Raw genomic sequence first — 72,089 nt, forward strand, 5'->3', positions numbered from 1 at the left:
GAACGAACGTCTCTCTACATACTCAGTTCTGAGAGATAAGTGTGTGTGAAAGCCGTCCTTCAACTAGATTGTTGGGAACACAAAGTTCCATTCCTGTTGCAAAATACACTCCATACATTTATATGGGGAAGTACTAGCTCCAACTCGGTTTTACATTGAAACCTGCAGGAACTTCACACCGGCACAAGCATACAGACTGAGATACCAGAGTAAAAGTTTCTCCTGCAACCCTTTCCTTTGTGTTAGATGAACGAAAGTCTCTCCACATGCTCAGTTTTTAGAGAGATGTGTGTGTGAAAGCCGTCCTTCACCTAGCTTGTTGGGAACACAAAGTTCCTTTCCAGTTGCAAACTACACTCCATACATATATATGGGGAACAAGTAACTCCAACTCAGTTTTACAGTGAAAACTGCAAGTACATCAAAGCGGCACTAGGAAACAGACTGAGAAACCAGAGTAAAAGTTTCCCCTGCAACCCGTTCCCTTTGTGCTAGATGAATGAATGTCTCACCACATGCTCAGTTCTGAGAGATAAGTGTGTGTTAAAGCCGTCCTTCACCTAGATTGTTGGAGTCAACAAGTTATTTTTCAGTTGCAAACTACACTGCATACATATATATGGGTAGGTACAAGTTCCAAATCGGTTTTACATTGAAAACACGAGGAATTTCTTAACGGAAGTAGGAATCAGACTTAGAAACCACAGTAAAGTTTGTCCTGCAACCCGATCCCTTTGTGCAATATGAACGAACATCTTTCCACATGCTAAGTTCTGAGAGATAAGTGTGTGTTAAAGCCGTCCTTCACCTAGCTTGTTGGGAACACAAAGTTCCTTTCCTGTTGCAAACTACACTCCATTCTTATATATGAGGTGGTCCTAGCTCCAACTCGGTTTTACAGTGGAAACAGCAGGAACTTCACACCGGCACAATCATAAAAACGGAGATAACAGACTAAAAGATTCTCCTGCAACCCGTTCCCTTTGTGTTAGATGAACGAACTTCTCTCCACATGCTCATTTCTCAGAGATAAGTGTGTGTTAAAGCCGTCCTTCAACTAGCTTGTTGGGAACACAAACATCCTTTTCAGAAGCAAACTACAATCCAAACATATATATGGGTAGGTACTAGCTCCAACTCGGTTTTACAGTGAAAACTGCAGGAAATTCAAACCGGCACTAGGAATCAGACTGAGAAACCAGAGTAAAAGTTTCTCCAGCAACCATTTCCCTTTGTGCTAGATGAACGAATGTCTCTCCACATGCTCAGTTCTGAGAGATAAGTTTATGTGAAAGCCATACTTCAACTAGCTTGTTGGGAACACAAAGTTCCTTTCAATATGCAAACTACAATCCATACATATATATGGGGAAGTACTAGCTCCACACTCGGTTTTACTGTGAAAAATGCAGGAACTTCATACCGGCCATAGGAAACACACTGAGAAACCAGAGTAATAGTTTCTCCTGCAAACCGTACCATTTGTCCTAGATGAACGAACGTCTCTCCACATGCTCACTTCTGAGAGATAATTGTGTGTGAAAGCCGTCCTTCACCTAGCTTGTTGGGAACACAAAGTTCCTTTTTACATGCAAACTACACTCCATACATATATATGTGGTGGTACCAGCTCCAAATCGTTTTTACGGTGAAAACTGCAGGAACTTCATACAGGCTATAGGAAACAGACTGAAAAAAAAGAGTAAAAGTTTCTCCTGCAACCCTTTCCGTTTGTGCTAGATGAAAGAACGTCTCTCCTCATGCTCAGTTCTGAGAGATAATTGTGTGAGAAAGCCGTCCTTCACATAGCTTGTTGGGAACACAAAGTTCCTTTTCAGTTGCAAACTACATTCCATACATATATATGGGGTGGTACTAGCTCCAACTAATTTTTACAGTGAAAACTGTAGGAACTACATACAAGAACTAGGAAACAGACTGAGACACCAGAGTAAAAGTTTATCTTGCAACAGGTTCCCTTTGTGTTAGATGAACGAACGTCTCTCCACATGCTCAGTTGTGAGAGATAAGTGTGTGTGAAAGCCACCCTTCACCTAGCTTTTTCGGAAAACAAAGTTCCTTTCCTGTTGCAAACTACGCTCCATTCATATATATGGGATGGTACTAGCTTCAACTCAGTTTTAAAGTGGAAACTGCAGGAACTTCACACAGGCACTAGCATACAATTGAGATACCAGAATAAATGTTTCTCCTGCAACCCATACCCATTTCGTTAGATGAACGAAAGTCTCTCCACATGCTCAGATTTTAGAGATATGTGTGTGTGAAAGCCGTACTTCACCTAGATTGTTGGGAACACAAAGTTCCTTCTCAGCTGCAATCTACACTCTATACATATATATGGGGAGGTAGTAGCTCCAAATCGGTTTTACAGTGAAAACTGCATGAACTTGATACCGGCACTAAGAAACAGACTGAGAAACCAGAGTAAAAATTTATTCTGCAACCCGTTCCATTTGTGCCAGTTGAATGAACGTCTCTCCACATGCTAAGTTCTGAGATATAAGTGTGTGTGAAAACCGCCATTCACATAGCTTGTTGGGAACACAAAGTTCCTTTTCAGTTGCAAAGTACACTAAATTCATATATATGGGGTGGTACTAGCCCCAAATCAATTTTACAGAGGAAACTACATGAACTTTACACCGGCACAAGCATACAAATGGAGATACCAGAGTAAAAGTTTCTCCTGCAACCCGTTCCTTTTTGTTAGATGAACGAACTTCCCTACACATGCTCATTTCTGAGAGATAAATGTGTGTGAAAGCTGTCCTTCACCTAGCTTTTTGGGAACACAAAGTTCCTTTTCAGTTGCAAAATACACTCCATACATATATATGGGGAGGTACTAGATCCAGCTCGGTTTTACAGTGACAACTCAAGGAACTTCAAACCGGCAATAGGAAACAGCCTTAGAAACCAGAGTAAATGATTCTCCTGCAACCCGTTCCCATTGTGCTAGATGAAAGAACGTCTCTCCACATGCTCAGTTCTGAGAGAAAAGTGTGTGTGAAAGCCGTCTTTCACCTAGCTTGTTGGGAACACAAAGTTCCTTTTCAGTTGCAAAAAACACTCCATATATATATATGGGGAGTTACGAGCTCCACACTCGGTTTTACTGTGAAAAGTGCAGGAACTTCAAACCGGCTCTAGGAAACATACTGAGAAACCAGAGTAAAAGTTTCACCTGCAAACCGTTCCCTTTGTGTTAGATGAACGAACGTATCTCCACATGCTCATTTCTGAGAGATAATTGTGTGTGAAAGCCGTCCTTCACATAGCTTGTTGGGAACACAAAGTTCCTTTCCGGTTGCAAACTACACTCCATACATATATATGGGGAAGAACTAGCTCCAACTTAGGTTTACAGTGAAAACTGCAGGAACTTCAAACCGGCACTAGGAAACGGACTGAGAAACCAGAGTAAAAGTTTCTCATGCAACCCGTTTCCTTTGTGCTAGATGAACGAATGTCTCACCACATGCTCAGTTCTGAGAGATAAGTGTGTGTAAAAGCCGTTCTTCACCTAGCTTCTTGGGAACACAAATTTCCTTTATGTTACATACTACACTCCATACATATATATGGGGAATTATTATCTCCAGCTCGGTTTTACAGTGAAAACTCCAGGAACTTCATACCGGCACTAGGAAACAGACTGAGAAACCAGAGTAAAAGTTTCTCCTGCAACACGTTCCATTTGTGCTAGATGAACGATCTTCTCAACACATGCTCATTTCTGAGAGTTAAGTGTGTGTGAAAGCCGTGCTTCACTTAGCTTGTTGGGAACACAAATTTACTTTTCAGTTGCCAACTACAGTCCATATATATATATGGGGAGGTAGGAGCTCCACACTCGGTTTTACTGTGAAATCTGCAGGAACTTCAAAACAGCCCTAGGAAGCATACTGAGAACCCAGCGTAAAAGCATCACCTGCAATCCGTTCCCTTTGTGCTAGATGAACGAACGTCTCTCTACATACTCAGTTCTGAGAGATAAGTGTGTGTGAAAGCCGTCCTTCAACTAGATTGTTGGGAACACAAAGTTCCATTCCTGTTGCAAAATACACTCCATATATATATATGGGGAAGTACTAGCTCCAACTCGGTTTTACATTGAAACCTGCAGGAACTTCACACCGGCACAAGCATACAGACTGAGATACCAGAGTAAAAGTTTCTCCTGCAAACATTTCCCTTTGTGTTAGATGAACGAAAGTCTCTCCACATGCTCAGTTTTTAGAGAGATGTGTGTGTGGAAGCCGGTCTTCACCTAGATTGTTGGGAACACAAAGTTCCTTTTCAGTTGCAAACTACATTCCATAAATATATATGTGGAGGTACAAGCTCCAATTCGGTTTTACAGTAAAACCTACAGGAAATTCAAACCGGGACTAGGAAGCAGACTGAGAAACCACAGTAAAAGTTTCTCCTGCAACCCGTTCCCTTTGTGCTAGATGAACTAACGTCTCTCCACATGCTCAGTTCTGAGAGATAAGTGTGTGTGAAAGCCGTCCTTCACCTAGATTGTTGGGAACACAAAGTTCCTTTTCAGTTGCAAAATAAAGTGAATACATATATATGGGGAGGTACTAGCTCCATTTCGGTTTTACAGTGAAAACTCCAGGAAATTCATATCGGCACTAGGAAACAGACGGAGAAACCATAGTAAAAGTTTCTCCTGCAAACCGTTCCATTTGTGCTAGATGAACGAATGTCTCTCCACATGCTAACTTCTGAGAGATTAGTGTGTCTGAAAGCCGTCCTTCAACTATCTTGTTGGGAACACGAAATTCCTTTTCAGTTGCAAACTACATTCCATATATATATATGGGGTGGTACTAGCCCCAACATGGTTTTACAGTGAAAAATGCAGGAACTTCTAACATGCACTAAGAAACAGACTGAGAAAACAGAGTAAAATTTCTCCTGCAAACCGTTCACTTTGTACTAGATGAACGAACGTCTCTCCACATGCTCAGTTCTGAGAGATAATTGTGTGTGAAAGCCGTCCTTCACATAGCTTGTTGGGAACACAAATTTTCTTTTCAGATGCAAACAACATTCCATATATATATATGGGGTGGTACTAGCCCCAACATGGTTTTACAGTGAAAAATGCAGGAACTTCTAACATGCACTAAGAAACAGACTGAGAAATCAGAGTAAAAGTTTCTCCTGCCACCCGTTCCCTTTGTGTTAGATGAACGATCGTATCTCCACATGCTCCTTTCTGAGAGATATGTGTGTGTGAAAGCCATTCTTCACCTAGTTTTTTGGGAACACAAAGTTCCTTTCCTGTTGCAAACTACACTTCATTCTTATATATGAGGTGGTACTAGCTCCAACTCGGTTTTACAGTGGAAACAGCAGGAACTTCACACCGGCACAATCATAAAAACAGAGATACCAGACTAAAAGTTTCTCCTGCAAACCGTTCCATTTGTGTTAGATGAACGAACTTCTCTCCACATGCTCATATCTCAGAGAAAAGTGTGCGTTAAAGCCGTCCTTCAACTAGCTTGTTGGGAACACAAAGATCCTTTTCAGTTGCAAACTACAATCCATACATATATATGTGGAGGTATTAGCTCCAGCTCGGTTTTACACTGAAAACTCCAGGAATTCATACCGGCTGTAGGAAACAGACTGAGAATCCAGAGTAAAAGTTTCTCCTGCAAAACGTTCCCTTTTTGCTAGATGAATGAACGTCTCTCCACATGCTCAGTTCTGAGAGATAAGTTTGAGTGACAGCCGTCCTTCATCTAGCTTGTTGGGAACACAAAGTTCCTTTTCAGTTGCAAAATACACTCCATACATATATATGGGGCGGTACAAGCTCCAACTCTGTTTTACAGTAAAAACTCGAGGAACTTCATACCGGTACTAGGAAACAGACTGAGAAACCACAGTAAAAGTTTCTCCTGCAACCCGTTCCCTTTGTGCTAGATGAACTAACGTCTCTCCACATGCTCAGTTCTGAGAGATAAGTGTGTGTGAAAGCCGTCCTTCACCTAGATTGTTGGGAACACAAAGTTCCTTTTCAGTTGCAAAATAAAGTGAATACATATATATGGGGAAGTACTAGCTCCAGTTCGGTTTTACAGTGAAAACTCCAGGAAATTCATATCAGCACTAGGAAACAGACGGAGAAACCACAGTAAAAGGTTCTCCTGCAAACCGTTCCACTTGTGCTAGATGAAAGAACGTCTCTCCACATGCTAAGTTCTGAGAGATAAGTGTGTCTGAAAGCCGTCCTTCACCTATCTTGTTGGGAACACGAAATTCCTTTTCAGTTGCAAACTACATTCCATATATATATATGGGGTGGTACTAGCTCCAACATGGTTTTGCAGTGAAAAATGCAGGAACTTCTAACATGCACTAAGAAAAAGACTGAGAAAACAGAGTAAAATTTCTCCTGCAAACCGTTCACTTTGTACTAGATGAACAAACGTCTCTCCACATGCTCAGTTCTCAGAGATATGTGTGTGTGAAAGCCGTCCTTCACCTAGCTTGCTGGGAAAAGAAAGTTCCTATTCAGTTCCAAACTACACTCCATATATATATATGGGGAAGTACGAGCTTCACACTCGGTTTTACTGTGAAAACGGCAGGAACATCAAACCGGCGCTAGGAAACAGACTGAGAAACCAGAGTAAAATTTCAAAGCAAACCGTTCCCTTTTTGCTAGATGAACGAAAGTCTCTCCACATGCTCAGTTCTGAGAGATAAGTGTGTGTGAAAGCCATACTTCACCTACCTTTTTGGAAACACAAAGTTCCTTTTCAATAGCAAACTACCCTCCATACATTTATATTGGGAGGCTCTAGCTCCAAATCTGTTTTACCGTGAAAACTGCAGGAAATTCACACCAGTACAAGCATACAGACTGAGATACCAGAGTAAAAGTTTCTCCTGCAACCCGTTCCATTTGTGCTAGATGAACGAATTTCTCTCCACATGCTCAGTTCTAAGAGATAAGTGTGTGTGAAAGATGTCCTTCATCTAGCTTCTTGGGAACACAAAGTTCCTTTTCAGTTGCAAAATACACTGCATACATATTATGGGGAGGTACTAGATCCAGCTCTGTTTTACAGTGAAAACTCAAAGAACTTCATACCAGCACTAGGAAACAGACTGAGAAACCACAGTAAAAGATTCTCCTGCAACCCGTTCCATTTGTGCTAGATGAACGAAAGTCTCTCCACATGCTCAGTTCTGAGAGATAAGTGTGTGTGAAAGCCGTACTTCACCTAGCTTGCTGGGAACACAAAGTTCCTTTTCAATTGCAAACTACACTCCATATATATATATGGGTAGGTACGGGCTCCACACTCGTTTTTACTGTGAAAACTGCAGGAACTTCTAACCGGCGCTAGGAAACAGACTGAGAAACCAGAGTAAAAATTTCTCCTGCAAACCGTTCCATTTGTGCTAGATAAAAGAAAGTTTCTCCACATGCTGAGTTCTGGAAGATAAGTGTGTGTGAAAGCCGTCCTTCACCTAGCTTGTTGGGAACAAAAAGTTCCTTTCCTTTAGCAAAATACACTCCATATATATATATGGGGAAGTACTAGCTCCTCACTCGGTTTTACTGTGAAATCTGCAGGAACTTCAAACCGGTCCTAGGAAACAGACTGAGAAACCAGAGTAAAAGTTTCTCCTGCACCCGTTTCCTTTGTGTTAGATTAATGAACGTCTCTCCAAATGCTCAGTTCTGAGAGGTAAGTTTGTGTGAAAGCCGTCCTTCAACTAGATTTTTGGGAACACAAAGTTCCTTTTAGGTTGCAAACTACACTCCATACATATATATGGGGAGGTATGATCTCCAACACTCTTTTACAGTGAAAATTGCAGGAACTTCAAAACGGCACTAGGAAAGAGACTAAGAAACCAGAGTAAAAGTTCCTCATGCAAACCAATCCATTTGTGCTAGATGAAAGAACTTCTCTCCACATGCTCAGTTTTGAGATATATGTGTTTGTGAAAGCCGTCCTTCAACTAGCTTGTTGGGAACACAAAGTTCCTTTTCAGTTTGCAACTACACTGCATACATATATATGGGGCGGTACCAACTTCATCTCGGTTTTACAGTGAAATCTCGAGGAACTTCATACCGACACTAGGAATCAGACTGAGAAACCAGAGTAATAGTTTCTCCTACAAACCTTTCCCATTGTGCTAGATGAACGAACGTCTTTCCACATGCTTAGTTCTGAGATATAAGTGTGTGTGAAAGAAGCAATTCACCTACATTGTTGGGAACGCAAAGTTCCTTTCCAGTTGTAAACTACATTCCATAAATATATATGGGGAGGTCCTAGATCCAACTCTGTTTTACAGTGAAAACTGCAGGAACATCAAACCGGCACTAGGAAACACACTGAAAAACTAGAGTAAAAGTTTCTCCTGCAACCCGTTCCCTTTGTGCTAGATGAAGGAACGTCTCTCCACATGCTCAGTTCTGAGAGATAAGTGTGTGTGAAAGCCGTCCTTCAACTAGATTGTTGGGAACACAAAGTTCCTTTTCAGTTGCAAACTACACTCCATACATATATATGGGGAGGTACTAGCTCCAACTCGGTTTTACAGTGAAAACTGCAGGAACATCTAAATTCAAAAGGAAACAGACTGAGAAACCAGAGTAAAAGTTTCTCCTGAAACCCGTTCCGTTTTTCCAAATGAACGAACGTCTCTCTTCATTCTCAGTTCTGAGAGATAAGTGTATGTGAAAGCCGTCCTTCACCTAGCTTGTTTGGAACACATAATTCCTTTTCAGGTGCCAACTACACTAAATAAATATATATGGGGTGGTACTAGCTCCAACTCGGGTTTACAGTGAAAACTTCAGGAACTTCTAACAGCACCTAGGAAACAGACTGAGAAACCAGAGTATTAGTTTATACTGCAACCCATTCCCTTTGTGCTAGATGAACGAATGTCTCTCCACACACTCAGATCAGAGAGATAAGTGTGTGAGAAACCGTCCTTCACCTAGCTTGTTGGGAACACAAAGTTCCTTTTCAGTTGCCATCTACACTACTTACATATATATGGGGAAGTACAACTCCAACTCGGTTTTACAGTGAAAACTGCAGGAACTTCAAACAGGCACTAGGAAACAGACTGGGAAACCAGAGTAAAAGATTCCCCTGCAACCCGTTCCCTTTGTTCTAGATGAAAGAACGTCTCTCCACATGCTCAGTTCTGAGAGATAAGTGTGTGTGAAAGCCGTTCTTCAACTATCTTGTTGGGAACACCAAGTTCTTTTTCAGTTGCAAACTACTCTCCTTATATATATATGGGTAGGTAGTAGTTCCAAATCGGTTTTACAGTGAAAACTGCAGGAACTTCATACCGGCACAAGAAAAGGACTTAGAAACCACATGAAAAGTTTCTTCTGCAACCCTTTCCTTTTGTGCTAGATGAACGAAAGTCTTTCCACATGCTCAGTTCTGAGAGATATGTGTAAGTTTAAGACGTCGTTCAACTAGCTTGTTGGGAAAACAAAGTTCCTTTCAGTTGCAAACTACACTCCATACATATATATGGGCAGGTTCAAGCTCCAAATCGGTTTTACAGTGAAACTGCAGGAACATCTAAATGGCAATAGGGTACAGACAGAGAAACCACAGTAAAATTTCTCCTGCAACCCGTTCCGTTTTTCCAAATGAACGAACGTCTCTCCTCATGCTCATTTCTGAGAGATAAGTGTGTGTGAAAGCCGTCATTCACCTAGCTTGTTGGGAACACATAATTCCTTTTCAGGTGCAAATTACACTCCATAAATATGTATGGGGAGGTACTAGCTCCAACTCGGTTTTACAGTGAAAACTGCAGGAACTTCAAACAGTACCTAGGAAACAGACGGAGAAACCAGAGTAATAGTTTATCCTGCAACCCGTTCCCTTTGTGCTACATGAACGAATGTCTCTCCACACGCTCAGATCAGAGAGATAATTGTGTGAGAAACCGTCCTTCACCTAGCTTTTGGGAACACAATTATCCTTTTCAGTTGCAAACTACACTCCATAAATATATATGGAGAGATACAAGCTCCAACTCGGTTTTACAGTGAAAACTGCAGGAACATCAAACAGCACCTAGGAAACAGACTGAGAAACCTGAGTAAAAGTTTCTCCTGCAACCCGTTCCATTTTTGCTAGATGAACGAAAGTCTCACCACATGCTCAGTTCTGAGAGATATGTGTGTGTGAAAGCCGTCCTTCACCTAGATTGTTGGGAACACAAAGTTCCTTTTCAGTTGCTAACTACACTCCATACATATAAATGGTTGGTACTAGCTCCAACTCGGTTTTAAAATTAAAAGTGCAGGATATTCATACCTGCACAAGAAACAGACTTAGAAACCACAGTAAAACTTTCTTCTGCAACCCTTTCCCTTTGTGCTAGATGAACGAAAGTCTTTCCACATGCTCAGTTCTGAGAGATATGTGTATGTGTAAAACGTCGTTCAACTAGCTTGTTGGGAACACAAAGTTCCTTTTCAGTTGCAAACTACACTCCATTCATATATATGAGGAGGTACTAGTTCCAACTCGGTTTTACAGTGAAAACAGCAGGAAATTCATACCGGAACTAGGAAACAGACTGAGAAAACACAGTAATAGTTTATCCTGAAAACCGTTACATTTGTGCTAGATGAACGAACGTCTCTCCACATGCTCAGTTCTGAGAGATAAGTGTGTATGAAAGCCGTACTTAACCTAGCTTGTTGGGAACACAAAATTCCTTTTCAGTTGCAAACTACACTCCATACATATATATCAGTAGGTACTAGTACCAACTCGGTTTTACAGTGAAAACTGCAGGAAATTCAAACCGGCCCAAGGAAAAAAGTGAGAAACCAGAGTAAAAGTTTCTCCTGCAAACCATTCCCTTTTTGCTGGATGAAAGACCGTCTCTCCACATGCTCATTTCTGAGAGAAAATTGTGTGTGAAACCGTCCTTCACCTAGCTTGTTGGGAACACAAAGTTCCATTTCAGTTGGAAACTCCACTCCATACATGTATATGGGGAGGTACTAGCTCCAACTCTGTTTTAAAGTGAAAACTGCAGGAACTTCAAACCGGCACTAGGAAACATACTGAGAAACCAGAGTAAAAGATTCTCCTGCAACCAGTTCCATTTGTGCTAGATGAAAGAAAGTCCCTCCACATGCTCATTTCTGAGAGAAAATGTGTGTGAAAGTCGTCCTTCACCTATCTTGATGGGAAAAATGTTGTTTTTCATTTGCAAACAACACTCCATATATATATATGGGGAGGTACAAGTTCCAAATATTATATACAGTGAAAACTGCAGGAACTTCACACCGGCACTAGGTAACGGAATGAGAAACCAGAGTAAAAGTTTCTTCTGCAACCCTTTCCCTTTGTGTTGGATGAAAGAACGTCTATCCACATGCTCATTTCTGAGAGATAATTGTGTGTGAATCCGTCCTTAACCTAGCTTGTTGGGAACACATACTTCCTTTACAGATGCACACTACACTCCATACATATATAGGGGGAGGTACTAGCTCCAACTCGATTTTACAGTGAAAACTGCAGGAACTTCAAACAGGCACTAAGAAACAGACTGAGAAACCAGAGTAAAAGATTGTCCTCCCACCGGTACCCTTGGTGCTAGTTGAACGAACGTTTCTCTAGACGCTCAGTTCAGAGAGATAAGTGTGTGTGAAAGCAGAACTTCACCTAGCATATTTTGAAAACAAAGTTCCTTTTCAGTTGCAAATTACACTCCATACATATATATGGGGATGTACTAGCTCCAACTCGGTTTTACAGTGAAAACTGCAAGAACTTCAAACCGGGACTAGGAAACAGTCTGAGAACCAGAGTAAAAGCTTCTCCGGCAACCCGTTCCATTTGTGCTAGATGAAAGAAAGTCTCTCCACATGCTCATTTCTGAGAGAAAAGTGTGTGTGAAAGCCGTCCTTCACCTAGCTTGATGGGAAAAATGTACCATTTCATTTGCAAACAACACTCCATACATATATATGGGGAGGTACTAGCTCCAACTCGATTTTACAGTGAAACTGCAGGAAATTCAAACACGCACTAGGAAACAGACTGAGAAACCAGAGTAAAAGATTGTCCTGCAAACCGTTCCTTTTGTGCTAGATGAACGAAGTTCTCTCCACATGCTCAGTTCTGAGAGATAAGTGTGTGTGAATGCCGTCCTTCACCTAGGTTGTTGGGAACACAAAATTCCTTATCAGTTGCAAAGTACACTCCATACATTTATATGGGTAGGTACTAGCTCCAACTCTGTTTTACAGTGAAAATTGCAGGAACTTCAAACATGCACTAGGAAACAGACTGAGAACCCAGATTATAAGTTTCCCCTGCAACCCGTTCCATTTGTGCTAAATGAACGAACGTCTCTCCACATGCTCTGGTCTGAGAGATAAGTGTGTGTGAAAGCCGTCCTTCACCTATCTTGTTGGGAACACAAAGTTCCTTTTCAGTTGCAAACTACACTCCATACATATATATGGACATGTACGAGCTCCAACTCGCTTTAACAGTGAAAACAGCAGGAACTCAATACCGGCACTAGGAAATAGACTGAGAAACGAGAGTAAAAATTTCTCCTGCTACCCATTCCCTTTGTGCTAGATGAAAGAATGTCTCTCCACATTCTCATTTCTGAGAGTTATGTGTGTGTGAAAGCAGTATTTCACCTAGGTTGTTGGGAAAACTAAGTTCCTTTTTAGTTGCAAACTACACTCCATACCTCTATATGGGGAGGTACTAGCTCGAACTCGTTTTTAAAGTGAAAATTGCAGAACTTGAAACCGGCACTAGGAAACAGACTGAGAAACCAGAGTAAAAGTTTCTTCTGCAACCCTTTCCCTTTGTGGTATATGAACGAAAGTCTTTCCACATGCTCAGTTCTGAGAGAGATGTGTATGTGAAAGACGTCGTTCAACTAGCTTGTTGGGAACACAAAGTTCCTTTCAGTTGCAAACTACACTCCATACATATATATGGGTATGTACAAGCTCCAAATCGGTTTTAAAGTGAAAACTGCAGGAACATCTAAACGGCAATAGGAAACAGACTGAGAAACCACAGTAAATGTTTCACCTGCAACCCGTTACTTTTTCCAAATGAACGAACGTCTCTCCTCATGCTCAGTTCAGAGAGATAAGTGTGTGTGAAAGCCGTCCTTCACCTAGCTTGTTGGGAACACATAATTCCTTTTCAGGGGCAAACTACACTGCATACATATATATGGGGAGGTACTAGATCCAGCTCTGTTTTACAGTGAAAACTCCAAGAACTTCATACCAGCACTAGGAAACAGACTGAGAAACCACAGTAAAAGATTCTCCTGCAACCCGTTCCATTTGTGCTAGATGAACGAAAGTCTCTCCACATGCTCAGTTCTGAGAGATAAGTGTGTGTGAAAGCCGTACTTCACCTAGCTTGCTGGGAACCCAAAGTTCCTTTTCAATTGCAAACTACACTCCATATATATATATGGGTAGGTACGGGCTCCACACTCGTTTTTACTGTGAAAACTGCAGGAACTTCAAACCGGCGCTAGGAAACAGACTGAGAAACCCGAGTAAAAATTTCTCCTGCAAACCGTTCCATTTGTGCTAGATGAACGAACGTCTCTCCACATGCTGAGTTCTGAGAGATAAGTGTGTGTGAAAGCCGTCCTTCACCTAGCTTGTTGGGAACACATAGTTCCTTTCCATTTGCAAAATACACTCCATACATATATATGGGGAAATACTAGCTCCTCACTCGGTTTTACTGTGAAATCTGCAGGAACTTCAAACCGATCCTAGGAAACAGACTGAGAAAACAGAGTAAAAGTTTCTCCTGCACCCGTTTCCTTTGTGTTAGATTAATGAACGTCTCTCCAAATGCTCAGTTCTGAGAGGTAAGTTTGTGTGAAAGCAGTCCTTCAACTAGATTTTTGGGAACACAAAGTTCCTTTTAGGTTGCACACTACACTCCATACATATATATGGGGAGGTATGATCTCCAACACTGTTTTACAGTGAAAATTGCAGGAACTTCAAAACAGCACTAGGAAAGAGACTAAGAAACCAGAGTAAAAGTTCCTCATGCAAACCAATCCATTTGTGCTAGATGAACGAACTTCTCTCCACATGCTCAGTTTTGAGAGATATGTGTTTGTGAAAGCCGTCCTTCACCTAGCTTGTTGGGAACACAAAGTTCCTCTTCAATTGCTAACTACACACCATACATATATATGGGTAAGTACTAGCTCCAAATCGGTTTTACAGTGAAAATTGCAGGAACTTAAAACTGGGCTAGGAAACAGACTGAGAAACCGGAGTAAAAGTTTCTCCTGCAACCCGTTCCCTTTGTGCTAGATGAACGAACGTCTCTCCTCATGCTCAGTTCTGAGAGATAAGTGTGTGTGAAAGCCGTAGTTCAACTAGCTTGTTGGGAACACAAAGTTCCTTTTCAGTTGCAAACTACTTTCCTTATATATATATGGGTAGGTAGTAGCTCCAAATCGGTTTTACAGTGAAAACTGCAGGAACTTCTAACCGGCACTAGGAAAAAGACTGAGAAACCCGAGTAAAAGTTTCTCCTGCAACCCGTTCACTTTGTGCTAGATGAACGAAAGTCTCTCCAAATGCTCAGTTCTGAGAGATAAGTGTGTGTGAAAGCCGTCCTTCACCTATCTTGTTGGGAACACAAAATTCCTTTTCAGTTGCAAACTACACTCCATACATATATATGGGGAGGTACTAGCTCCAACTCGGTTTTACAGTGAAAACTGCAGGAACATCTAAATTCAAATGGAAACAGACTGAGAAACCAGAGTAAAAGTTTCTCCTGAAACCCGTTCCGTTTTTCCAAATGAACGAACGTCTCTCTTCATTCTCAGTTCTGAGAGATAAGTGTATGTGAAAGCCGTCCTTCACCTAGCTTGTTTGGAACACATAATTCCTTTTCAGGTGCCAACTACACTAAATAAATATATATGGGGTGGTACTAGCTCCAACTCGGGTTTACAGTGAAAACTTCAAGAACTTCTAACAGCACCTAGGAAACAGACTGAGAAACCAGAGTAATAGTTTATACTGCAACCCGTTCCCATTGTGCTAGATGAACGAATGTCTCTCCACACGCTCAGATCAGAGAGATAAATGTGTGAGAAACCGTCCTTCACCTAGCTTGTTGGGAACACAAAGTTCCTTTTCAGTTGCCATCTACACTACTTACATATATATGGGGAAGTACAACTCCAACTCGGTTTTACAGTGAAAACTGCACGAACTTCAAACAGGCACTAGGAAACAGACTGGGAAACCAGAGTAAAAGATTCCCCTGCAACCCGTTCCCATTGTTCTAGATGAAAGAACGTCTCTCCACATGCTCAGTTCTGAGAGATAAGTGTGTGTGAAAGCCGTCATTCAACTAGCTTGTTGCGAACACCAAGTTCTTTTTCAGTTGCAAACTACTCTAATTATATATATATGGGTAGGTAGTAGCTCCAAATCGGTTTTACAGTGAAAACTGCAGGAACTTCATACCGTCACAAGAAAAGGACTTAGAAACCACATTAAAAGTTTCTTCTGCAACCCTTTCCCTTTGAGCTAGATGAACGAAAGTCTTTCCACATGCTCAGTTCTGAGAGATATGTGTATGTTTAAGACGTCGTTCAACTAGCTTGTTGGGAACACAAAGTTCCTTTCAGTTGCAAACTACACTCCATACATATATATGGGCAGGTTCAAGCTCCAAATCGGTTTTACAGTGAAACTGCAGGAACATCTAAATGGCAATAGGATACAGACTGAGAAACCACAGTAAAATTTCTCCTGCAACCCGTTCCGTTTTTCCAAATGAACAAACGTCTCTCCTCATGCTCATTTCTGAGAGATAAGTGTGTGTGAAAGCCGTCATTCACCTAGCTTGTTGGGAACACATAATTCCTTTTCAGGTGCAAATTACACTCCATAAATATATATGGGGAGGTACTAGCTCCAACTCGGTTTTACAGTGAAAACTGCAGGAACTTCAAACAGTACCTAGGAAACAGACTGAGAAACCAGAGTAATAGTTTATCCTGCAACCCGTTCCCTTTGTGCTAGATGAACGAATGTCTCTCCACACGCTCAGATCAGAGAGATAATTGTGTGAGAAACCGTCCTTCACCTAGCTTTTGGGAACACAATTATCCTTTTCAGTTGCAAACTACACTCCATAAATATATATGGAGAGATACAAGCTCCAACTCGGTTTTACAGTGAAAACTGCAGGAACATCAAACAGCACCTAGGAAACAGACTGAGAAACCTGAGTAAAAGTTTCTCCTGCAACCCGTTCCATTTTTGCTAGATGAACGAAAGTCTCACCACATGCTCAGTTCTGAGAGATATGTGTGTGTGAAAGCCGTCCTTCACCTAGATTGTTGGGAACACAAAGTTCCTTTTCAGTTGCTAACTACACTCCATACATATAAATGGTTGGTACTAGCTCCAACTCGGTTTTAAAATTAAAAGTGCAGGATATTCATACCTGCACAAGAAACAGACTTAGAAACCACAGTAAAACTTTCTTCTGCAACCCTTTCCCTTTGTGCTAGATGAACGAAAGTCTTTCCACATGCTCAGTTCTGAGAGATATGTGTATGTGTAAAACGTCGTTCAACTAGCTTGTTGGGAACACAAATTTCCTTTCAGTTGCAGACTACACTCCATACATATATATGGGTAGGTACTAGCTCCAAATCGGTTTTACAGTGAAAACTGCAGGAACATCTCAACGGCACTAGGAAACAGACTGAGAAACCAGAGTAAAAGTTTCCCCTGCAACCCCTTCATTTGTGCTAGTTGAATGAACGTCTCTCCACACGCTCAGTTCAGAGACATAATTGTGTGTGAAAGCCGACCTTCACCTAGCTTGTTGGGAACACAAAGTTCCTTTTCAGTTGCAAACTACACTCCATTCATATATATGAGGAGGTAGTAGTTCCAACTCGGTTTTACAGTGAAAACAGCAGGAAATTCATACCGGAACTAGGAAACAGACTGAGAAAACACAGTAATAGTTTATCCTCAAAACCGTTACATTTGTTCTAGATGAACGAACGTCTCTCCACATGCTCAGTTCTGAGAGATAAGTGTGTATGAAAGCCGTACTTAACCTAGCTTGTTGGGAACACAAAATTCCTTTTCAGTTGCAAACTACACTCCATACATATATATCAGTAGGTACTAGTACCAACTCGGTTTTACAGTGAAAACTGCAGGAAATTCAAACCGGCCCAAGGAAAAAAGTGAGAAACCAGAGTAAAAGTTTCTCCTGCAAACCATTCCCTTTTTGCTGGATGAAAGACCGTCTCTCCACATGCTCATTTCTGAGAGAAAATTGTGTGTGAAACCGTCCTTCACCTAGCTTGTTGGGAACACAAAGTTCCATTTCAGTTGGAAACTCCACTCCATACATGTATATGGGGAGGTACTAGCTCCAACTCTGTTTTAAAGTGAAAACTGCAGGAACTTCAAACCGGCACTAGGAAACATACTGAGAAACCAGAGTAAAAGATTCTCCTGCAACCAGTTCCATTTGTGCTAGATGAAAGAAAGTCCCTCCACATGCTCATTTCTGAGAGAAAAGTGTGTGTGAAAGTCGTCCTTCACCTAGCTTGATGGGAAAAATGTTGTTTTTCATTTGCAAACAACACTCCATATATATATATGGGGAGGTACAAGTTCCAAATATTATATACAGTGAAAACTGCAGGAACTTCACACCGGCACTAGGTAACAGAATGAGAAACCAGAGTAAAAGTTTCTCCTGCAACCCTTTCCCTTTGTGTTGGATGAAAGAACGTCTATCCACATGCTCATTTCTGAGAGATAATTGTGTGTGAATCCGTCCTTAACCTAGCTTGTTGGGAACACATACTTCCTTTACAGATGCACACTACACTCCATACATATATAGGGGGAGGTACTAGCTCCAACTCGATTTTACAGTGAAAACTGCAGGAACTTCAAACAGGCACTAAGAAACAGACTGAGAAACCAGAGTAAAAGATTGTCCTCCCACCGGTACCCTTGGTGCTAGTTGAACGAACGTTTCTCTAGACGCTCAGTTCAGAGAGATAAGTGTGTGTGAAAGCAGAACTTCACCTAGCATATTTTGAAAACAAAGTTCCTTTTCAGTTGCAAATTACACTCCATACATATATATGGGGATGTACTAGCTCCAACTCGGTTTTACAGTGAAAACTGCAAGAACTTCAAACCGGGACTAGGAAACAGACTGAGAACCAGAGTAAAAGCTTCTCCGGCAACCCGTTCCATTTGTGCTAGATGAAAGAAAGTCTCTCCACATGCTCATTTCTGAGAGAAAAGTGTGTGTGAAAGCCGTCCTTCACCTAGCTTGATGGGAAAAATGTACCATTTCATTTGCAAACAACACTCCATACATATATATGGGGAGGTACTAGCTCCAACTCGATTTTACAGTGAAAACTGCAGGAAATTCAAACACGCACTAGGAAACAGACTGAGAAACCAGAGTAAAAGATTGTCCTGCAAACCGTTCCTTTTGTGCTAGATGAACGAAGTTCTCTCCACATGCTCAGTTCTGAGAGATAAGTGTGTGTGAATGCCGTCCTTCACCTAGGTTGTTGGGAACACAAAATTCCTTATCAGTTGCAAAGTACACTCCATACATTTATATGGGTAGGTACTAGCTCCAACTCTGTTTTACAGTGAAAATTGCAGGAACTTCAAACATGCACTAGGAAACAGACTGAGAACCCAGAGTATAAGTTTCCCCTGCAACCCGATCCATTTGTGCTAAATGAACGAACGTCTCTCCACATGCTCTGGTCTGAGAGATAAGTGTGTGTGAAAGCCGTCCTTCACCTATCTTGTTGGGAACACAAAGATCCTTTTCAGTTGCAAACTACACTCCATACATATATATGGACATGTACGAGCTCCAACTCGCTTTAACAGTGAAAACAGCAGGAACTCAATACCGGCACTAGGAAATAGACTGAGAAACGAGAGTAAAAATTTCTCCTGCTACCCATTCCCTTTGTGCTAGATGAAAGAATGTCTCTCCACATTCTCATTTCTGAGAGTTATGTGTGTGTGAAAGCAGTATTTCATCTAGGTTGTTGGGAAAACTAAGTTCCTTTTTAGTTGCAAACTACACTCCATACCTCTATATGGGGAGGTACTAGCTCGAACTCGTTTTTAAAGTGAAAATTGCAGAACTTCAAACCGGCACTAGGAAACAGACTGAGAAACCAGAGTAAAAGTTTCTTCTGCAACCCTTTCCCTTTGTGGTATATGAACGAAAGTCTTTCCACATGCTCAGTTCTGAGAGAGATGTGTATGTGAAAGACGTCGTTCAACTAGCTTGTTGGGAACACAAAGTTCCTTTCAGTTGCAAACTACACTCCATACATATATATGGGTATGTACAAGCTCCAAATCGGTTTTAAAGTGAAAACTGCAGGAACATCTAAACGGCAATAGGAAACAGACTGAGAAACCACAGTAAATGTTTCACCTGCAACCCGTTACTTTTTCCAAATGAACGAACGTCTCTCCTCATGCTCAGTTCAGAGAGATAAGTGTGTGTGAAAGCCGTCCTTCACCTAGCTTGTTGGGAACACATAATTCCTTTTCAGGGGCAAACTACACTGCATACATATATATGGGGAGGTACTAGATCCAGCTCTGTTTTACAGTGAAAACTCCAAGAACTTCATACCAGCACTAGGAAACAGACTGAGAAACCACAGTAAAAGATTCTCCTGCAACCCGTTCCATTTGTGCTAGATGAACGAAAGTCTCTCCACATGCTCAGTTCTGAGAGATAAGTGTGTGTGAAAGCCGTACTTCACCTAGCTTGCTGGGAACCCAAAGTTCCTTTTCAATTGCAAACTACACTCCATATATATATATGGGTAGGTACGGGCTCCACACTCGTTTTTACTGTGAAAACTGCAGGAACTTCAAACCGGCGCTAGGAAACAGACTGAGAAACCCGAGTAAAAATTTCTCCTGCAAACCGTTCCATTTGTGCTAGATGAACGAACGTCTCTCCACATGCTGAGTTCTGAGAGATAAGTGTGTGTGAAAGCCGTCCTTCACCTAGCTTGTTGGGAACACATAGTTCCTTTCCATTTGCAAAATACACTCCATACATATATATGGGGAAATACTAGCTCCTCACTCGGTTTTACTGTGAAATCTGCAGGAACTTCAAACCGATCCTAGGAAACAGACTGAGAAAACAGAGTAAAAGTTTCTCCTGCACCCGTTTCCTTTGTGTTAGATTAATGAACGTCTCTCCAAATGCTCAGTTCTGAGAGGTAAGTTTGTGTGAAAGCAGTCCTTCAACTAGATTTTTGGGAACACAAAGTTCCTTTTAGGTTGCACACTACACTCCATACATATATATGGGGAGGTATGATCTCCAACACTGTTTTACAGTGAAAATTGCAGGAACTTCAAAACGGCACTAGGAAAGAGACTAAGAAACCAGAGTAAAAGTTCCTCATGCAAACCAATCCATTTGTGCTAGATGAACGAACTTCTCTCCACATGCTCAGTTTTGAGAGATATGTGTTTGTGAAAGCCGTCCTTCACCTAGCTTGTTGGGAACACAAAGTTCCTCTTCAATTGCTAACTACACACCATACATATATATGGGTAAGTACTAGCTCCAAATCGGTTTTACAGTGAAAATTGCAGGAACTTAAAACTGGGCTAGGAAACAGACTGAGAAACCGGAGTAAAAGTTTCTCCTGCAACCCGTTCCCTTTGTGCTAGATGAACGAACGTCTCTCCTCATGCTCAGTTCTGAGAGATAAGTGTGTGTGAAAGCCGTAGTTCAACTAGCTTGTTGGGAACACAAAGTTCCTTTTCAGTTGCAAACTACTTTCCTTATATATATATGGGTAGGTAGTAGCTCCAAATCGGTTTTACAGTGAAAACTGCAGGAACTTCTAACCGGCACTAGGAAAAAGACTGAGAAACCCGAGTAAAAGTTTCTCCTGCAACCCGTTCACTTTGTGCTAGATGAACGAAAGTCTCTCCAAATGCTCAGTTCTGAGAGATAAGTGTGTGTGAAAGCCGTCCTTCACCTATCTTGTTGGGAACACAAAATTCCTTTTCAGTTGCAAACTACACTCCATACATATATATGGGGAGGTACTAGCTCCAACTCGGTTTTACAGTGAAAACTGCAGGAACATCTAAATTCAAATGGAAACAGACTGAGAAACCAGAGTAAAAGTTTCTCCTGAAACCCGTTCCGTTTTTCCAAATGAACGAACGTCTCTCTTCATTCTCAGTTCTGAGAGATAAGTGTATGTGAAAGCCGTCCTTCACCTAGCTTGTTTGGAACACATAATTCCTTTTCAGGTGCCAACTACACTAAATAAATATATATGGGGTGGTACTAGCTCCAACTCGGGTTTACAGTGAAAACTTCAAGAACTTCTAACAGCACCTAGGAAACAGACTGAGAAACCAGAGTAATAGTTTATACTGCAACCCGTTCCCATTGTGCTAGATGAACGAATGTCTCTCCACACGCTCAGATCAGAGAGATAAATGTGTGAGAAACCGTCCTTCACCTAGCTTGTTGGGAACACAAAGTTCCTTTTCAGTTGCCATCTACACTACTTACATATATATGGGGAAGTACAACTCCAACTCGGTTTTACAGTGAAAACTGCACGAACTTCAAACAGGCACTAGGAAACAGACTGGGAAACCAGAGTAAAAGATTCCCCTGCAACCCGTTCCCATTGTTCTAGATGAAAGAACGTCTCTCCACATGCTCAGTTCTGAGAGATAAGTGTGTGTGAAAGCCGTCATTCAACTAGCTTGTTGCGAACACCAAGTTCTTTTTCAGTTGCAAACTACTCTAATTATATATATATGGGTAGGTAGTAGCTCCAAATCGGTTTTACAGTGAAAACTGCAGGAACTTCATACCGTCACAAGAAAAGGACTTAGAAACCACATTAAAAGTTTCTTCTGCAACCCTTTCCCTTTGAGCTAGATGAACGAAAGTCTTTCCACATGCTCAGTTCTGAGAGATATGTGTATGTTTAAGACGTCGTTCAACTAGCTTGTTGGGAACACAAAGTTCCTTTCAGTTGCAAACTACACTCCATACATATATATGGGCAGGTTCAAGCTCCAAATCGGTTTTACAGTGAAACTGCAGGAACATCTAAATGGCAATAGGATACAGACTGAGAAACCACAGTAAAATTTCTCCTGCAACCCGTTCCGTTTTTCCAAATGAACAAACGTCTCTCCTCATGCTCATTTCTGAGAGATAAGTGTGTGTGAAAGCCGTCATTCACCTAGCTTGTTGGGAACACATAATTCCTTTTCAGGTGCAAATTACACTCCATAAATATATATGGGGAGGTACTAGCTCCAACTCGGTTTTACAGTGAAAACTGCAGGAACTTCAAACAGTACCTAGGAAACAGACTGAGAAACCAGAGTAATAGTTTATCCTGCAACCCGTTCCCTTTGTGCTAGATGAACGAATGTCTCTCCACACGCTCAGATCAGAGAGATAATTGTGTGAGAAACCGTCCTTCACCTAGCTTTTGGGAACACAATTATCCTTTTCAGTTGCAAACTACACTCCATAAATATATATGGAGAGATACAAGCTCCAACTCGGTTTTACAGTGAAAACTGCAGGAACATCAAACAGCACCTAGGAAACAGACTGAGAAACCTGAGTAAAAGTTTCTCCTGCAACCCGTTCCATTTTTGCTAGATGAACGAAAGTCTCACCACATGCTCAGTTCTGAGAGATAAGTGTGTGTGAAAGCCATCCTTCACCTAGATTGTTGGGAACACAAAGTTCCTTTTCAGTTGCTAACTACACTCCATACATATAAATGGTTGGTACTAGCTCCAACTCGGTTTTAAAATTAAAAGTGCAGGATATTCATACCTGCACAAGAAACAGACTTAGAAACCACAGTAAAACTTTCTTCTGCAACCCTTTCCCTTTGTGCTAGATGAACGAAAGTCTTTCCACATGCTCAGTTCTGAGAGATATGTGTATGTGTAAAACGTCGTTCAACTAGCTTGTTGGGAACACAAATTTCCTTTAAGTTGCAAACTACACTCCATACATATATATGGGTAGGTACTAGCTCCAAATCGGTTTTACAGTGAAAACTGCAGGAACATCTCAACGGCACTAGGAAACAGACTGAGAAACCAGAGTAAAAGTTTCCCCTGCAACCCCTTCATTTGTGCTAGTTGAATGAACGTCTCTCCACACGCTCAGTTCAGAGACATAATTGTGTGTGAAAGCCGACCTTCACCTAGCTTGTTGGGAACACAAAGTTCCTTTTCAGTTGCAAACTACACTCCATTCATATATATGAGGAGGTACTAGTTCCAACTCGGCTTTACAGTGAAAACAGCAGGAAATTCATACCGGAACTAGGAAACAGACTGAGAAAACACAGTAATAGTTTATCCTGAAAACCGTTACATTTGTGCTAGATGAACGAACGTCTCTCCACATGCTCAGTTCTGAGAGATAAGTGTGTATGAAAGCCGTCCTTAACCTAGCTTGTTGGGAACACAAAATTCCTTTTCAGTTGCAAACTACACTCCATACATATATATCAGTAGGTACTAGAACCAACTCGGTTTTACAGTGAAAACTGCAGGAAATTCAAACCGGCACAAGGAAAAAAGTGAGAAACCAGAGTAAAAGTTTCTCCTGCAAACCGTTCCCTTTTTGCTGGATGAAAGAACGTCTCTCCACATGCTCATTTCTGAGAGATAATTGTGTGTGAAACCGTCCTTCACCTAGCTTGTTGGGAACACAAAGTTCCATTTCAGTTGCAAACTCCACTCCATACATGTATATGGGGAGGTACTAGCTCCAACTCTGTTTTAAAGTGAAAACTGCAGGAACTTAAAACCGGCACTAGGAAACATACTTAGAAACCAGAGTAAAATATTCTCCTGCAACCAGTTCCATTTGTGCTAGATGAAAGAAAGTCCCTCCACATGCTCATTTCTGAGAGAAAAGTGTGTGTGAAAGTCGTCCTTCACCTAGCTTGATGGGAAAAATGTTCTTTTTCATTTGCAAACAACACTCCATATATATATATGGGGAGGCACAAGTTCCAAATATTATATACAGTGAAAACTGCAGGAACTTCACACCGGCACTAGGTAACAGAATGAGAAACCAGAGTAAAAGTTTCTCCTGCAACCCTTTCCCTTTGTGTTGGATGAAAGAACGTCTATCCACATGCTCATTTCTGAGAGATAATTGTGTGTGAATCCGTCCTTAACCTAGCTTGTTGGGAACACATACTTCCTTTACAGATGCACACTACACTCCATACATATATAGGGGGAGGTACTAGCTCCAACTCGATTTTACAGTGAAAACTGCAGGAACTTCAAACAGGCACTAAGAAACAGACTGAGAAACCAGAGTAAAAGATTGTCCTCCCACCGGTACCCTTGGTGCTAGTTGAACGAACGTTTCCCTAGACGCTCAGTTCAGAGAGATAAGTGTATGTGAAAGCAGAACTTCACCTAGCATATTTTGAAAACAAAGTTCCTTTTCAGTTGCAAATTACACTCCATACATATATATGGGGAGGTACTAGCTCCAACTCGGTTTTACAGTGAAAACTGCAAGAACTTCAAACCGGGACTAGGAAACAGACTGAGAACCAGAGTAAAAGCTTCTCCGGCAACCCGTTCCATTTGTGCTAGATGAAAGAAAGTCTCTCAACATGCTCATTTCTGAGAGAAAAGTGTGTGTGAAAGCCGTCCTTCACCTAGCTTGATGGGAAAAATGTACCATTTCATTTGCAAACAACACTCCATACATATATATGGGGAGGTACTAGCTCCAACTCGATTTTACAGTGAAAACTGCAGGAACATCTAAACGGCAATAGGAAACAGACTGAGAAACCACAGTAAATGTTTCACCTGCAACCCGTTACTTTTTCCAAATGAACGAACGTCTCTCCTCATGCTCAGTTCAGAGAGATAAGTGTGTGTGAAAGCCGTCCTTCACCTAGCTTGTTGGGAACACATAATTCCTTTTCAGGGGCAAACTACACTGCATACATATATATGGGGAGGTACTAGATCCAGCTCTGTTTTACAGTGAAAACTCCAAGAACTTCATACCAGCACTAGGAAACAGACTGAGAAACCACAGTAAAAGATTCTCCTGCAACCCGTTCCATTTGTGCTAGATGAACGAAAGTCTCTCCACATGCTCAGTTCTGAGAGATAAGTGTGTGTGAAAGCCGTACTTCACCTAGCTTGCTGGGAACCCAAAGTTCCTTTTCAATTGCAAACTACACTCCATATATATATATGGGTAGGTACGGGCTCCACACTCGTTTTTACTGTGAAAACTGCAGGAACTTCAAACCGGCGCTAGGAAACAGACTGAGAAACCCGAGTAAAAATTTCTCCTGCAAACCGTTCCATTTGTGCTAGATGAACGAACGTCTCTCCACATGCTGAGTTCTGAGAGATAAGTGTGTGTGAAAGCCGTCCTTCACCTAGCTTGTTGGGAACACATAGTTCCTTTCCATTTGCAAAATACACTCCATACATATATATGGGGAAATACTAGCTCCTCACTCGGTTTTACTGTGAAATCTGCAGGAACTTCAAACCGATCCTAGGAAACAGACTGAGAAAACAGAGTAAAAGTTTCTCCTGCACCCGTTTCCTTTGTGTTAGATTAATGAACGTCTCTCCAAATGCTCAGTTCTGAGAGGTAAGTTTGTGTGAAAGCAGTCCTTCAACTAGATTTTTGGGAACACAAAGTTCCTTTTAGGTTGCACACTACACTCCATACATATATATGGGGAGGTATGATCTCCAACACTGTTTTACAGTGAAAATTGCAGGAACTTCAAAACGGCACTAGGAAAGAGACTAAGAAACCAGAGTAAAAGTTCCTCATGCAAACCAATCCATTTGTGCTAGATGAACGAACTTCTCTCCACATGCTCAGTTTTGAGAGATATGTGTTTGTGAAAGCCGTCCTTCACCTAGCTTGTTGGGAACACAAAGTTCCTCTTCAATTGCTAACTACACACCATACATATATATGGGTAAGTACTAGCTCCAAATCGGTTTTACAGTGAAAATTGCAGGAACTTAAAACTGGGCTAGGAAACAGACTGAGAAACCGGAGTAAAAGTTTCTCCTGCAACCCGTTCCCTTTGTGCTAGATGAACGAACGTCTCTCCTCATGCTCAGTTCTGAGAGATAAGTGTGTGTGAAAGCCGTAGTTCAACTAGCTTGTTGGGAACACAAAGTTCCTTTTCAGTTGCAAACTACTTTCCTTATATATATATGGGTAGGTAGTAGCTCCAAATCGGTTTTACAGTGAAAACTGCAGGAACTTCTAACCGGCACTAGGAAAAAGACTGAGAAACCCGAGTAAAAGTTTCTCCTGCAACCCGTTCACTTTGTGCTAGATGAACGAAAGTCTCTCCAAATGCTCAGTTCTGAGAGATAAGTGTGTGTGAAAGCCGTCCTTCACCTATCTTGTTGGGAACACAAAATTCCTTTTCAGTTGCAAACTACACTCCATACATATATATGGGGAGGTACTAGCTCCAACTCGGTTTTACAGTGAAAACTGCAGGAACATCTAAATTCAAATGGAAACAGACTGAGAAACCAGAGTAAAAGTTTCTCCTGAAACCCGTTCCGTTTTTCCAAATGAACGAACGTCTCTCTTCATTCTCAGTTCTGAGAGATAAGTGTATGTGAAAGCCGTCCTTCACCTAGCTTGTTTGGAACACATAATTCCTTTTCAGGTGCCAACTACACTAAATAAATATATATGGGGTGGTACTAGCTCCAACTCGGGTTTACAGTGAAAACTTCAAGAACTTCTAACAGCACCTAGGAAACAGACTGAGAAACCAGAGTAATAGTTTATACTGCAACCCGTTCCCATTGTGCTAGATGAACGAATGTCTCTCCACACGCTCAGATCAGAGAGATAAATGTGTGAGAAACCGTCCTTCACCTAGCTTGTTGGGAACACAAAGTTCCTTTTCAGTTGCCATCTACACTACTTACATATATATGGGGAAGTACAACTCCAACTCGGTTTTACAGTGAAAACTGCACGAACTTCAAACAGGCACTAGGAAACAGACTGGGAAACCAGAGTAAAAGATTCCCCTGCAACCCGTTCCCATTGTTCTAGATGAAAGAACGTCTCTCCACATGCTCAGTTCTGAGAGATAAGTGTGTGTGAAAGCCGTCATTCAACTAGCTTGTTGCGAACACCAAGTTCTTTTTCAGTTGCAAACTACTCTAATTATATATATATGGGTAGGTAGTAGCTCCAAATCGGTTTTACAGTGAAAACTGCAGGAACTTCATACCGTCACAAGAAAAGGACTTAGAAACCACATTAAAAGTTTCTTCTGCAACCCTTTCCCTTTGAGCTAGATGAACGAAAGTCTTTCCACATGCTCAGTTCTGAGAGATATGTGTATGTTTAAGACGTCGTTCAACTAGCTTGTTGGGAACACAAAGTTCCTTTCAGTTGCAAACTACACTCCATACATATATATGGGCAGGTTCAAGCTCCAAATCGGTTTTACAGTGAAACTGCAGGAACATCTAAATGGCAATAGGATACAGACTGAGAAACCACAGTAAAATTTCTCCTGCAACCCGTTCCGTTTTTCCAAATGAACAAACGTCTCTCCTCATGCTCATTTCTGAGAGATAAGTGTGTGTGAAAGCCGTCATTCACCTAGCTTGTTGGGAACACATAATTCCTTTTCAGGTGCAAATTACACTCCATAAATATATATGGGGAGTTACTAGCTCCAACTCGGTTTTACAGTGAAAACTGCAGGAACTTCAAACAGTACCTAGGAAACAGACTGAGAAACCAGAGTAATAGTTTATCCTGCAACCCGTTCCCTTTGTGCTAGATGAACGAATGTCTCTCCACACGCTCAGATCAGAGAGATAATTGTGTGAGAAACCGTCCTTCACCTAGCTTTTGGGAACACAATTATCCTTTTCAGTTGCAAACTACACTCCATAAATATATATGGAGAGATACAAGCTCCAACTCGGTTTTACAGTGAAAACTGCAGGAACATCAAACAGCACCTAGGAAACAGACTGAGAAACCTGAGTAAAAGTTTCTCCTGCAACCCGTTCCATTTTTGCTAGATGAACGAAAGTCTCACCACATGCTCAGTTCTGAGAGATATGTGTGTGTGAAAGCCGTCCTTCACCTAGATTGTTGGGAACACAAAGTTCCTTTTCAGTTGCTAACTACACTCCATACATATAAATGGTTGGTACTAGCTCCAACTCGGTTTTAAAATTAAAAGTGCAGGATATTCATACCTGCACAAGAAACAGACTTAGAAACCACAGTAAAACTTTCTTCTGCAACCCTTTCCCTTTGTGCTAGATGAACGAAAGTCTTTCCACATGCTCAGTTCTGAGAGATATGTGTATGTGTAAAACGTCGTTCAACTAGCTTGTTGGGAACACAAATTTCCTTTCAGTTGCAGACTACACTCCATACATATATATGGGTAGGTACTAGCTCCAAATCGGTTTTACAGTGAAAACTGCAGGAACATCTCAACGGCACTAGGAAACAGACTGAGAAACCAGAGTAAAAGTTTCCCCTGCAACCCCTTCATTTGTGCTAGTTGAATGAACGTCTCTCCACACGCTCAGTTCAGAGAGATAATTGTGTGTGAAAGCCGACCTTCACCTAGCTTGTTGGGAACACAAAGTTCCTTTTCAGTTGCAAACTACACTCCATTCATATATATGAGGAGGTACTAGTTCCAACTCGGTTTTACAGTGAAAACAGCAGGAAATTCATACCGGAACTAGGAAACAGACTGAGAAAACACAGTAATAGTTTATCCTCAAAACCGTTACATTTGAGCTAGATGAACGAACGTCTCTCCACAGGCTCAGTTCTGAGAGATAAGTGTGTATGAAAGCCGTACTTAACCTAGCTTGTTGGGAACACAAAATTCCTTTTCAGTTGCAAACTACACTCCATACATATATATCAGTAGGTACTAGTACCAACTCGGTTTTACAGTGAAAACTGCAGGAAATTCAAACCGGCCCAAGGAAAAAAGTGAGAAACCAGAGTAAAAGTTTCTCCTGCAAACCATTCCCTTTTTGCTGGATGAAAGACCGTCTCTCCACATGCTCATTTCTGAGAGAAATTTGTGTGTGAAACCGTCCTTCACCTAGCTTGTTGGGAACACAAAGTTCCATTTCAGTTGGAAACTCCACTCCATACATGTATATGGGAAGGTACTAGCTCCAACTCTGTTTTAAAGTGAAAACTGCAGGAACTTCAAACCGGCACTAGGAAACATACTGAGAAACCAGAGTAAAAGATTCTCCTGCAACCAGTTCCATTTGTGCTAGATGAAAGAAAGTCCCTCCACATGCTCATTTCTGAGAGAAAAGTGTGTGTGAAAGTCGTCCTTCACCTAGCTTGATGGGAAAAATGTTGTTTTTCATTTGCAAACAACACTCCATATATATATATGGGGAGGTACAAGTTCCAAATATTATATACAGTGAAAACTGCAGGAACTTCACACCGGCACTAGGTAACAGAATGAGAAACCAGAGTAAAAGTTTCTCCTGCAACCCTTTCCCTTTGTGTTGGATGAAAGAACGTCTATCCACATGCTCATTTCTGAGAGATAATTGTGTGTGAATCCGTCCTTAACCTAGCTTGTTGGGAACACATACTTCCTTTACAGATGCACACTACACTCCATACATATATAGGGGGAGGTACTAGCTCCAACTCGATTTTACAGTGAAAACTGCAGGAACTTCAAACAGGCACTAAGAAACAGACTGAGAAACCAGAGTAAAAGATTGTCCTCCCACCGGTACCCTTGGTGCTAGTTGAACGAACGTTTCTCTAGACGCTCAGTTCAGAGAGATAAGTGTGTGTGAAAGCAGAACTTCACCTAGCATATTTTGAAAACAAAGTTCCTTTTCAGTTGCAAATTACACTCCATACATATATATGGGGATGTACTAGCTCCAACTCGGTTTTACAGTGAAAACTGCAAGAACTTCAAACCGGGACTAGGAAACAGACTGAGAACCAGAGTAAAAGCTTCTCCGGCAACCCGTTCCATTTGTGCTAGATGAAAGAAAGTCTCTCCACATGCTCATTTCTGAGAGAAAAGTGTGTGTGAAAGCCGTCCTTCACCTAGCTTGATGGGAAAAATGTACCATTTCATTTGCAAACAACACTCCATACATATATATGGGGAGGTACTAGCTCCAACTCGATTTTACAGTGAAAACTGCAGGAAATTCAAACACGCACTAGGAAACAGACTGAGAAACCAGAGTAAAAGATTGTCCTGCAAACCGTTCCTTTTGTGCTAGATGAACGAAGTTCTCTCCACATGCTCAGTTCTGAGAGATAAGTGTGTGTGAATGCCGTCCTTCACCTAGGTTGTTGGGAACACAAAATTCCTTATCAGTTGCAAAGTACACTCCATACATTTATATGGGTAGGTACTAGCTCCAACTCTGTTTTACAGTGAAAATTGCAGGAACTTCAAACATGCACTAGGAAACAGACTGAGAACCCAGAGTATAAGTTTCCCCTGCAACCCGATCCATTTGTGCTAAATGAACGAACGTCTCTCCACATGCTCTGGTCTGAGAGATAAGTGTGTGTGAAAGCCGTCCTTCACCTATCTTGTTGGGAACACAAAGTTCCTTTTCAGTTGCAAACTACACTCCATACATATATATGGACATGTACGAGCTCCAACTCGCTTTAACAGTGAAAACAGAAGGAACTCAATACCGGCACTAGGAAATAGACTGAGAAACCAGAGTAAAAATTTCTCCTGCTACCCATTCCCTTTGTGCTAGATGAAAGAATGTCTCTCCACATTCTCATTTCTGAGAGTTATGTGTGTGTGAAAGCAGTATTTCACCTAGGTTGTTGGGAAAACTAAGTTCCTTTTTAGTTGCAAACTACACTCCATACCTCTATATGGGGAGGTACTAGCTCGAACTCGTTTTTAAAGTGAAAATTGCAGAACTTCAAACCGGCACTAGGAAACAGACTGAGAAACCAGAGTAAAAGTTTCTTCTGCAACCCTTTCCCTTTGTGGTATATGAACGAAAGTCTTTCCACATGCTCAGTTCTGAGAGAGATGTGTAAGTGAAAGACGTCGTTCAACTAGCTTGTTGGGAACACAAAGTTCCTTTCAGTTGCAAACTATACTCCATACATATATATGGGTATGTACAAGCTCCAAATCGGTTTTAAAGTGAAAACTGCAGGAACATCTAAACGGCAATAGGAAACAGACTGAGAAACCACAGTAAATGTTTCACCTGCAACCCGTTACTTTTTCCAAATGAACGAACGTCTCTCCTCATGCTCAGTTCAGAGAGATAAGTGTGTGTGAAAGCCGTCCTTCACCTAGCTTGTTGGGAACACATAATTCCTTTTCAGGGGCAAACTACACTGCATACATATATATGGGGAGGTACTAGATCCAGCTCTGTTTTACAGTGAAAACTCCAAGAACTTCATACCAGCACTAGGAAACAGACTGAGAAACCACAGTAAAAGATTCTCCTGCAACCCGTTCCATTTGTGCTAGATGAACGAAAGTCTCTCCACATGCTCATTTCTGAGAGATAAGTGTGTGTGAAAGCCGTACTTCACCTAGCTTGCTGGGAACCCAAAGTTCCTTTTCAATTGCAAACTACACTCCATATATATATATGGGTAGGTACGGGCTCCACACTCGTTTTTACTGTGAAAACTGCAGGAACTTCAAACCGGCGCTAGGAAACAGACTGAGAAACCCGAGTAAAAATTTCTCCTGCAAACCGTTCCATTTGTGCTAGATGAACGAACGTCTCTCCACATGCTGAGTTCTGAGAGATAAGTGTGTGTGAAAGCCGTCCTTCACCTAGCTTGTTGGGAACACATAGTTCCTTTCCATTTGCAAAATACACTCCATACATATATATGGGGAAATACTAGCTCCTCACTCGGTTTTACTGTGAAATCTGCAGGAACTTCAAACCGATCCTAGGAAACAGACTGAGAAAACAGAGTAAAAGTTTCTCCTGCACCCGTTTCCTTTGTGTTAGATTAATGAACGTCTCTCCAAATGCTCAGTTCTGAGAGGTAAGTTTGTGTGAAAGCAGTCCTTCAACTAGATTTTTGGGAACACAAAGTTCCTTTTAGGTTGCACACTACACTCCATACATATATATGGGGAGGTATGATCTCCAACACTGTTTTACAGTGAAAATTGCAGGAACTTCAAAACGGCACTAGGAAAGAGACTAAGAAACCAGAGTAAAAGTTCCTCATGCAAACCAATCCATTTGTGCTAGATGAACGAACTTCTCTCCACATGCTCAGTTTTGAGAGATATGTGTTTGTGAAAGCCGTCCTTCACCTAGCTTGTTGGGAACACAAAGTTCCTCTTCAATTGCTAACTACACACCATACATATATATGGGTAAGTACTAGCTCCAAATCGGTTTTACAGTGAAAATTGCAGGAACTTAAAACTGGGCTAGGAAACAGACTGAGAAACCGGAGTAAAAGTTTCTCCTGCAACCCGTTCCCTTTGTGCTAGATGAACGAACGTCTCTCCTCATGCTCAGTTCTGAGAGATAAGTGTGTGTGAAAGCCGTAGTTCAACTAGCTTGTTGGGAACACAAAGTTCCTTTTCAGTTGCAAACTACTTTCCTTATATATATATGGGTAGGTAGTAGCTCCAAATCGGTTTTACAGTGAAAACTGCAGGAACTTCTAACCGGCACTAGGAAAAAGACTGAGAAACCCGAGTAAAAGTTTCTCCTGCAACCCGTTCACTTTGTGCTAGATGAACGAAAGTCTCTCCAAATGCTCAGTTCTGAGAGATAAGTGTGTGTGAAAGCCGTCCTTCACCTATCTTGTTGGGAACACAAAATTCCTTTTCAGTTGCAAACTACACTCCATACATATATATGGGGAGGTACTAGCTCCAACTCGGTTTTACAGTGAAAACTGCAGGAACATCTAAATTCAAATGGAAACAGACTGAGAAACCAGAGTAAAAGTTTCTCCTGAAACCCGTTCCGTTTTTCCAAATGAACGAACGTCTCTCTTCATTCTCAGTTCTGAGAGATAAGTGTATGTGAAAGCCGTCCTTCACCTAGCTTGTTTGGAACACATAATTCCTTTTCAGGTGCCAACTACACTAAATAAATATATATGGGGTGGTACTAGCTCCAACTCGGGTTTACAGTGAAAACTTCAAGAACTTCTAACAGCACCTAGGAAACAGACTGAGAAACCAGAGTAATAGTTTATACTGCAACCCGTTCCCATTGTGCTAGATGAACGAATGTCTCTCCACACGCTCAGATCAGAGAGATAAATGTGTGAGAAACCGTCCTTCACCTAGCTTGTTGGGAACACAAAGTTCCTTTTCAGTTGCCATCTACACTACTTACATATATATGGGGAAGTACAACTCCAACTCGGTTTTACAGTGAAAACTGCACGAACTTCAAACAGGCACTAGGAAACAGACTGGGAAACCAGAGTAAAAGATTCCCCTGCAACCCGTTCCCATTGTTCTAGATGAAAGAACGTCTCTCCACATGCTCAGTTCTGAGAGATAAGTGTGTGTGAAAGCCGTCATTCAACTAGCTTGTTGCGAACACCAAGTTCTTTTTCAGTTGCAAACTACTCTAATTATATATATATGGGTAGGTAGTAGCTCCAAATCGGTTTTACAGTGAAAACTGCAGGAACTTCATACCGTCACAAGAAAAGGACTTAGAAACCACATTAAAAGTTTCTTCTGCAACCCTTTCCCTTTGAGCTAGATGAACGAAAGTCTTTCCACATGCTCAGTTCTGAGAGATATGTGTATGTTTAAGACGTCGTTCAACTAGCTTGTTGGGAACACAAAGTTCCTTTCAGTTGCAAACTACACTCCATACATATATATGGGCAGGTTCAAGCTCCAAATCGGTTTTACAGTGAAACTGCAGGAACATCTAAATGGCAATAGGATACAGACTGAGAAACCACAGTAAAATTTCTCCTGCAACCCGTTCCGTTTTTCCAAATGAACAAACGTCTCTCCTCATGCTCATTTCTGAGAGATAAGTGTGTGTGAAAGCCGTCATTCACCTAGCTTGTTGGGAACACATAATTCCTTTTCAGGTGCAAATTACACTCCATAAATATATATGGGGAGGTACTAGCTCCAACTCGGTTTTACAGTGAAAACTGCAGGAACTTCAAACAGTACCTAGGAAACAGACTGAGAAACCAGAGTAATAGTTTATCCTGCAACCCGTTCCCTTTGTGCTAGATGAACGAATGTCTCTCCACACGCTCAGATCAGAGAGATAATTGTGTGAGAAACCGTCCTTCACCTAGCTTTTGGGAACACAATTATCCTTTTCAGTTGCAAACTACACTCCATAAATATATATGGAGAGATACAAGCTCCAACTCGGTTTTACAGTGAAAACTGCAGGAACATCAAACAGCACCTAGGAAACAGACTGAGAAACCTGAGTAAAAGTTTCTCCTGCAACCCGTTCCATTTTTGCTAGATGAACGAAAGTCTCACCACATGCTCAGTTCTGAGAGATAAGTGTGTGTGAAAGCCGTCCTTCACCTAGATTGTTGGGAACACAAAGTTCCTTTTCAGTTGCTAACTACACTCCATACATATAAATGGTTGGTACTAGCTCCAACTCGGTTTTAAAATTAAAAGTGCAGGATATTCATACCTGCACAAGAAACAGACTTAGAAACCACAGTAAAACTTTCTTCTGCAACCCTTTCCCTTTGTGCTAGATGAACGAAAGTCTTTCCACATGCTCAGTTCTGAGAGATATGTGTATGTGTAAAACGTCGTTCAACTAGCTTGTTGGGAACACAAATTTCCTTTCAGTTGCAAACTACACTCCATACATATATATGGGTAGGTACTAGCTCCAAATCGGTTTTACAGTGAAAACTGCAGGAACATCTCAACGGCACTAGGAAACAGACTGAGAAACCAGAGTAAAAGTTTCCCCTGCAACCCCTTCATTTGTGCTAGTTGAATGAACGTCTCTCCACACGCTCAGTTCAGAGACATAATTGTGTGTGAAAGCCGAACTTCACCTAGCTTGTTGGGAACACAAAGTTCCTTTTCAGTTGCAAACTACACTCCATTCATATATATGAGGAGGTACTAGTTCCAACTCGGTTTTACAGTGAAAACAGCAGGAAATTCATACCGGAACTAGGAAACAGACTGAGAAAACACAGTAATAGTTTATCCTGAAAACCGTTACATTTGTGCTAGATGAACGAACGTCTCTCCACATGCTCAGTTCTGAGAGATAAGTGTGTATGAAAGCCGTCCTTAACCTAGCTTGTTGGGAACACAAAATTCCTTTTCAGTTGCAAACTACACTCCATACATATATATCAGTAGGTACTAGAACCAACTCGGTTTTACAGTGAAAACTGCAGGAAATTCAAACCGGCCCAAGGAAAAAAGTGAGAAACCAGAGTAAAAGTTTCTCCTGCAAACCGTTCCCTTTTTGCTGGATGAAAGAACGTCTCTCCACATGCTCATTTCTGAGAGAAAATTGTGTGTGAAACCGTCCTTCACCTAGCTTGTTGGGAACACAAAGTTCCATTTCAGTTGGAAACTCCACTCCATACATGTATATGGGAAGGTACTAGCTCCAACTCTGTTTTAAAGTGAAAACTGCAGGAACTTCAAACCGGCACTAGGAAACATACTGAGAAACCAGAGTAAAAGATTCTCCTGCAACCAGTTCCATTTGTGCTAGATGAAAGAAAGTCCCTCCACATGCTCATTTCTGAGAGAAAAGTGTGTGTGAAAGTCGTCCTTCACCTAGCTTGATGGGAAAAATGTTCTTTTTCATTTGCAAACAACACTCCATATATATATATGGGGAGGTACAAGTTCCAAATATTATATACAGTGAAAACTGCAGGAACTTCACACCGGCACTAGGTAACAGAATGAGAAACCAGAGTAAAAGTTTCTCCTGCAACCCTTTCCCTTTGTGTTGGATGAAAGAACGTCTATCCACATGCTCATTTCTGAGAGATAATTGTGTGTGAATCCGTCCTTAACCTAGCTTGTTGGGAACACATACTTCCTTTACAGATGCACACTACACTCCATACATATATAGGGGGAGGTACTAGCTCCAACTCGATTTTACAGTGAAAACTGCAGGAACTTCAAACAGGCACTAAGAAACAGACTGAGAAACCAGAGTAAAAGATTGTCCTCCCACCGGTACCCTTGGTGCTAGTTGAACGAACGTTTCTCTAGACGCTCAGTTCAGAGAGATAAGTGTGTGTGAAAGCAGAACTTCACCTAGCATATTTTGAAAACAAAGTTCCTTTTCAGTTGCAAATTACACTCCATACATATATATGGGGATGTACTAGCTCCAACTCGGTTTTACAGTGAAAACTGCAAGAACTTCAAACCGGGACTAGGAAACAGACTGAGAACCAGAGTAAAAGCTTCTCCGGCAACCCGTTCCATTTGTGCTAGATGAAAGAAAGTCTCTCCACATGCTCATTTCTGAGAGAAAAGTGTGTGTGAAAGCCGTCCTTCACCTAGCTTGATGGGAAAAATGTACCATTTCATTTGCAAACAACACTCCATACATATATATGGGGAGGTACTAGCTCCAACTCGATTTTACAGTGAAAACTGCAGGAAATTCAAACACGCACTAGGAAACAGACTGAGAAACCAGAGTAAAAGATTGTCCTGCAAACCGTTCCTTTTGTGCTAGATGAACGAAGTTCTCTCCACATGCTCAGTTCTGAGAGATAAGTGTGTGTGAAAGCCGTCATTCAACTAGCTTGTTGCGAACACCAAGTTCTTTTTCAGTTGCAAACTACTCTAATTATATATATATGGGTAGGTAGTAGCTCCAAATCGGTTTTACAGTGAAAACTGCAGGAACTTCATACCGTCACAAGAAAAGGACTTAGAAACCACATTAAAAGTTTCTTCTGCAACCCTTTCCCTTTGAGCTAGATGAACGAAAGTCTTTCCACATGCTCAGTTCTGAGAGATATGTGTATGTTTAAGACGTCGTTCAACTAGCTTGTTGGGAACACAAAGTTCCTTTCAGTTGCAAACTACACTCCATACATATATATGGGCAGGTTCAAGCTCCAAATCGGTTTTACAGTGAAACTGCAGGAACATCTAAATGGCAATAGGATACAGACTGAGAAACCACAGTAAAATTTCTCCTGCAACCCGTTCCGTTTTTCCAAATGAACAAACGTCTCTCCTCATGCTCATTTCTGAGAGATAAGTGTGTGTGAAAGCCGTCATTCACCTAGCTTGTTGGGAACACATAATTCCTTTTCAGGTGCAAATTACACTCCATAAATATATATGGGGAGGTACTAGCTCCAACTCGGTTTTACAGTGAAAACTGCAGGAACTTCAAACAGTACCTAGGAAACAGACTGAGAAACCAGAGTAATAGTTTATCCTGCAACCCGTTCCCTTTGTGCTAGATGAACGAATGTCTCTCCACACGCTCAGATTAGAGAGAGATAATTGTGTGAGAAACCGTCCTTCACCTAGCTTTTGGGAACACAATTATCCTTTTCAGTTGCAAACTACACTCCATAAATATATATGGAGAGATACAAGCTCCAACTCGGTTTTACAGTGAAAACTGCAGGAACATCAAACAGCACCTAGGAAACAGACTGAGAAACCTGAGTAAAAGTTTCTCCTGCAACCCGTTCCATTTTTGCTAGATGAACGAAAGTCTCACCACATGCTCAGTTCTGAGAGATAAGTGTGTGTGAAAGCCGTCCTTCACCTAGATTGTTGGGAACACAAAGTTCCTTTTCAGTTGCTAACTACACTCCATACATATAAATGGTTGGTACTAGCTCCAACTCGGTTTTAAAATTAAAAGTGCAGGATATTCATACCTGCACAAGAAACAGACTTAGAAACCACAGTAAAACTTTCTTCTGCAACCCTTTCCCTTTGTGCTAGATGAACGAAAGTCTTTCCACATGCTCAGTTCTGAGAGATATGTGTATGTGTAAAACGTCTTTCAACTAGCTTGTTGGGAACACAAATTTCCTTTCAGTTGCAAACTACACTCCATACATATATATGGGTAGGTACTAGCTCCAAATCGGTTTTACAGTGAAAACTGCAGGAACATCTCAACGGCACTAGGAAACAGACTGAGAAACCAGAGTAAAAGTTTCCCCTGCAACCCCTTCATTTGTGCTAGTTGAATGAACGTCTCTCCACACGCTCAGTTCAGAGACATAATTGTGTGTGAAAGCCGAACTTCACCTAGCTTGTTGGGAACACAAAGTTCCTTTTCAGTTGCAAACTACACTCCATTCATATATATGAGGAGGTACTAGTTCCAACTCGGTTTTACAGTGAAAACAGCAGGAAATTCATACCGGAACTAGGAAACAGACTGAGAAAACACAGTAATAGTTTATCCTGAAAACCGTTACATTTGTGCTAGATGAACGAACGTCTCTCCACATGCTCAGTTCTGAGAGATAAGTGTGTATGAAAGCCGTCCTTAACCTAGCTTGTTGGGAACACAAAATTCCTTTTCAGTTGCAAACTACACTCCATACATATATATCAGTAGGTACTAGAACCAACTCGGTTTTACAGTGAAAACTGCAGGAAATTCAAACCGGCCCAAGGAAAAAAGTGAGAAACCAGAGTAAAAGTTTCTCCTGCAAACCGTTCCCTTTTTGCTGGATGAAAGAACGTCTCTCCACATGCTCATTTCTGAGAGAAAATTGTGTGTGAAACCGTCCTTCACCTAGCTTGTTGGGAACACAAAGTTCCATTTCAGTTGGAAACTCCACTCCATACATGTATATGGGAAGGTACTAGCTCCAACTCTGTTTTAAAGTGAAAACTGCAGGAACTTCAAACCGGCACTAGGAAACATACTGAGAAACCAGAGTAAAAGATTCTCCTGCAACCAGTTCCATTTGTGCTAGATGAAAGAAAGTCCCTCCACATGCTCATTTCTGAGAGAAAAGTGTGTGTGAAAGTCGTCCTTCACCTAGCTTGATGGGAAAAATGTTCTTTTTCATTTGCAAACAACACTCCATATATATATATGGGGAGGTACAAGTTCCAAATATTATATACAGTGAAAACTGCAGGAACTTCACACCGGCACTAGGTAACAGAATGAGAAACCAGAGTAAAAGTTTCTCCTGCAACCCTTTCCCTTTGTGTTGGATGAAAGAACGTCTATCCACATGCTCATTTCTGAGAGATAATTGTGTGTGAATCCGTCCTTAACCTAGCTTGTTGGGAACACATACTTCCTTTACAGATGCACACTACACTCCATACATATATAGGGGGAGGTACTAGCTCCAACTCGATTTTACAGTGAAAACTGCAGGAACTTCAAACAGGCACTAAGAAACAGACTGAGAAACCAGAGTAAAAGATTGTCCTCCCACCGGTACCCTTGGTGCTAGTTGAACGAACGTTTCTCTAGACGCTCAGTTCAGAGAGATAAGTGTGTGTGAAAGCAGAACTTCACCTAGCATATTTTGAAAACAAAGTTCCTTTTCAGTTGCAAATTACACTCCATACATATATATGGGGATGTACTAGCTCCAACTCGGTTTTACAGTGAAAACTGCAAGAACTTCAAACCGGGACTAGGAAACAGACTGAGAACCAGAGTAAAAGCTTCTCCGGCAACCCGTTCCATTTGTGCTAGATGAAAGAAAGTCTCTCCACATGCTCATTTCTGAGAGAAAAGTGTGTGTGAAAGCCGTCCTTCACCTAGCTTGATGGGAAAAATGTACCATTTCATTTGCAAACAACACTCCATACATATATATGGGGAGGTACTAGCTCCAACTCGATTTTACAGTGAAAACTGCAGGAAATTCAAACACGCACTAGGAAACAGACTGAGAAACCAGAGTAAAAGATTGTCCTGCAAACCGTTCCTTTTGTGCTAGATGAACGAAGTTCTCTCCACATGCTCAGTTCTGAGAGATAAGTGTGTGTGAATGCCGTCCTTCACCTACGTTGTTGGGAACACAAAATTCCTTATCAGTTGCAAAGTACACTCCATACATTTATATGGGTAGGTACTAGCTCCAACTCTGTTTTACAGTGAAAATTGCAGGAACTTCAAACATGCACTAGGAAACAGACTGAGAACCCAGAGTATAAGTTTCCCCTGCAACCCGATCCATTTGTGCTAAATGAACGAACGTCTCTCCACATGCTCTGGTCTGAGAGATAAGTGTGTGTGAAAGCCGTCCTTCACCTATCTTGTTGGGAACACAAAGTTCCTTTTCAGTTGCAAACTACACTCCATACATATATATGGACATGTACGAGCTCCAACTCGCTTTAACAGTGAAAACAGCAGGAACTCAATACCGGCACTAGGAAATAGACTGAGAAACCAGAGTAAAAATTTCTCCTGCTACCCATTCCCTTTGTGCTAGATGAAAGAATGTCTCTCCACATTCTCATTTCTGAGAGTTATGTGTGTGTGAAAGCAGTATTTCACCTAGGTTGTTGGGAAAACTAAGTTCCTTTTTAGTTGCAAACTACACTCCATACCTCTATATGGGGAGGTACTAGCTCGAACTCGTTTTTAAAGTGAAAATTGCAGAACTTCAAACCGGCACTAGGAAACAGACTGAGAAACCAGAGTAAAAGTTTCTTCTGCAACCCTTTCCCTTTGTGGTATATGAACGAAAGTCTTTCCACATGCTCAGTTCTGAGAGAGATGTGTATGTGAAAGACGTCGTTCAACTAGCTTGTTGGGAACACAAAGTTCCTTTCAGTTGCAAACTACACTCCATACATATATATGGGTATGTACAAGCTCCAAATCGGTTTTAAAGTGAAAACTGCAGGAACATCTAAACGGCAATAGGAAACAGACTGAGAAACCACAGTAAATGTTTCACCTGCAACCCGTTACTTTTTCCAAATGAACGAACGTCTCTCCTCATGCTCAGTTCAGAGAGATAAGTGTGTGTGAAAGCCGTCCTTCACCTAGCTTGTTGGGAACACATAATTCCTTTTCAGGGGCAAACTACACTGCATACATATATATGGGGAGGTACTAGATCCAGCTCTGTTTTACAGTGAAAACTCCAAGAACTTCATACCAGCACTAGGAAACAGACTGAGAAACCACAGTAAAAGATTCTCCTGCAACCCGTTCCATTTGTGCTAGATGAATGAAAGTCTCTCCACATGCTCAGTTCTGAGAGATAAGTGTGTGTGAAAGCCGTACTTCACCTAGCTTGCTGGGAACCCAAAGTTCCTTTTCAATTGCAAACTACACTCCATATATATATATGGGTAGGTACGGGCTCCACACTCGTTTTTACTGTGAAAACTGCAGGAACTTCAAACCGGCGCTAGGAAACAGACTGAGAAACCCGAGTAAAAATTTCTCCTGCAAACCGTTCCATTTGTGCTAGATGAACGAACGTCTCTCCACATGCTGAGTTCTGAGAGATAAGTGTGTGTGAAAGCCGTCCTTCACCTAGCTTGTTGGGAACACATAGTTCCTTTCCATTTGCAAAATACACTCCATACATATATATGGGGAAATATTAGCTCCTCACTCGGTTTTACTGTGAAATCTGCAGGAACTTCAAACCGATCCTAGGAAACAGACTGAGAAAACAGAGTAAAAGTTTCTCCTGCACCCGTTTCCTTTGTGTTAGATTAATGAACGTCTCTCCAAATGCTCAGTTCTGAGAGGTAAGTTTGTGTGAAAGCAGTCCTTCAACTAGATTTTTGGGAACACAAAGTTCCTTTTAGGTTGCACACTACACTCCATACATATATATGGGGAGGTATGATCTCCAACACTGTTTTACAGTGAAAATTGCAGGAACTTCAAAACGGCACTAGGAAAGAGACTAAGAAACCAGAGTAAAAGTTCCTCATGCAAACCAATCCATTTGTGCTAGATGAACGAACTTCTCTCCACATGCTCAGTTTTGAGAGATATGTGTTTGTGAAAGCCGTCCTTCACCTAGCTTGTTGGGAACACAAAGTTCCTCTTCAATTGCTAACTACACACCATACATATATATGGGTAAGTACTAGCTCCAAATCGGTTTTACAGTGAAAATTGCAGGAACTTAAAACTGGGCTAGGAAACAGACTGAGAAACCGGAGTAAAAGTTTCTCCTGCAACCCGTTCCCTTTGTGCTAGATGAACGAACGTCTCTCCTCATGCTCAGTTCTGAGAGATAAGTGTGTGTGAAAGCCGTAGTTCAACTAGCTTGTTGGGAACACAAAGTTCCTTTTCAGTTGCAAACTACTTTCCTTATATATATATGGGTAGGTAGTAGCTCCAAATCGGTTTTACAGTGAAAACTGCAGGAACTTCTAACCGGCACTAGGAAAAAGACTGAGAAACCCGAGTAAAAGTTTCTCCTGCAACCCGTTCACTTTGTGCTAGATGAACGAAAGTCTCTCCAAATGCTCAGTTCTGAGAGATAAGTGTGTGTGAAAGCCGTCCTTCACCTATCTTGTTGGGAACACAAAATTCCTTTTCAGTTGCAAACTACACTCCATACATATATATGGGGAGGTACTAGCTCCAACTCGGTTTTACAGTGAAAACTGCAGGAACATCTAAATTCAAATGGAAACAGACTGAGAAACCAGAGTAAAAGTTTCTCCTGAAACCCGTTCCGTTTTTCCAAATGAACGAACGTCTCTCTTCATTCTCAGTTCTGAGAGATAAGTGTATGTGAAAGCCGTCCTTCACCTAGCTTGTTTGGAACACATAATTCCTTTTCAGGTGCCAACTACACTAAATAAATATATATGGGGTGGTACTAGCTCCAACTCGGGTTTACAGTGAAAACTTCAAGAACTTCTAACAGCACCTAGGAAACAGACTGAGAAACCAGAGTAATAGTTTATACTGCAACCCGTTCCCATTGTGCTAGATGAACGAATGTCTCTCCACACGCTCAGATCAGAGAGATAAATGTGTGAGAAACCGTCCTTCACCTAGCTTGTTGGGAACACAAAGTTCCTTTTCAGTTGCCATCTACACTACTTACATATATATGGGGAAGTACAACTCCAACTCGGTTTTACAGTGAAAACTGCACGAACTTCAAACAGGCACTAGGAAACAGACTGGGAAACCAGAGTAAAAGATTCCCCTGCAACCCGTTCCCATTGTTCTAGATGAAAGAACGTCTCTCCACATGCTCAGTTCTGAGAGATAAGTGTGTGTGAAAGCCGTCATTCAACTAGCTTGTTGCGAACACCAAGTTCTTTTTCAGTTGCAAACTACTCTAATTATATATATATGGGTAGGTAGTAGCTCCAAATCGGTTTTACAGTGAAAACTGCAGGAACTTCATACCGTCACAAGAAAAGGACTTAGAAACCACATTAAAAGTTTCTTCTGCAACCCTTTCCCTTTGAGCTAGATGAACGAAAGTCTTTCCACATGCTCAGTTCTGAGAGATATGTGTATGTTTAAGACGTCGTTCAACTAGCTTGTTGGGAACACAAAGTTCCTTTCAGTTGCAAACTACACTCCATACATATATATGGGCAGGTTCAAGCTCCAAATCGGTTTTACAGTGAAACTGCAGGAACATCTAAATGGCAATAGGATACAGACTGAGAAACCACAGTAAAATTTCTCCTGCAACCCGTTCCGTTTTTCCAAATGAACAAACGTCTCTCCTCATGCTCATTTCTGAGAGATAAGTGTGTGTGAAAGCCGTCATTCACCTAGCTTGTTGGGAACACATAATTCCTTTTCAGGTGCAAATTACACTCCATAAATATATATGGGGAGGTACTAGCTCCAACTCGGTTTTACAGTGAAAACTGCAGGAACTTCAAACAGTACCTAGGAAACAGACTGAGAAACCAGAGTAATAGTTTATCCTGCAACCCGTTCCCTTTGTGCTAGATGAACGAATGTCTCTCCACACGCTCAGATCAGAGAGATAATTGTGTGAGAAACCGTCCTTCACCTAGCTTTTGGGAACACAATTATCCTTTTCAGTTGCAAACTACACTCCATAAATATATATGGAGAGATACAAGCTCCAACTCGGTTTTACAGTGAAAACTGCAGGAACATCAAACAGCACCTAGGAAACAGACTGAGAAACCTGAGTAAAAGTTTCTCCTGCAACCCGTTCCATTTTTGCTAGATGAACGAAAGTCTCACCACATGCTCAGTTCTGAGAGATAAGTGTGTGTGAAAGCCGTCCTTCACCTAGATTGTTGGGAACACAAAGTTCCTTTTCAGTTGCTAACTACACTCCATACATATAAATGGTTGGTACTAGCTCCAACTCGGTTTTAAAATTAAAAGTGCAGGATATTCATACCTGCACAAGAAACAGACTTAGAAACCACAGTAAAACTTTCTTCTGCAACCCTTTCCCTTTGTGCTAGATGAACGAAAGTCTTTCCACATGCTCAGTTCTGAGAGATATGTGTATGTGTAAAACGTCGTTCAACTAGCTTGTTGGGAACACAAATTTCCTTTCAGTTGCAAACTACACTCCATACATATATATGGGTAGGTACTAGCTCCAAATCGGTTTTACAGTGAAAACTGCAGGAACATCTCAACGGCACTAGGAAACAGACTGAGAAACCAGAGTAAAAGTTTCCCCTGCAACCCCTTCATTTGTGCTAGTTGAATGAACGTCTCTCCACACGCTCAGTTCAGAGACATAATTGTGTGTGAAAGCCGAACTTCACCTAGCTTGTTGGGAACACAAAGTTCCTTTTCAGTTGCAAACTACACTCCATTCATATATATGAGGAGGTACTAGTTCCAACTCGGTTTTACAGTGAAAACAGCAGGAAATTCATACCGGAACTAGGAAACAGACTGAGAAAACACAGTAATAGTTTATCCTGAAAACCGTTACATTTGTGCTAGATGAACGAACGTCTCTCCACATGCTCAGTTCTGAGAGATAAGTGTGTATGAAAGCCGTCCTTAACCTAGCTTGTTGGGAACACAAAATTCCTTTTCAGTTGCAAACTACACTCCATACATATATATCAGTAGGTACTAGAACCAACTCGGTTTTACAGTGAAAACTGCAGGAAATTCAAACCGGCCCAAGGAAAAAAGTGAGAAACCAGAGTAAAAGTTTCTCCTGCAAACCGTTCCCTTTTTGCTGGATGAAAGAACGTCTCTCCACATGCTCATTTCTGAGAGAAAATTGTGTGTGAAACCGTCCTTCACCTAGCTTGTTGGGAACACAAAGTTCCATTTCAGTTGGAAACTCCACTCCATACATGTATATGGGAAGGTACTAGCTCCAACTCTGTTTTAAAGTGAAAACTGCAGGAACTTCAAACCGGCACTAGGAAACATACTGAGAAACCAGAGTAAAAGATTCTCCTGCAACCAGTTCCATTTGTGCTAGATGAAAGAAAGTCCCTCCACATGCTCATTTCTGAGAGAAAAGTGTGTGTGAAAGTCGTCCTTCACCTAGCTTGATGGGAAAAATGTTCTTTTTCATTTGCAAACAACACTCCATATATATATATGGGGAGGTACAAGTTCCAAATATTATATACAGTGAAAACTGCAGGAACTTCACACCGGCACTAGGTAACAGAATGAGAAACCAGAGTAAAAGTTTCTCCTGCAACCCTTTCCCTTTGTGTTGGATGAAAGAACGTCTATCCACATGCTCATTTCTGAGAGATAATTGTGTGTGAATCCGTCCTTAACCTAGCTTGTTGGGAACACATACTTCCTTTACAGATGCACACTACACTCCATACATATATAGGGGGAGGTACTAGCTCCAACTCGATTTTACAGTGAAAACTGCAGGAACTTCAAACAGGCACTAAGAAACAGACTGAGAAACCAGAGTAAAAGATTGTCCTCCCACCGGTACCCTTGGTGCTAGTTGAACGAACGTTTCTCTAGACGCTCAGTTCAGAGAGATAAGTGTGTGTGAAAGCAGAACTTCACCTAGCATATTTTGAAAACAAAGTTCCTTTTCAGTTGCAAATTACACTCCATACATATATATGGGGATGTACTAGCTCCAACTCGGTTTTACAGTGAAAACTGCAAGAACTTCAAACCGGGACTAGGAAACAGACTGAGAACCAGAGTAAAAGCTTCTCCGGCAACCCGTTCCATTTGTGCTAGATGAAAGAAAGTCTCTCCACATGCTCATTTCTGAGAGAAAAGTGTGTGTGAAAGCCGTCCTTCACCTAGCTTGATGGGAAAAATGTACCATTTCATTTGCAAACAACACTCCATACATATATATGGGGAGGTACTAGCTCCAACTCGATTTTACAGTGAAAACTGCAGGAAATTCAAACACGCACTAGGAAACAGACTGAGAAACCAGAGTAAAAGATTGTCCTGCAAACCGTTCCTTTTGTGCTAGATGAACGAAGTTCTCTCCACATGCTCAGTTCTGAGAGATAAGTGTGTGTGAATGCCGTCCTTCACCTAGGTTGTTGGGAACACAAAATTCCTTATCAGTTGCAAAGTACACTCCATACATTTATATGGGTAGGTACTAGCTCCAACTCTGTTTTACAGTGAAAATTGCAGGAACTTCAAACATGCACTAGGAAACAGACTGAGAACCCAGAGTATAAGTTTCCCCTGCAACCCGATCCATTTGTGCTAAATGAACGAACGTCTCTCCACATGCTCTGGTCTGAGAGATAAGTGTGTGTGAAAGCCGTCCTTCACCTATCTTGTTGGGAACACAAAGTTCCTTTTCAGTTGCAAACTACACTCCATACATATATATGGACATGTACGAGCTCCAACTCGCTTTAACAGTGAAAACAGCAGGAACTCAATACCGGCACTAGGAAATAGACTGAGAAACCAGAGTAAAAATTTCTCCTGCTACCCATTCCCTTTGTGCTAGATGAAAGAATGTCTCTCCACATTCTCATTTCTGAGAGTTATGTGTGTGTGAAAGCAGTATTTCACCTAGGTTGTTGGGAAAACTAAGTTCCTTTTTAGTTGCAAACTACACTCCATACCTCTATATGGGGAGGTACTAGCTCGAACTCGTTTTTAAAGTGAAAATTGCAGAACTTCAAACCGGCACTAGGAAACAGACTGAGAAACCAGAGTAAAAGTTTCTTCTGCAACCCTTTCCCTTTGTGGTATATGAACGAAAGTCTTTCCACATGCTCAGTTCTGAGAGAGATGTGTATGTGAAAGACGTCGTTCAACTAGCTTGTTGGGAACACAAAGTTCCTTTCAGTTGCAAACTACACTCCATACATATATATGGGTATGTACAAGCTCCAAATCGGTTTTAAAGTGAAAACTGCAGGAACATCTAAACGGCAATAGGAAACAGACTGAGAAACCACAGTAAATGTTTCACCTGCAACCCGTTACTTTTTCCAAATGAACGAACGTCTCTCCTCATGCTCAGTTCAGAGAGATAAGTGTGTGTGAAAGCCGTCCTTCACCTAGCTTGTTGGGAACACATAATTCCTTTTCAGGGGCAAACTACACTGCATACATATATATGGGGAGGTACTAGATCCAGCTCTGTTTTACAGTGAAAACTCCAAGAACTTCATACCAGCACTAGGAAACAGACTGAGAAACCACAGTAAAAGATTCTCCTGCAACCCGTTCCATTTGTGCTAGATGAATGAAAGTCTCTCCACATGCTCAGTTCTGAGAGATAAGTGTGTGTGAAAGCCGTACTTCACCTAGCTTGCTGGGAACCCAAAGTTCCTTTTCAATTGCAAACTACACTCCATATATATATATGGGTAGGTACGGGCTCCACACTCGTTTTTACTGTGAAAACTGCAGGAACTTCAAACCGGCGCTAGGAAACAGACTGAGAAACCCGAGTAAAAATTTCTCCTGCAAACCGTTCCATTTGTGCTAGATGAACGAACGTCTCTCCACATGCTGAGTTCTGAGAGATAAGTGTGTGTGAAAGCCGTCCTTCACCTAGCTTGTTGGGAACACATAGTTCCTTTCCATTTGCAAAATACACTCCATACATATATATGGGGAAATATTAGCTCCTCACTCGGTTTTACTGTGAAATCTGCAGGAACTTCAAACCGATCCTAGGAAACAGACTGAGAAAACAGAGTAAAAGTTTCTCCTGCACCCGTTTCCTTTGTGTTAGATTAATGAACGTCTCTCCAAATGCTCAGTTCTGAGAGGTAAGTTTGTGTGAAAGCAGTCCTTCAACTAGATTTTTGGGAACACAAAGTTCCTTTTAGGTTGCACACTACACTCCATACATATATATGGGGAGGTATGATCTCCAACACTGTTTTACAGTGAAAATTGCAGGAACTTCAAAACGGCACTAGGAAAGAGACTAAGAAACCAGAGTAAAAGTTCCTCATGCAAACCAATCCATTTGTGCTAGATGAACGAACTTCTCTCCACATGCTCAGTTTTGAGAGATATGTGTTTGTGAAAGCCGTCCTTCACCTAGCTTGTTGGGAACACAAAGTTCCTCTTCAATTGCTAACTACACACCATACATATATATGGGTAAGTACTAGCTCCAAATCGGTTTTACAGTGAAAATTGCAGGAACTTAAAACTGGGCTAGGAAACAGACTGAGAAACCGGAGTAAAAGTTTCTCCTGCAACCCGTTCCCTTTGTGCTAGATGAACGAACGTCTCTCCTCATGCTCAGTTCTGAGAGATAAGTGTGTGTGAAAGCCGTAGTTCAACTAGCTTGTTGGGAACACAAAGTTCCTTTTCAGTTGCAAACTACTTTCCTTATATATATATGGGTAGGTAGTAGCTCCAAATCGGTTTTACAGTGAAAACTGCAGGAACTTCTAACCGGCACTAGGAAAAAGACTGAGAAACCTGAGTAAAAGTTTCTCCTGCAAACCGTTCACTTTGTGCTAGATGAACGAAAGTCTCTCCAAATGCTCAGTTCTGAGAGATAAGTGTGTGTGAAAGCCGTCCTTCACCTATCTTGTTGGGAACACAAAATTCCTTTTCAGTTGCAAACTACACTCCATACATATATATGGGGAGGTACAAGCTCCAACTCGGTTTTACAGTGAAAACTGCAGGAACATCTAAATTCAAATGGAAACAGACTGAGAAACCAGAGTAAAAGTTTCTCCTGAAACCCGTTCCGTTTTTCCAAATGAACGAACGTCTCTCTTCATTCTCAGTTCTGAGAGATAAGTGTATGTGAAAGCCGTCCTTCACCTAGCTTGTTTGGAACACATAATTCCTTTTCAGGTGCCAACTACACTAAATAAATATATATGGGGTGGTACTAGCTCCAACTCGGGTTTACAGTGAAAACTTCAAGAACTTCTAACAGCACCTAGGAAACAGACTGAGAAACCAGAGTAATAGTTTATACTGCAACCCGTTCCCATTGTGCTAGATGAACGAATGTCTCTCCACACGCTCAGATCAGAGAGATAAATGTGTGAGAAACCGTCCTTCACCTAGCTTGTTGGGAACACAAAGTTCCTTTTCAGTTGCCATCTACACTACTTACATATATATGGGGAAGTACAACTCCAACTCGGTTTTACAGTGAAAACTGCACGAACTTCAAACAGGCACTAGGAAACAGACTGGGAAACCAGAGTAAAAGATTCCCCTGCAACCCGTTCCCATTGTTCTAGATGAAAGAACGTCTCTCCACATGCTCAGTTCTGAGAGATAAGTGTGTGTGAAAGCCGTCATTCAACTAGCTTGTTGCGAACACCAAGTTCTTTTTCAGTTGCAAACTACTCTAATTATATATATATGGGTAGGTAGTAGCTCCAAATCGGTTTTACAGTGAAAACTGCAGGAACTTCATACCGTCACAAGAAAAGGACTTAGAAACCACATTAAAAGTTTCTTCTGCAACCCTTTCCCTTTGAGCTAGATGAACGAAAGTCTTTCCACATGCTCAGTTCTGAGAGATATGTGTATGTTTAAGACGTCGTTCAACTAGCTTGTTGGGAACACAAAGTTCCTTTCAGTTGCAAACTACACTCCATACATATATATGGGCAGGTTCAAGCTCCAAATCGGTTTTACAGTGAAACTGCAGGAACATCTAAATGGCAATAGGATACAGACTGAGAAACCACAGTAAAATTTCTCCTGCAACCCGTTCCGTTTTTCCAAATGAACAAACGTCTCTCCTCATGCTCATTTCTGAGAGATAAGTGTGTGTGAAAGCCGTCATTCACCTAGCTTGTTGGGAACACATAATTCCTTTTCAGGTGCAAATTACACTCCATAAATATATATGGGGAGGTACTAGCTCCAACTCGGTTTTACAGTGAAAACTGCAGGAACTTCAAACAGTACCTAGGAAACAGACTGAGAAACCAGAGTAATAGTTTATCCTGCAACCCGTTCCCTTTGTGCTAGATGAACGAATGTCTCTCCACACGCTCAGATTAGAGAGAGATAATTGTGTGAGAAACCGTCCTTCACCTAGCTTTTGGGAACACAATTATCCTTTTCAGTTGCAAACTACACTCCATAAATATATATGGAGAGATACAAGCTCCAACTCGGTTTTACAGTGAAAACTGCAGGAACATCAAACAGCACCTAGGAAACAGACTGAGAAACCTGAGTAAAAGTTTCTCCTGCAACCCGTTCCATTTTTGCTAGATGAACGAAAGTCTCACCACATGCTCAGTTCTGAGAGATAAGTGTGTGTGAAAGCCGTCCTTCACCTAGATTGTTGGGAACACAAAGTTCCTTTTCAGTTGCTAACTACACTCCATACATATAAATGGTTGGTACTAGCTCCAACTCGGTTTTAAAATTAAAAGTGCAGGATATTCATACCTGCACAAGAAACAGACTTAGAAACCACAGTAAAACTTTCTTCTGCAACCCTTTCCCTTTGTGCTAGATGAACGAAAGTCTTTCCACATGCTCAGTTCTGAGAGATATGTGTATGTGTAAAACGTCTTTCAACTAGCTTGTTGGGAACACAAATTTCCTTTCAGTTGCAAACTACACTCCATACATATATATGGGTAGGTACTAGCTCCAAATCGGTTTTACAGTGAAAACTGCAGGAACATCTCAACGGCACTAGGAAACAGACTGAGAAACCAGAGTAAAAGTTTCCCCTGCAACCCCTTCATTTGTGCTAGTTGAATGAACGTCTCTCCACACGCTCAGTTCAGAGACATAATTGTGTGTGAAAGCCGAACTTCACCTAGCTTGTTGGGAACACAAAGTTACTTTTCAGTTGCAAACTACACTCCATTAATATATATGAGGAGGTACTAGTTCCAACTCGGTTTTACAGTGAAAACAGCAGGAAATTCATACCGGAACTAGGAAACAGACTGAGAAAACACAGTAATAGTTTATCCTGAAAACCGTTACATTTGTGCTAGATGAACGAACGTCTCTCCACATGCTCAGTTCTGAGAGATAAGTGTGTATGAAAGCCGTCCTTAACCTAGCTTGTTGGGAACACAAAATTCCTTTTCAGTTGCAAACTACACTCCATACATATATATCAGTAGGTACTAGAACCAACTCGGTTTTACAGTGAAAACTGCAGGAAATTCAAACCGGCACAAGGAAAAAAGTGAGAAACCAGAGTAAAAGTTTCTCCTGCAAACCGTTCCCTTTTTGCTGGATGAAAGAACGTCTCTCCACATGCTCATTTCTGAGAGATAATTGTGTGTGAAACCGTCCTTCACCTAGCTTGTTGGGAACACAAAGTTCCATTTCAGTTGCAAACTCCACTCCATACATGTATATGGGGAGGTACTAGCTCCAACTCTGTTTTAAAGTGAAAACTGCAGGAACTTAAAACCGGCACTAGGAAACATACTGAGAAACCAGAGTAAAATATTCTCCTGCAACCAGTTCCATTTGTGCTAGATGAAAGAAAGTCCCTCCACATGCTCATTTCTGAGAGAAAAGTGTGTGTGAAAGTCGTCCTTCACCTAGCTTGATGGGAAAAATGTTCTTTTTCATTTGCAAACAACACTCCATATATATATATGGGGAGGTACAAGTTCCAAATATTATATACAGTGAAAACTGCAGGAACTTCACACCGGCACTAGGTAACAGAATGAGAAACCAGAGTAAAAGTTTCTCCTGCAACCCTTTCCCTTTGTGTTGGATGAAAGAACGTCTATCCACATGCTCATTTCTGAGAGATAATTGTGTGTGAATCCGTCCTTAACCTAGCTTGTTGGGAACACATACTTCCTTTACAGATGCACACTACACTCCATACATATATAGGGGGAGGTACTAGCTCCAACTCGATTTTACAGTGAAAACTGCAGGAACTTCAAACAGGCACTAAGAAACAGACTGAGAAACCAGAGTAAAAGATTGTCCTCCCACCGGTACCCTTGGTGCTAGTTGAACGAACGTTTCTCTAGACGCTCAGTTCAGAGAGATAAGTGTGTGTGAAAGCAGAACTTCACCTAGCATATTTTGAAAACAAAGTTCCTTTTCAGTTGCAAATTACACTCCATACATATATATGGGGATGTACTAGCTCCAACTCGGTTTTACAGTGAAAACTGCAAGAACTTCAAACCGGGACTAGGAAACAGACTGAGAACCAGAGTAAAAGCTTCTCCGGCAACCCGTTCCATGTGTGCTAGATGAAAGAAAGTCTCTCCACATGCTCATTTCTGAGAGAAAAGTGTGTGTGAAAGCCGTCCTTCACCTAGCTTGATGGGAAAAATGTACCATTTCATTTGCAAACAACACTCCATACATATATATGGGGAGGTACTAGCTCCAACTCGATTTTACAGTGAAAACTGCAGGAAATTCAAACACGCACTAGGAAACAGACTGAGAAACCAGAGTAAAAGATTGTCCTGCAAACCGTTCCTTTTGTGCTAGATGAACGAAGTTCTCTCCACATGCTCAGTTCTGAGAGATAAGTGTGTGTGAATGCCGTCCTTCACCTAGGTTGTTGGGAACACAAAATTCCTTATCAGTTGCAAAGTACACTCCATACATTTATATGGGTAGGTACTAGCTCCAACTCTGTTTTACAGTGAAAATTGCAGGAACTTCAAACATGCACTAGGAAACAGACTGAGAACCCAGAGTATAAGTTTCCCCTGCAACCCGATCCATTTGTGCTAAATGAACGAACGTCTCTCCACATGCTCTGGTCTGAGAGATAAGTGTGTGTGAAAGCCGTCCTTCACCTATCTTGTTGGGAACACAAAGTTCCTTTTCAGTTGCAAACTACACTCCATACATATATATGGACATGTACGAGCTCCAACTCGCTTTAACAGTGAAAACAGCAGGAACTCAATACCGGCACTAGGAAATAGACTGAGAAACCAGAGTAAAAATTTCTCCTGCTACCCATTCCCTTTGTGCTAGATGAAAGAATGTCTCTCCACATTCTCATTTCTGAGAGTTATGTGTGTGTGAAAGCAGTATTTCACCTAGGTTGTTGGGAAAACTAAGTTCCTTTTTAGTTGCAAACTACACTCCATACCTCTATATGGGGAGGTACTAGCTCGAACTCGTTTTTAAAGTGAAAATTGCAGAACTTCAAACCGGCACTAGGAAACAGACTGAGAAACCAGAGTAAAAGTTTCTTCTGCAACCCTTTCCCTTTGTGGTATATGAACGAAAGTCTTTCCACATGCTCAGTTCTGAGAGAGATGTGTATGTGAAAGACGTCGTTCAACTAGCTTGTTGGGAACACAAAGTTCCTTTCAGTTGCAAACTACACTCCATACATATATATGGGTATGTACAAGCTCCAAATCGGTTTTAAAGTGAAAACTGCAGGAACATCTAAACGGCAATAGGAAACAGACTGAGAAACCACAGTAAATGTTTCACCTGCAACCCGTTACTTTTTCCAAATGAACGAACGTCTCTCCTCATGCTCAGTTCAGAGAGATAAGTGTGTGTGAAAGCCGTCCTTCACCTAGCTTGTTGGGAACACATAATTCCTTTTCAGGGGCAAACTACACTGCATACATATATATGGGGAGGTACTAGATCCAGCTCTGTTTTACAGTGAAAACTCCAAGAACTTCATACCAGCACTAGGAAACAGACTGAGAAACCACAGTAAAAGATTCTCCTGCAACCCGTTCCATTTGTGCTAGATGAATGAAAGTCTCTCCACATGCTCAGTTCTGAGAGATAAGTGTGTGTGAAAGCCGTACTTCACCTAGCTTGCTGGGAACCCAAAGTTCCTTTTCAATTGCAAACTACACTCCATATATATATATGGGTAGGTACGGGCTCCACACTCGTTTTTACTGTGAAAACTGCAGGAACTTCAAACCGGCGCTAGGAAACAGACTGAGAAACCACAGTAAATGTTTCACCTGCAACCCGTTACTTTTTCCAAATGAACGAACGTCTCTCCTCATGCTCAGTTCAGAGAGATAAGTGTGTGTGAAAGCCGTCCTTCACCTAGCTTGTTGGGAACACATAATTCCTTTTCAGGGGCAAACTACACTGCATACATATATATGGGGAGGTACTAGATCCAGCTCTGTTTTACAGTGAAAACTCCAAGAACTTCATACCAGCACTAGGAAACAGACTGAGAAACCACAGTAAAAGATTCTCCTGCAACCCGTTCCATTTGTGCTAGATGAATGAAAGTCTCTCCACATGCTCAGTTCTGAGAGATAAGTGTGTGTGAAAGCCGTACTTCACCTAGCTTGCTGGGAACCCAAAGTTCCTTTTCAATTGCAAACTACACTCCATATATATATATGGGTAGGTACGGGCTCCACACTCGTTTTTACTGTGAAAACTGCAGGAACTTCAAACCGGCGCTAGGAAACAGACTGAGAAACCCGAGTAAAAATTTCTCCTGCAAACCGTTCCATTTGTGCTAGATGAACGAACGTCTCTCCACATGCTGAGTTCTGAGAGATAAGTGTGTGTGAAAGCCGTCCTTCACCTAGCTTGTTGGGAACACATAGTTCCTTTCCATTTGCAAAATACACTCCATACATATATATGGGGAAATATTAGCTCCTCACTCGGTTTTACTGTGAAATCTGCAGGAACTTCAAACCGATCCTAGGAAACAGACTGAGAAAACAGAGTAAAAGTTTCTCCTGCACCCGTTTCCTTTGTGTTAGATTAATGAACGTCTCTCCAAATGCTCAGTTCTGAGAGGTAAGTTTGTGTGAAAGCAGTCCTTCAACTAGATTTTTGGGAACACAAAGTTCCTTTTAGGTTGCACACTACACTCCATACATATATATGGGGAGGTATGATCTCCAACACTGTTTTACAGTGAAAATTGCAGGAACTTCAAAACGGCACTAGGAAAGAGACTAAGAAACCAGAGTAAAAGTTCCTCATGCAAACCAATCCATTTGTGCTAGATGAACGAACTTCTCTCCACATGCTCAGTTTTGAGAGATATGTGTTTGTGAAAGCCGTCCTTCACCTAGCTTGTTGGGAACACAAAGTTCCTCTTCAATTGCTAACTACACACCATACATATATATGGGTAAGTACTAGCTCCAAATCGGTTTTACAGTGAAAATTGCAGGAACTTAAAACTGGGCTAGGAAACAGACTGAGAAACCGGAGTAAAAGTTTCTCCTGCAACCCGTTCCCTTTGTGCTAGATGAACGAACGTCTCTCCTCATGCTCAGTTCTGAGAGATAAGTGTGTGTGAAAGCCGTAGTTCAACTAGCTTGTTGGGAACACAAAGTTCCTTTTCAGTTGCAAACTACTTTCCTTATATATATATGGGTAGGTAGTAGCTCCAAATCGGTTTTACAGTGAAAACTGCAGGAACTTCTAACCGGCACTAGGAAAAAGACTGAGAAACCCGAGTAAAAGTTTCTCCTGCAAACCGTTCACTTTGTGCTAGATGAACGAAAGTCTCTCCAAATGCTCAGTTCTGAGAGATAAGTGTGTGTGAAAGCCGTCCTTCACCTATCTTGTTGGGAACACAAAATTCCTTTTCAGTTGCAAACTACACTCCATACATATATATGGGGAGGTACAAGCTCCAACTCGGTTTTACAGTGAAAACTGCAGGAACATCTAAATTCAAATGGAAACAGACTGAGAAACCAGAGTAAAAGTTTCTCCTGAAACCCGTTCCGTTTTTCCAAATGAACGAACGTCTCTCTTCATTCTCAGTTCTGAGAGATAAGTGTATGTGAAAGCCGTCCTTCACCTAGCTTGTTTGGAACACATAATTCCTTTTCAGGTGCCAACTACACTAAATAAATATATATGGGGTGGTACTAGCTCCAACTCGGGTTTACAGTGAAAACTTCAAGAACTTCTAACAGCACCTAGGAAACAGACTGAGAAACCAGAGTAATAGTTTATACTGCAACCCGTTCCCATTGTGCTAGATGAACGAATGTCTCTCCACACGCTCAGATCAGAGAGATAAATGTGTGAGAAACCGTCCTTCACCTAGCTTGTTGGGAACACAAAGTTCCTTTTCAGTTGCCATCTACACTACTTACATATATATGGGGAAGTACAACTCCAACTCGGTTTTACAGTGAAAACTGCACGAACTTCAAACAGGCACTAGGAAACAGACTGGGAAACCAGAGTAAAAGATTCCCCTGCAACCCGTTCCCATTGTTCTAGATGAAAGAACGTCTCTCCACATGCTCAGTTCTGAGAGATAAGTGTGTGTGAAAGCCGTCATTCAACTAGCTTGTTGCGAACACCAAGTTCTTTTTCAGTTGCAAACTACTCTAATTATATATATATGGGTAGGTAGTAGCTCCAAATCGGTTTTACAGTGAAAACTGCAGGAACTTCATACCGTCACAAGAAAAGGACTTAGAAACCACATTAAAAGTTTCTTCTGCAACCCTTTCCCTTTGAGCTAGATGAACGAAAGTCTTTCCACATGCTCAGTTCTGAGAGATATGTGTATGTTTAAGACGTCGTTCAACTAGCTTGTTGGGAACACAAAGTTCCTTTCAGTTGCAAACTACACTCCATACATATATATGGGCAGGTTCAAGCTCCAAATCGGTTTTACAGTGAAACTGCAGGAACATCTAAATGGCAATAGGATACAGACTGAGAAACCACAGTAAAATTTCTCCTGCAACCCGTTCCGTTTTTCCAAATGAACAAACGTCTCTCCTCATGCTCATTTCTGAGAGATAAGTGTGTGTGAAAGCCGTCATTCACCTAGCTTGTTGGGAACACATAATTCCTTTTCAGGTGCAAATTACACTCCATAAATATATATGGGGAGGTACTAGCTCCAACTCGGTTTTACAGTGAAAACTGCAGGAACTTCAAACAGTACCTAGGAAACAGACTGAGAAACCAGAGTAATAGTTTATCCTGCAACCCGTTCCCTTTGTGCTAGATGAACGAATGTCTCTCCACACGCTCAGATTAGAGAGAGATAATTGTGTGAGAAACCGTCCTTCACCTAGCTTTTGGGAACACAATTATCCTTTTCAGTTGCAAACTACACTCCATAAATATATATGGAGAGATACAAGCTCCAACTCGGTTTTACAGTGAAAACTGCAGGAACATCAAACAGCACCTAGGAAACAGACTGAGAAACCTGAGTAAAAGTTTCTCCTGCAACCCGTTCCATTTTTGCTAGATGAACGAAAGTCTCACCACATGCTCAGTTCTGAGAGATAAGTGTGTGTGAAAGCCGTCCTTCACCTAGATTGTTGGGAACACAAAGTTCCTTTTCAGTTGCTAACTACACTCCATACATATAAATGGTTGGTACTAGCTCCAACTCGGTTTTAAAATTAAAAGTGCAGGATATTCATACCTGCACAAGAAACAGACTTAGAAACCACAGTAAAACTTTCTTCTGCAACCCTTTCCCTTTGTGCTAGATGAACGAAAGTCTTTCCACATGCTCAGTTCTGAGAGATATGTGTATGTGTAAAACGTCTTTCAACTAGCTTGTTGGGAACACAAATTTCCTTTCAGTTGCAAACTACACTCCATACATATATATGGGTAGGTACTAGCTCCAAATCGGTTTTACAGTGAAAACTGCAGGAACATCTCAACGGCACTAGGAAACAGACTGAGAAACCAGAGTAAAAGTTTCCCCTGCAACCCCTTCATTTGTGCTAGTTGAATGAACGTCTCTCCACACGCTCAGTTCAGAGACATAATTGTGTGTGAAAGCCGAACTTCACCTAGCTTGTTGGGAACACAAAGTTACTTTTCAGTTGCAAACTACACTCCATTCATATATATGAGGAGGTACTAGTTCCAACTCGGTTTTACAGTGAAAACAGCAGGAAATTCATACCGGAACTAGGAAACAGACTGAGAAAACACAGTAATAGTTTATCCTGAAAACCGTTACATTTGTGCTAGATGAACGAACGTCTCTCCACATGCTCAGTTCTGAGAGATAAGTGTGTATGAAAGCCGTCCTTAACCTAGCTTGTTGGGAACACAAAATTCCTTTTCAGTTGCAAACTACACTCCATACATATATATCAGTAGGTACTAGAACCAACTCGGTTTTACAGTGAAAACTGCAGGAAATTCAAACCGGCACAAGGAAAAAAGTGAGAAACCAGAGTAAAAGTTTCTCCTGCAAACCGTTCCCTTTTTGCTGGATGAAAGAACGTCTCTCCACATGCTCATTTCTGAGAGATAATTGTGTGTGAAACCGTCCTTCACCTAGCTTGTTGGGAACACAAAGTTCCATTTCAGTTGCAAACTCCACTCCATACATGTATATGGGGAGGTACTAGCTCCAACTCTGTTTTAAAGTGAAAACTGCAGGAACTTAAAACCGGCACTAGGAAACATACTGAGAAACCAGAGTAAAATATTCTCCTGCAACCAGTTCCATTTGTGCTAGATGAAAGAAAGTCCCTCCACATGCTCATTTCTGAGAGAAAAGTGTGTGTGAAAGTCGTCCTTCACCTAGCTTGATGGGAAAAATGTTCTTTTTCATTTGCAAACAACACTCCATATATATATATGGGGAGGTACAAGTTCCAAATATTATATACAGTGAAAACTGCAGGAACTTCACACCGGCACTAGGTAACAGAATGAGAAACCAGAGTAAAAGTTTCTCCTGCAACCCTTTCCCTTTGTGTTGGATGAAAGAACGTCTATCCACATGCTCATTTCTGAGAGATAATTGTGTGTGAATCCGTCCTTAACCTAGCTTGTTGGGAACACATACTTCCTTTACAGATGCACACTACACTCCATACATATATAGGGGGAGGTACTAGCTCCAACTCGATTTTACAGTGAAAACTGCAGGAACTTCAAACAGGCACTAAGAAACAGACTGAGAAACCAGAGTAAAAGATTGTCCTCCCACCGGTACCCTTGGTGCTAGTTGAACGAACGTTTCTCTAGACGCTCAGTTCAGAGAGATAAGTGTGTGTGAAAGCAGAACTTCACCTAGCATATTTTGAAAACAAAGTTCCTTTTCAGTTGCAAATTACACTCCATACATATATATGGGGAGGTACTAGCTCCAACTCGGTTTTACAGTGAAAACTGCAAGAACTTCAAACCGGGACTAGGAAACAGACTGAGAACCAGAGTAAAAGCTTCTCTGGCAACCCGTTCCATGTGTGCTAGATGAAAGAAAGTCTCTCCACATGCTCATTTCTGAGAGAAAAGTGTGTGTGAAAGCCGTCCTTCACCTAGCTTGATGGGAAAAATGTACCATTTCATTTGCAAACAACACTCCATACATATATATGGGGAGGTACTAGCTCCAACTCGATTTTACAGTGAAAACTGCAGGAAATTCAAACACGCACTAGGAAACAGACTGAGAAACCAGAGTAAAAGATTGTCCTGCAAACCGTTCCTTTTGTGCTAGATGAACGAAGTTCTCTCCACATGCTCAGTTCTGAGAGATAAGTGTGTGTGAATGCCGTTCTTCACCTAGGTTGTTGGGAACACAAAATTCCTTATCAGTTGCAAAGTACACTCCATACATTTATATGGGTAGGTACTAGCTCCAACTCTGTTTTACAGTGAAAATTGCAGGAACTTCAAACATGCACTAGGAAACAGACTGAGAACCCAGAGTATAAGTTTCCCCTGCAACCCGTTCCATTTGTGCTAAATGAACGAACGTCTCTCCACATGCTCTGGTCTGAGAGATAATTGTGTGTGAAAGCCGTCCTTCACCTATCTTGTTGGGAACACAAAGTTCCTTTTCAGTTGCAAACTACACTCCATACATATATATGGACATGTACGAGCTCCAACTCGCTTTAACAGTGAAAACAGCAGGAACTCAATACCGGCACTAGGAAATAGACTGAGAAACGAGAGTAAAAATTTCTCCTGCTACACATTCCCTTTGTGCTAGATGAAAGAATGTCTCTCCACATTCTCATTTCTGAGAGTTATGTGTGTGTGAAAGCAGTATTTCACCTAGGTTGTTGGGAAAACTAAGTTCCTTTTTAGTTGCAAACTACACTCCATACCTCTATATGGGGAGGTACTAGCTCCAACTCGTTTTTAAAGTGAAAATTGCAGAACTTCAAACCGGCACTAGGAAACAGACTGAGAAACCAGAGTAAAAGTTTCTTCTGAAACCCTTTCCCTTTGTGGTATATGAACGAAAGTCTTTCCACATGCTCAGTTCTGAGAGAGATGTGTATGTGAAAGACGTCGTTCAACTAGCTTGTTGAGAACACAAAGTTCCTTTCAGTTGCAAACTACACTCCATACATATATATGGGTATGTACAAGCTCCAAATCGGTTTTAAAGTGAAAACTGCAGGAACATCTAAACGGCAATAGGAAACAGACTGAGAAATCACAGTAAATGTTTCACCTGCAACCCGTTACTTTTTCCAAATGAACGAACGTCTCTCCTCATGCTCAGTTTGGAGAGATAAGTGTGTGTGAAAGCCGTCCTTCACCTAGCTTGTTGGGAACACATAATTCCTTTTCAGGTGCAAACTACACTGCATACATATATATGGGGAGGTACTAGATCCAGCTCTGCTTTACAGTGAAAACTCCAAGAACTTCATACCAGCACTAGGAAACAGACTGAGAAACCACAGTAAAAGATTCTCCTGCAACCCGTTCCATTTGTGCTAGATGAACGAAAGTCTCTCCACATGCTCAGTTCTGAGAGATAAGTGTGTGTGAAAGCCGTACTTCACCTAGCTTGCTGGGAACCCAAAGTTCCTTTTCAATTGCAAACTACACTCCATATATATATATGGGTAGGTACGGGCTCCACACTCGTTTTTACTGTGAAAACTGCAGGAACTTCAAACCGGCGCTAGGAAACAGACTGAGAAACCAGAGTAAAAATTTCTCCTGCAAACCGTTCCATTTGTGCTAGATGAACGAACGTCTCTCCACATGCTGAGTTCTGAGAGATAAGTGTGTGTGAAAGCCGTCCTTCACCTAGCTTGTTGGGAACACATAGTTCCTTTTCAGTTTGCAACTACACTGCATACATATATATGGGGCGGTACCAACTCCATCTCGGTTTTACAGTGAAATCTCGAGGAACTTCATACCGACACTAGGAATCAGACTGAGAAACCAGAGTAATAGTTTCTCCTACAAACCTTTCCCATTGTGCTAGATGAACGAACGTCTTTCCACATGCTTAGTTCTGAGATATAAGTGTGTGTGAACGAAGCCATTCACCTACCTTGTTGGGAACGCAAAGTTCCTTTTCAGTTGTAAACTACATTCCATAAATATATATGGGGAGGTCCTAGATCCAACTCTGATTTACAGTGAAAACTGCAGGTACATCAACCTGGCACTAGGAAACAGTCTGAGAAAACAGAAGAATATTTTCTCCTGCAACGCGTTCCCTTTCTGCTAGATGAACTAAAGTCTCTCAATGTGCTCATTTCTGAGAGAAAATTGGGTGTGAAAGCCGTTCTTCAACTAACTTGTTGGGAACACAAAATTCCTTTTAAGTTCCAAATACACTCAATACATATATATGGGGAGGTACTAGCTCCAACTCGGTTTTACAGTGAAAACTGCAGGAACTTCAAACCGGCACCAGGAAACAGACTGATATACCAGAGTAAAAGTTCCCCTGCAAACCGTTCCCTTTGTACTAGATGAACGAATTTCTCTCCACATGCTAAGTTCTAAGAGATAAGTGTGTGTGAAAGCCGTTCTTCATCTAGCTTCTTGGGAACACAAAGTTCCTTTTCAGTTGCAAAATACACTGCATACATATATATGGGGAGGTACTAACTCCAACTCTGTTTTACTGTGAAAACTGCAGGAACTTCGAACTGGCACTAGGAAACAGACTGAGAAACCACAGTAAAGATTCTCCTGCAACCCGTTCCATTTGTGCTAGATGAACGAATGTCTCTCCACATGCTCAGTTCTGAGAGATAAGTGTGTGTGAAAGCCGTCCTTCACCTAGCTTGCTGGGAACACAAAGTTCCTTTTCAATTGCAAACTACGCTCCATATATATTTATGGTTTGGTACGGGCTCCACACGGTTTTACTGTGAAAACTGCAGGAACTTCAAACCGGCCCTAGGAAACAGACTGAGAAACCAGAGTAAAAGTTTCTCCTGCACCTGTTTCCTTTGTGTTAGATGAATGAACGTCTCTCCAAATGCTCAGTTCTGAGAGATAATTGTATGTGAAAGCCTTCCTTCAACTAGCTTTTTGGGAACACAAAGTTCCATTTAGGTTGCAAACTACAATCCATACATATATATGGGGAGGTACGATCTTCAACGCTGTTTTACAGTGAAAATTGCAGGAACTTCAAAACGGCCTTAGGAATGAGACTGAGAAACCAGAGTAATGTTTCCTCATGCAAACCTTTCCATTTGTGCTAGATGAACGAACTTCTCTCCACATGCTCCGTTTTGCGAGATATGTGTTTGTTAAAGCAGTCCTTCAACTAGCTTGTTGGGAACATAAAGTTCCTTTACAGTTTGCAACTACACTGCATACATATATATGGGGCGGTACTAGCTCCATCTCGCTTTTACAGTGAAATCTCGTGGAACTTCATACCGACACTAGGAAACAGACTGAGAAACCAGAGTAAAAGTTTCTCGTACAAACAGTTCCCATTGTGCTAGATGAACGAACGTCTTTCCACATGCTTAGTTCTGAGATATAAGTGTGTGTGAAAGAAGCCATTCACCTACTTTGTTGGGAACACAAAGTTCCTTTTAAGTTGCCAAATACACTCCATACATATATATGGGGAGGTACTAGCTCCAACTCGATTTTACATTGAAAACTGCAGGAACTTCAAACCGGCACCAGGAAACACAGTGAAATACCAGAGTAAAAGTTTCTCCTGCAACCCTTTCCTTTGTGCTATATGAACGAGAGTGTTTCCACATGCTCAGTTCTAAGAGATAAATGTGTGTGAAAGCCGTCCTTCACCTAGCTTGTTGGGAACACAAAGTTCCTTTTCAGTTGCAAACTACATTCCATACATATATATGGGGTGGTACTAGCCCCAAATTCGTTTTACAGTGAAAACTGCAGGAACTTCAAACAGGCACTAGGAAACAGACTGAGAAACCAGAGTAAAAGTTTCTCCTGCAAACCGTTCCCTTTGTACTAGATGAACGAATGTCTCTCCACATGCTCAGTTCTCAGAGATAAGTGTGTGTGAAAGCCGCACTTCACCTAGCTTGTTGGGAACACAAAGTTCCTTTTCAGTTGCAAACTACACTCCATACATATATATGGGGAGGTACAAGCTCCAACTCGGTTTTACAGTGAAAAATGCAGGAACTTCAAACCGGCACTAGGAAACAGACTGAGAAACCAGAGTAAAAGTTTCTCCTGCAGCCTGTTCCCTTTGTGCTAGATGAACTAACGTCTCCACACATGCTCATTTCTGAGAGATAAGTGTGTGTGAAAGCCGCCCTTAACCTAGCTTGTTGTTAACACAAAGATCCTTTCCTGTTGCAAACTACACTCCATTCATATATATGGGGATGTACTAGCTCCACACTCGGTTTTTCTTTGAAAACTGCAGGAACTTCACACCGGCACAAGCATACAGAAAGAGATACCAGAGTAAAAGTTTCCCCTGCAACCCGTTCCCTTTGTGCTAGATGAACGAAAGTTTCTCCACATGTTGAGTTTTTAGAGATATGTGTGTGTGAAACCGTACTTCACATATCTTGTTGGGAACACAAAGTTCCTTTTCAGTTGCTATCTACACTGCATACATATATATGGGTAGGTACAAGCTCCAACGCGATTTTACAGAGAAAACGGCAGGAAATTCCAACAAGCACTAGTAAAAAGACTGAGAATCCAGAGTAAAAGTTTCTCCTGCAACGCGTTCCATTTGTGCTAGATGAACGAACATCTCTCCACATGCTCAGATCTGAGAGATATGTGTGTGTGAAAGCCGTCCTTCACCTAGCTTGTTGGGAACACAAAGTTCCTTTTCAGATGCAAACTACACTGCATACTTATATATGGGGCGGTACTAGCTCCAAATCGTTTTTACAGTGAAAACTCGAGGAACTGCCTACCGACACTAGGAAACAGACTGAGAAACTAGAGTAAAAGTTTCTCCTACAAACCGTTCCCTTTGTGCTAGATGAAAGAACGTCTTTCCACATGTTTAGTTCTGAGATATAAGTGTGTGTGAAAGAAGCCCTACATCCTACCATGTTGGGAAAACAAAGTTCCTTTTCAGTTGTTAACTACACTCCATAAATATATATGGGGAGTTCCTAGATCCAACTCTGTTTACAGTGAAAACTGCAGGAACATCAACCCGGCACTAGGAAACAGACTGAGAAAACAGAGAAAAAGATTCTCCTGCAACGCGTTCCCTTTCTGCTAGATGAACGAAAGTCTCTCCACGTGCTCATTTCTGAGAGAAAAGTGTGTGTGAAAGCCGTTCTTCACCTAGCTTGTTGGGAACACAAAGTTCCTTTTAAGTTGCCAAATACAATCCATACATATATATGGGGAGGTACTAGGACCAAATCGGTTTTACAGTGAAAACTGCAGGAACTTCAAACCGGCACCTGGAAACAGACTGAAATACCAGAGTAAAAGTTTCTACTGCAACCATTTTCCTTTGTGCTAGATGAACGAACGTCTCTCCACATGCCCATTTCTAAGAGATAATTGTGTGTGAAAGACGTCCTTCTCATAGGTTGTTGGGAACACAAAGTTACTTTCCAGTTGCCAACTACACTCCATACATATATATGGGTAGGTACTAGCTCCAACTCGGTTTTACAGTGGAAACAGCAGGAACTTGAAACTGGCACTAGTAAAAAGACTGAGAATCCAGAGTAAAAGTTTCTCCTGCATATCTATCCCTTTGTGCTTGATGAATGAAAGTCTCTCCACATGCTCAGTTCTGAGAGATAAGTGTGTGTGAAAGCCGTACTTCATCTAGGTTGTTGGGAACAGAAAGTTCCTTTTCAGTTGCAAAATACACTGCATACATATATATGGTGAGGTACTAGCTCCAGCTCGGTTTTACAATGAAAACTCCAGGAACTTATACCGGCACTAGGAAACAGACTGAGAATCCACAGTAAAAGATTCTCTTGCAAAACTTTCCATTTGTGCTAGATGAACGAACGTCTCTCCACATGCTCAGTTCTGAGAGATAAGTTTTTGTGAAAGCCGTCCTTCACATAACTTGCTGGGAACACAAAGTTCCTTTTCAGTTTTAAACTACAATCCATATATATATATGGGGAGGTATGAGCTTCACACTCGGTTTTACTGTGAAAACTGCAGGAACTTCAAACCGACGCTAGGAATCAAACTTAGAGACCAGATTAAAATTTCTCCTGCAAACCGTTCCCTTTGTGCTATATAAACGAACGTCTCTCCACATTCTCAGTTCTGAGAGATAAGTGTGTGTGAAAGCCATCCTTCACCTAGCTTGTTGGGAACACAAAATTACTTTTCAGTTGTAAACTACACTCCATAAATATATATGGGGATGTAGTAGCTCCAAATCGGATTTACAGTGAAAACTGCAGGATCTTCAAACAGGCACTAGGAAACAGACTGAGAAACCAGAGTAATAGTTTATCCTGCAACCAGTTCCCTTTGTGCTAGATGAACGAATGTCTCTCCACAAGCTCAGATCAGAGAGATAAGTGTGTGAGAAACCGTCCTTCACCTAGCTTGTTGGGAACACAAAGTTCCTTTTCAGTTGCAAACTACACTCCATACATATATATGGGGAGGTACAAGCTCCAACTCGGTTTTACAGTGAAAACTGCAGGAACTTCAAACAGGCACTAGGAAGCAGACTGAGAAACCAGAGAAAAAGTTTCTTCTGCAACCCGTTCACTTTGTGATAGATAAACAAACGTCTCACCACATGCTCAGTTCTGAGAGATATGTGTGTGTTAAAGCCGTCCTTCACCTAGCTTTTGGGAACACAAAGTTCCTTTTCAGTGGCAAACTACACTCCATACATATATATGGAGAGGTACTAGCTCCAACTCGGTTTTACAGTGAAAACAGCAGGAAATCCAAACCGGCACCAGGAAACAGACTGAGAAACCTGACTAAAAGTTGCTCCTGCAACCCGTTCCCTTTGTGCTGGATGAAAGAACTTCTCTCCACATGCTGATTTCTGAGAGATAAGTGTGTGTGAAATCTGTCTTTCAACTAGCTTATTGGGAACACTAATTTCCTTTTCAGTTGCAAACTACACTCCATATATTTATATGGGGAGGTACTATATCCAAATCGGTTTTAAAGTGAAACCTGCAGAAATTAAAACCGGCACTAGGAAACAGACTGAGAAACCACAGTAAAAGATTTTTTTGCAACACTTTCTCTTTGTGCTAGATGAACCAACGTCTCTCCACATGCTCAGTTCTGAGAGATATGTGTGTGTGAAAGCCGCAGTTCAACTTGCTTGTTTGGAACAGAAAGTTCCTCTTCAGTTGCAAACTATACTCCATACATATATATGGGTAAGTACAGGGCTCCAACTCGGTTTTACATTGAAAATTGCAAGAACTTCAAAACGGCACTAGGAAACAGACTGAGAAACCAGAGTAAATTTTCTCCTGCAAACCGTTCCCTTTGTACTAGATGAACGAACGTCTCTCCACATGCTCAGTTCTGAGAGATAAGTGTGTGTGAAAGCCGTCGTTCAACTAGCTTGTTGGAACACAAAGTTCCTTTTCAGTTGCAAACTACTCTCCTTATATATGTATGGGTAGGTAGTAGCTCCAAATCGGTTTTACAGTGAAAATTGCAGGAACTTATAACCGGCACTAGGAAACAGACTGTGAAACTTGAGTAAAAGTTTCTCCTACAGCCTGTTCCCTTTGTGCAAGATGAACGAAAGTCTCTCCACACGCTCAGTTCAGAGAGATAATTATGTGTGAAAGCCGTCCTCCACCTAGCTTGCTGGGAACACAAAGTTCCTTTTCAGTTGCGAACTACACTCCATAAATATATATGGTTGGTACTAGCTCCAAATCGGTTTTAAAGTAAAACTGCAGGAACTTCATACCGGCACAAGAAACAGACTTAGAAACCACAGTAAAAGTGTCTTCTGCAACCCTTTCCCTTTGTGCTAGATGAACGAAAGTCTTTTCACATGCTCAGTTCTGAGAGATATGTGTATGTGAAAAACGTCGTTCAACTAGCTTGTTGGGAACAGAAAGTTCCTTTCAGTTGCAAACTACACTCCATACATATATATGGGTAGGTACTAGCTCCAAATCAGTTTTACAGTGAAAACTGCAGGATCATCTAAATGCAATAGGAAAAAGACTGAGAAACCAGAGTAAAAGTTTCTCCTGCACCCGTTGCCTTTTTCCAAATGAACGAACGTCTCTCCTCATGCTCAGTTCTGAGAGATAAGTGTGTGTGAAAGCCGTCCTTCACCTAGCTTGTTGGGAACACACAATTCCTTTTCAGGTGCAAAGTACACTAAATACATATATATGGGGAGGTACTAGCTCCAACTCGGGTTTACAGTGAAAACTGCAGGAAATTCAAACAGCACCTAGAAACAGACTGAGAAACCAGAGTAATAGTTTATATTGCAACCCGTTCCCTTAGTGCTAGGTGAACGAATGTCTCTCCACACGCTCAGATGTGAGAGATAAGTGTGTGTGAAACCTTCCTTCACCTAGCTTGTTGGGAACACAATGTTCCTTTTCAGTTGCAATCTACACTACTTACATATATATGGGGAAGTACAACTCCAACTCGGTTTTACAGTGAATACTGCAGGAACTTCAAACAGGCACTAGGAAACAGACTGAGAAACCAGAGTAAAAGTTTCTCCTGCAACCCGTTCACTTTGTGCTAGATGAACGAACGTCTCTCCACACCCTCAGTTCTGAGAGATAAGTGTGTGTGAAAGCCGTCCTTCACCTAGCTTTTGGGAACACATTGTTCCTTTTCAGTTGCAAACTACACTCCATACAAATATATGGGGAGGTACTAGCTCCAACTCGGTTTTACAGTTAAAACTGCAGGAACATCAAAGAGGCACTAGGAAACAAACTGAGAAACCAAAGTAATAGTTTTTCTGCAAACCGTTCCCTTTGTGATAGATGAATGAACTTCTCTCCACATGCTCAGTTCTGAGAGATAAGTGTGTGTGAAAGCCGTACTTCACCTTGCTTGTTGGCAACACAAAATTCCTTTTCAGTTGCAAACTACATTCCATAAATATATATGGGGAGGTACTAGCTCCAACCCTGTTTTACAGTGAAAACTGCAGGAACTTCAAACAGGCACTAGGAAACATACTGAGAAACCAGAGTAAAAGTTTCTACTGCAACCCGTTCCCTTTGTCTTAGATGAAAGAATGTCTCTCCACATGCTCAGTTCTGAGATAAAAGTGTGTGTGTATGCCGTCCTTCACCTAGCTTGTTGGGAACACAAAGTTCCTTTTCAGGTGCAAACTACACTCCATAGATATATATGGGGAGGTACTAGCTCCAACTCGGTTTTACAGAGAAAACTGCAGGAAATTAAATCAGGCACTAGGAAACAGACTGAGAAAACAGAGTAAAATTTTCCCCTGCAACCCCTTCTTTGTGCTAGTTGAACGAACATCTTTCCACACGCTCAGTCCAGGGAGATAAGTGTGTGTGAAAGCCGTACTTCACCTTGCTTGTTGGCAACACAAAATTCCTTTTCAGTTGCAAACTACATTCCATAAATATATATGGGGAGGTACTAGCTCCAACCCTGTTTTACAGGGAAAACTGCAGGAACTTCAAACAGGCACTAGGAAACATACTGAGAAACCAGAGTAAAAGTTTCTACTGCAACCCGTTCCCTTTGTCTTAGATGAAAGAATGTCTCTCCACGTGCTCAGTTCTGAGAGAAAAGTGTGTGTGTATGCCGTCCTTCACCTAGCTTGTTGGGAACACAAAGTTCCTTTTCAGGTGCAAACTACACTCCATACATATATATGGGGAGGTACTAGCTCCAACTCGGTTTTACAGAGAAAACTGCAGGAAATTAAATCAGGCACTAGGAAACAGACTGAGAAAACAGAGTAAAATTTTCCCCTGCAACCCCTTCTTTGTGCTAGTTGAACGAACATCTTTCCACACGCTCAGTCCAGGGAGATAAGTGTGTGTGAAAGCCGTACTTCACCTTGCTTGTTGGCAACACAAAGTTCCTTTCAGTTGCAAACTACACTCCATACATATATATGAGGAGGTACTAGTTCCAACTCGTTTTTACAGTGAAAACAGCAGGAAATTCATGCCGGAACTAGGAAACAGACTGAGAAAACACAGTAATAGTTTATCCTGAAAACCGTTACCTTTGTGCTAGATGAACGAACGTTTCTCCACATGCTCAGTCATGAGAGATAAGTGTGTATGAAAGCCGTCCTTCACCTAGCTTGTTGGGAACACAAAATTCCTTTTCAGTTGCAAACTACACTCCATATATATATATATATGTAGGTACTAGTTCCAACTCGGTTTTACAGTGAAAAATGCAGGAAATTCCAACCGGCACTAGGAAAAAGTGTGAGAAACCAGAGTAAAAGTTTCTCCTGCAAACCGTTACTTTGTGCTGGATGAAAGAACGTCTCTCCACATGCTCATTTCTGAGAGATAACTGTGTGTGAAACCGCCCTTCAACTAGCTTGTTTGGAACACAAAGTTCCTTTTCAGTTGCAAACAACACTCCATACATGTATATGGGAAGGTACTAGCTCCAACTCGGTTTTAAAGTGAAAACTGCAGGAACTTCAAACCGGCACTAGGAAACAGACTGAGAAACCAGAGTAAAAGTTTCTAGTGCAACCCGTTCACTTTGTGCTAGATGAAAGAATGTCTCTCCACATGCTCAGTTCTGAGAGATAATTGTGTGTGAAAGCCGAACTTCACCTAGCTTGTTGGGAACACAAAGTTCCTTTTCAGTTGCAAACTACACTCCATACATAAATATGTGTAGGTACTTGCTCCAATTGGGTTTTCAAGTGAAAATTGCAGGAACTTCAAACTGGCACTAGGAAACAGACTGAGAAACCAGAGTAAAAGTTTCTCCTGCAACCCGTTCCCTTTTGTGCAAGATGAATGTACGTCTCTCCACATGCACAGTTCTGAGAGATTAGTGTGTGTGAAAGCCGTCGTTCAACTAGCTTCTTGGGAAAACAAAGTTACTTTTCAGTTGCAAAATACACTCCATACATATATATGGGGAGGTACTAGTTCCAACTATATTTTACAGTGAAAACAGCAGGAAATTCAAACCGGTACTAGGAAACAGAATGTGAAACCAGAGAAAAAGTTTCTCCTGCAACCCGTTCACTTTGTGCTAGATGAATGAACGTCTCTCCACATGCTCATTTCTGAGAGATAATTTTGTGTGAAACCGTCCTTCACCTAGCTTGTTGGGAACACAAAGTTCCTTTTCATTTGAAAACAACACTCCATAAAATTATATGGGGAGTTACTAGCTCCAACTCTGTTTTAAAGTGAAAACTTCAGGAACTTCAATCCGGCACTAGGAAACAGACTGAGAAACCACAGTAAGAGTTTCTTCTGCAAACCTACCGCTTTGTGCTTGATGAACGAACGTCTCTACCCATGCTCACTTCTGAGAAATATGTGTGTTTGAAAGCCGTCGTTCAACTAGCTTTTTTGGGAACACAATGTTCCTTTTCAGTTGAAAACTACACTCCATACTTATGTATGGGTAGGTACTAACTCCACACTCGGTTTTACTTTGAAAACTGCAGGAACTTCACACCGGCACAAGCATACAGAAACAGATACCAGAGTAAAAGTTTCCCCTGCAACCCGTTCCCTTTGTGCTAGATGAACGAAAGTTTCTCCACATGTTGAGTTTTTAGAGATATGTGTGTGTGAAACCGTACTTCACATATCTTGTTGGGAACACAAAGTTCCTTTTCAGTTGCTATCTACACTGCATACATATATATGGGTAGGTACAAGCTCCAACGCGATTTTACAGAGAAAACGGCAGGAACTTCCAACAAGCACTAGTAAAAAGACTGAGAATCCAGAGTAAAATTTCTCCTGCAACCCGTTCCATTTGTGCTAGATGAACGAACATCTCTCCACATGCTCAGATCTGAGAGATATGTGTGTGTGAAAGCCGTCCTTCACCTAGCTTGTTGGGAACACAAAGTTCCTTTTCAGATGCAAACTACACTGCATACATATATATGGGGCGGTACTAGCTCCAACTCGTTTTTACAGTGAAAACTCGAGGAACTGCCTACCGACACTAGGAAACAGACTGAGAAACCAGAGTAAAAGTTTCTCCTACAAACCGTTCCCTTTGTGCTAGATGAAAGAACGTCTTTCCACATGTTTAGTTCTGAGATATAAGTGTGTGTGAAAGAAGCCCTACATCCTACCATGTTGGGAAAACAAAGTTCCTTTTCAGTTGTTAACTACACTCCATAAATATATATGGGGAGTTCCTAGAT

Source organism: Camelus bactrianus, chromosome 11, assembly GCF_048773025.1.
Source record: "Camelus bactrianus isolate YW-2024 breed Bactrian camel chromosome 11, ASM4877302v1, whole genome shotgun sequence".
NCBI classification, from domain to species: Eukaryota; Metazoa; Chordata; class Mammalia; order Artiodactyla; family Camelidae; genus Camelus; species Camelus bactrianus.